The 72089-nt window shown below is 32.2% G+C and overlaps 2 protein-coding genes across 4 annotated transcripts in view; one reads left to right on the top strand and one right to left on the bottom strand.

The window, feature by feature from the left end:
• Positions 1–8171, bottom strand: part of LOC132722203 (solute carrier family 13 member 2-like) — a gene marked incomplete at its 3' end in the record, with an annotated part of 11870 nt that extends 3699 nt beyond the window's left edge. The window contains 1 exon segment of the mRNA XM_060706651.1: positions 7685–8171. Coding sequence (XP_060562634.1) covers positions 7685–7792 — 108 coding nt within the window.
• Positions 8172–34849: 26678 nt separating this feature from the next.
• Positions 34850–71514, top strand: LOC132722210 (GATOR complex protein WDR24-like). Of its 3 annotated transcripts, none has more exons than XM_060706657.1 (19): positions 34850–34982; positions 36360–36539; positions 38398–38502; positions 40258–40374; positions 40904–40981; positions 46186–46292; positions 51157–51285; positions 51958–52089; positions 52836–53034; positions 56060–56230; positions 56554–56696; positions 61065–61175; positions 62729–62858; positions 63848–63907; positions 66073–66236; positions 66878–67147; positions 68415–68517; positions 69326–69518; positions 69805–71514. In XM_060706657.1, the coding sequence occupies exons 2-19, from the start codon at positions 36506–36508 to the stop codon at positions 69938–69940; spliced, it is 2382 nt and encodes a 793-aa protein (XP_060562640.1). In that variant the 5' UTR covers positions 34850–34982; positions 36360–36505; the 3' UTR covers positions 69941–71514. The 3 variants fall into 3 exon arrangements, with proteins under 3 accessions (XP_060562640.1, XP_060562642.1, XP_060562639.1); XM_060706659.1 differs by having other exon boundaries at positions 46174–46292; positions 56554–56681; XM_060706656.1 differs by having other exon boundaries at positions 46174–46292.
• The last annotated feature ends 575 nt before the right edge of the window (positions 71515–72089 follow it).

Here is a 72089-nt window from a genome sequence, read left to right as displayed (position 1 = left end):
TGGCATGATCAAAATTTTCGTCACCTTAGTGCAATAACTGATTAACTGCTATTGAATTTAGAAGGACTGATTCAGTTATTGCACTAAGGCGACAAAATAACCGACGTAGCCTATATATATAACGGTATCAAGGTGGCTCGTGTTCTGTTTTAGATCCAGAACGTGTCTGTGATTTCAACAAAAGACAAGTACGTGTGCACGGGTACATTCTTAAAAATGCCCTATGTACGATGTGTGTTAACAGAGTAATTTAACTACTTGTATGGTACAAATTTTGTTTGGTTTGGTTTCACGGCGCACCAACACAATTTAGGTCATATGGTGCTGAAGGCAGCTATAAAAGAAACACATAAATTCTATATAATACTAGCGTTATGTTTTATATGTTATTAGTTGTATGTAATGCAATAATAATAAATGAAGCGATCATAATAGCATTACACGATCTTAACAGACTAAAATTGCAAATTGCATTGTTCCAAATGCGTTTGCACCATCAAGAAGCATCTAAAAAAATTCATGTCTTCATTTGTCGTTGGTAATTACATGGTATATTCATTAGAAAGCCTTTTTCTCTCTACGTAATATATAAAAGCTATTTGTAAACCACTTTTTACATTACGTTCTGTTTTTAAATGCATATATACTATATTGTTAGTGCCATTGAATGTATTCTAAATTACCAACACCATCAACAAGAACATAAAAAGTTTGTTACATGTTTAAGTCTAAATCGAAATTAATTTACTTTTCATTCTGACTTACTACTGCGAAACTTAAGAACCATTTTCATTAAATTTTAAGTTTATCAGAATATTTGAGAGAGTTTTGATAGTAAACAATTTCTTTGAAGAAAGGTGCTGTTTAAAAATCAAACAATAATGCATCAGTTCAGAAACATGAATTCTAGAAATGTTTGGACAAATCTTTACAAAAAAGTATTTGAAGCACGTTATCGTTTAAAAATAGTTCTATTTAAAGTTTTTAATAACTGATTTTCATCTGACGGAGTAACTTCATTATTCAACTAAATAAATTATGACTCCAGTTGAACTATCAAGCAATGTAATCTGTCACTTAAACACAAAACATGATTTATTCATAATGTAGCTAATCTAGTACCTTACTTAATTTATAAAGCATATCCAGTCTTTTCAGCAGCTTTGTTTTTTTTGCAAAGCAAAGAAAGTGCTTCAATATTGATCCAAATTCTTAAATACAAAAATAAAATATGGATAAAATACTAAATTCAATAAAGCCTCCCATTCCAGTGATTGCTCTATGCACTTACACAGAAAAAAACCAAGATCAAGTAATTTCATCATACATTATATAGATCATTAAACATGGCAAATTTTACGAGGAGAAAAAAGTGAAAACGTCTGGAGGTGTGTTTAGAAGGTGTGTTTTTGTAACCAATAGACTCACAAGGATAAATTTACCTCTTTTTGTCCGCTATTGAGGTTGTCGTTATATAAGTACACAAAGTTTATAGGAAAAATGTAAACAGTTGTGTACATTAAGTACAGTCCTCAAAATATTGTATTTAAATAATAAATGCTAAGGTTTTGTAAACTTTAAATTAATGTAAATCTTTCGTTGCATTGATATAATGGCCTAAAGAAATCTGGAAAAAAAATGGTGAGCCCCCGGAAGCATAATGACAACGAAATTTTATGAAAATTGCAGAATCGGTTTGATTGTGTCTGTTTATGAGGGATAATTTGAAAAATGCAACATTCCTCACGCCCCCTAGCACCGACTAAAGCTGTATTCAATCTCAAAAAAATGAATGTGCTGGAATCAATGGCCCCAAAGGACTACACAATTATAACAACACTGAAGCGATTAATAAGATTTGTAGATTTAGGAACGCTTCAAATTTATATGATCATTTTGTTGCATAACATTGATATAATATGCAATATTGGTATAATATGCCAAGAATACGCTTCAAATGCAACTCCGTTACATTGATATACTATGCCATGATTTTTTAAACATTATAATGTTATGTTATGCTAGCATTTCTTGCATGGGCAAAGATTTAAATGCACTATATATCATGCACTATGTACACAAATTGCGCATTTGTAATAAATGTGACGTTTAAGTTCAAAAATGTCTTTTTAGTAATTCATTTAAATACATCTGCTCGTTAAAGTCGATCAAACAGAACGTTAAAATCCTTATTTAGTTGTGATGAATGATAAAATGTTAACCACGGAAGATAGATAACTAGGTAACAAGGGTTATTGATTCACATCTTTATATTAAAGGTGTGTTTGTGACAACCAATAGAAATTGCGCCAAAACTTTAACACATCAATTTTTTAAATAACAAAACGACGTTCCATTTAAAGTTGCATCATTGTTGCTACGGAAAGAACTTTTATACTTTTAAATTGATAGATATAATACTGTGTATAATTTTGTAAATGAAACCAGAGAATTTCTAAATGTGCCTAAACACGGCTTTAATAAGACTCTAAACTTGGTTTAATTGAGCTTGCTAAAAGAGAATAAATATTGAAAACAGTGGACTCCATGTCATCGTGTAAAAATGACTAAAATAATACACATTTATTTGTCTATACACATTTATTTATCTGATATATACGACGCTCATTCTTGGCAAACATATGAAAGTGAGTCTGACATAATAGATTAAATATATCTAATTTTTATGACCGCTAAGAATATAACAATTAATTAACAGTATGTTGGTGGGCGTTGATATGTATCATCTAGCTTTATAAATGACCGAACCGATAAAATACATTGGTGGTGACACCATGCAATCCGAACCTTTACGTCCTTTATTTGACCTTCGGGCTAATCTGACTTGCCCACACAGGCAACTGGACGAAAATAACGAAAATACCACAAACAGTATAATGAATGTTAAGTATTATTGCTTCGTCGTTGCCCATTATTAAATGTTGTATTTCATACTGCCAGTTCTTATAAACCAGCTCTTTAAATGAATCGTTCAGCAACGTGTAAGACAACAATTGGGGGGGGGGGTTATTTCTCGCAAATATTTGGCTGTAACCTAAATATATAATCACGAAACTCACTTAATTCAAACAATTTTTTTCATTGGTACTCAAAAAGGCCTTGTCTGAATAATCGAACACCGAATAATCTAAATTTTACACTAGGCAAACTACATGTACAAACTATGGACATACATTATATAAACTAGTACTAGCAACGACCTTTTATATAAATTATTGTGGGAATATGTTTAAATTGCAAATCCAGACACTAATTTAATACAGACGGAAACATAAGGAAAGCTTGTTTACATTATGATCAGTTAAAGTGCATTTTTGTCAACCAATAACACTGTAATGAGCTTGTTTGAGTTTCACATTCAGTTCCTGATAATAATTTTTTTTTACATGAAGGCAAAACATAGTCGATGAGTAATGCTACATGTTTTTGTTGAAGTAAATTTAACGCATGATTTTAAGATTAAAGGATAATTTCTAAGACATGAATGACACTGACTAAAACAAGACAATACAATAAACATATCAGAAATACCTTTACAAATAATAAGATTGAAATCAAGTATCTAAATTATTTCTTACAGGCATTGTTGTGTCTAAAACAATCATGTATAGTTTGACAGTAACATTTCAATTAACCGACCATTACATTTATATATTACCAATTCTTGTCTGCGGTGAAATTCTTGACAACACAATATCAAAGAATACCCATAACTCCTTCACAAAGCAAGAAACACTGATTTTGTCATGACACTTTTTGAAGACTCATGTTTCACTTTAGACTTATCATTGCAGTTTAAATAATTAGTAGGATTTATTTACATACGGAACGAAAACATATACAGTTTAGTGATAGATATTTGCAAAAAAATATTTTTATCTGTTTTAAAGCCGAAATTAGTGTTGTTGTTTCTTTCTTTCTTTTTTGTCAATAAGATAAAAAAAATGCAATTGAAGACTTTTGCTCTCATATATAAAAGTCATACTAAAGAAGAAGGTTATAGAAAATTAAATATTCATAAGCAAATATCATGGTCAATATAATTGCAAAAGGAATGTATATTTTGTTGATTATCTACAAATAAACATGTATAAATCAGCATTACTTATAGTGTAGAACTGAATAAAATAATGAGCCCAGCATAATTGAATGATTCTGTAATTAATTCTTTTCAGCCATCAAGGGTCATACGAATGAAATATTAATGTGTTGTTTTATACATGGAAACCTTCAACCTGCTGAAGTTGCAAAATTACGTGATCTTCCAAAACACTAAACAGCTTTATAGCTTTGCTCTTGATAAATGGGGACAAGAAAGGACATCAAAAGATCTTATGGATCAATAATACATCTACTAAAAGAATTATTATTTCTTCTTTTCTCAAAGGGAACCTTAAGTTTAATATAAAGAACAAAGCATGGAGCAGCAGATTAGGTTAATTATTATGTTATAAACAAAATAAATACATGGTGTTGTTATTTGTTCAGGAAGCTCATTAAATTGTGAAACATACAGATCCGACTATAAGTCAGTATCAAACAAAAGAGCATCTACATGAATGATCCAGCGCACAAAATATACTACAATTAATGTTTATTAAAGGACATATCAAAAGCCAAGGGTTCCTGCAATAATTGTATTTAGTGCTATTACTCACGAGAATTTGAATTATAAACACTTAGGAACTGGTATAAACCTTAGCACGTAAGAGATGCTACTGTTTGGCTGAAGTTTAACAATACATTGCAGTGTAAAGATGTCAAACAAAAATGTACTATTTAAAAAAATTAAAACGCTTTCAGAATACGGATAGTCTGTGTATCTTGAAAGTATTAAATGTCATTTTATGACACTAAAAAACTGAATGTCGCATTAACATATCATTTATACATATTAAATACTTGTGGATGGGTTGTTAGAATTAGTACACGCGTCTTTATTTCGGTCAGTTGTACCTTACATAACTCAAGTTACATTAAATAAGTGATACTATATATACCTTGGTTATGACCATGTTTTCAATCATAAATGATATTTATCTTTTCATTTGTTCGTATGAAGTATGAATATGTATTCATAATCACATTTTATAAGTTTTCCGAAAACGGGTATGGCTTGATTACAGGTATTGTTAATAAGATAAAATGCAAATACTGTCTCATTTTGATAAATGAAATTGTCACGTTATTTTCAACAAACTTTAGAACCTCAAGAGAGTGTAATCATAAAATCTAGATTCGTGGGTTCTTTTGAGTTTAACATTACGTTTAACATTAGCTTATGAAACTAATCAAATCTGCATATTTTTCTTTGGAGTATTAATTCTGAAGTGAGATCTACATTTTCTGTATTTTCAGACATTTATAGAAGAGTCACTATAGCAAAGCCAAATAGGAACACAAAAGCATGTGACATGCCTATATATACAACTCTACGAATACAAAAGGTTTAAAATTATATTTTTACATTTAAAGAAGTAACAAACATAAAAATAGCCGAAAAATAAATCTCGTTTCCTTTCTAAATTACAATCTTGAGTAAAAACTACAAACGTGCATTTTATAAATGACAATTTATATTTAAATGCCACTTTGCATTGTTGGAAAAGATACCATACAGTACTATTTACTTATCAACAATTAAGATAAATAACAAAGTGTCATTTTAGTTAAAGTAAATATCCTACTGGTTGGTAAATGTTAAATCTTGATAACACATTATGCGGTGAAGCACATTATTAACGTGCTACCATCAATCAATGTTTTTTACTTCTCTCAGAAGGAATGAGATTACGCTATATGAATAATAACTTTATTAAAATGTAACTGTTATATTACATAAGTTATAAAACATAAAAACAGGTAAATTTTGTTACGTCATAAATATAGTAAAAATGTTTGTAAATAATCATGAAACAGCTAACGGTTATGATGATAATTATGATGAAAATAAAGAAAATATAATGATGATAATTCTGATTCCGATAATGATGCAGTTACTTATCGTTATGAAAATAAAGATAATGCAGATAATGAACTGAATGATAATCATGATATGTATATTAAAAAGAAACTATCATGATATTCAAAGTAATGAAACAGGCAGGTAAAGATGATAATTATGATAAAAGCACCTGTTAAATGTGAATGATAATTTCAATATGATTCTGGTGATAACTCATAGTAATAATACAGGTAAAGATATGTATATATGATAATGGTGATGATATTAATAATAAAGATGATTATACTTATTATTATATTATAACGATGGTGATGATGATGATGATTATATTGCGATTGATGCTACTTCTTCAACTTGGATTTAACACCAAACAGTTTAACACCAAACCTGGTTGATCAAGGGCAATTAAAACAGTATAACAAAACGACATGTAGATAAATATTTTTTAATTATAATAGATCTATTACGAACCAGAACATTAAAAATAAAAAAATTAAATTCATAATGACATTGATAATTGATGTTAAAAGTCAAATAATAGTCCATATAGTGGCTATAATTCACGAGATATTATGGATATTATGTTATTCCATACATTGGAAAACAAAAGCACTTGTCTAATTAAATATGATATATTATTGTTTGTGGTATATACACAGTAGGTATATATGTCAAGGTTAAACCAATGTCAAGCAATCTATCAGATTAGAGTTAATCACATTCGAAAACTTTTTGATTAGATTCCAAATCTTAACAATATTCTTTGACAGAGAACATGTTTCTTGGTTCGATTAAAAAGCATGAATTACTATCGCGTTTCAAGCACGTTTTAATGAGTATAAAACTTATAAATTGTTTCAATAAAAGTGTCACTTTAAACTTTGGAAATGTATCCGCTTATATAATCGTAACTTTTGAACTTTTTAAACGCTATATAATGCCTTCATACAAAAGAAGAAATGTGTAATTTGTTTAAACTTATAAGTCACCTTATGCAATGGAAAAAAGTTTAACTTAAAAAGTTTCTTTATATCCGGATCACAGGAGTGGACAATTTAAAATTATGTATCCGCTTTAATTTGCCTTAAGAATATACCCTTACAATAAGAAGGCTATTGAGTTAAATCGATTCAAAAGTACGAAACGAATCGAATATAACGCAAGCCGGTGAGTAAACATTGCGTCACCATGACCCTCCGATTACATTAGGAGAGTCGGCGTTTATAAAACATTTATATGACTTTACAAAGCTTATCTTTGAATTATTTGTAAATGAAATAATTGTTTTTGTATATCATCGTATAAAAGCACTTCACAATCAATTAATTTACGTAAAAATAATTAATTAAGTTAATGATAAAGTGATACTTGTTTGTTAGTCTATCTATATGTGCTTTTATATGCTTAAAATAAAAGGTTAGTAGCACTTGTTAATTCGTGTTCCAATATTGATTTTCAACAAGGAATGCACCCGGAATGAATGGAATTTAAACACCTTTATTGAAAATTTCAAAAAAGTAAATAAAATCATGAAAAGCAAAATGAAAATACAAGTTCATTACAAGTTTAAACTTCAATATGTCCCCAAGCAATTATAAGACAATTGACTACTGATTTAATAAGTGAAATGGTTTGATATTTTTGCAAACCACGTGTTTAAAACTTAAGAATGCACAACAACAAAAAAGAAAGACTTACCGAAGTCTGTCCGACAAGTGGAATCGGGATGAGAATGATTGGCAGTAAAACTACTATAAGTAAATTTTTCCATTCATTAATTTGTCTTAAAATTTGTCTTGCACCCATATCATATGCTACTATAATTCCGCTGAATTCACTGACTGTTACTCCGTTTACACTCCCGCACTACGGATTTAATGAAGAGGAATACCCCCACGTCCTAATGCCTGCGTACAAATATAGTGGATTGCCACGCGTCAGTGCTTTTCAATGAATGGAGTACAAACACATACTATAATAAACTTCATATTACACTATTATATTTATAAGTCAAGATACTCCACCGTTGAAATAAATAATACAATATTCTCTGATAGAGTTTACTTGTAAAACTACAAAATAGTTCATTCAGTAATACATGAATATATGAAATCGACTTTGTAGATTCGCAAGTAAAATCGATTCAGTGGCGCTGTTTCTGACCTAGATTGTGTTATGTTTGTTTACATTTTCCAGGCCACGTTCATATGAGTACAGATTGGAGAGGCTGGCTGAAATGCTATATGTATTGGTGGATTTGTTGTAATCAAAGCATTAAGTACAAGATATTGTTCTATATTTCTTCCTGAGTGTAAATTGTTATAATGAATGATGTCTATGCCCCAGGAAAATGACAGAATAGAATGAAATGATTACTATATTTTTTCTTTTTGTTTTTCAGAATTTTCAAAATTATCTTTTTTCATCATTACAATCTGATAAATGTATAGTTTTTGTTGTTGTCTTTTTTGTTTTGTTTTCAAAATTGTTGTTAGCTTATGTAAGTGATGAAATGTCAAAGCTATTTAAAATAATATCAAACACAATCTTATAATATTTATTAACTAATTCATTAACCACTTAATTAATTGAATTTCATAAATAACAATCATAATGATATACTAGTGATATGATTGTGTAAGATAGCTCGCCTTAAATGGATCGTTCAACTATTAGATGTAAATACCTATATTTGAGGTTAGAATTTGTCAGTCGACAAAGTGAGTGTTCTCTTGTTTAATGGAAGTGAACTGGATTCATTATATTTTTATTCATCATAATTTCAGTTTAGTTTATAGGACGGTGATGATGCCAGAGACATCAACGATTTTCAATTATGGACATGTATGGAGATTCAACTACTTGTTTTTGATCTCAATGCCCTCGAGGGATCTCACATTTCAACAAATTTTAGACTAATGACGCTCTCTGATGTAATAGGAAATTTATGAAATATATTTTCTCTTTATTTTTTATAAAAAAATCTATTTTCATCCTAATACATTAACCGCAACATTCAAGATGCATTTGGTATTTGTTTGTTGTTTGTTTGTTTGTTTTATTAATGCTGTATACGATATTTAGTGCAATCGCACAAAGATTTAAGTGTAAACAGATCTAAAACCGAATTCCCTATAGTGTCATTATTACATCACTGAAAATGTTTTCCTATTGTTCCATGTAAAATTAAGCATACCGTTTGTATTTATAACAACAAGTATTCACGTATGCAAATGTCTAAGAATAACACAATTGCATACTTTTGGTATTTTTGTGTTGACAGCGTTCTTTGTCACTGTCAAGAAACAGAAATAAATAAATTAAAACAAAGATTGATGCTTAACTGCGTTTACTACAAAGGTGAAGGTAAAGCTAAACTTGATTTGGACGATGATGAAAATGTCTGTAATTTTCTATAGCTCTTTTATTATTACAGCTTTTGGAAAGTCTAGCGCAATGTCTTTAGAAATAAGTGTTTGACATCGTGATATATCTTCATAAATAACTATCTAGATACGAGTCTCTAACTGGATTTGAATCAACAGCGAAAGAGGGCAAGTGATTTGAATCAGAGACCTTAAAAATATACATTAACCGCTTATATTTCTTAATTAAATAATTTAAAGAAGAATGAAAGAACACACCTTACCATACAAAAAAAAGAAGAAAGAGGTACAAAATAATGATAATTATAAATTGTATCATAGTTTGGAGACCTTTCTTTTGAAAATGTGTCAGGGTTAAATCGTATACATATACATGCACCGTGCGTTAACTGGAGTGCAGGTATTAGTTACCCGCACTCCAGAGCATGCCCATTGATTGGCTCATTTTTGCTGGGGTTTACATATTGTGACGGCAGAGAAAGGGAAAGCGACAGAAATGTCATATTCAGATGTTCGTTCATTGGTTCATTTTTGCCGGGGTTTCATATTGTGACAACAGGGAACGTGCTTTATGTTTGACTATGATACAAAAGAGAAAGAACACCAAAACACTCGGCAATCTGATTAATACTCGGGGGCTACGCCCCCTCGTACAAATCAGATAGCCTCGTGTTTCGGTGCTCTTTCTATTACATGTTCACCTTGTTCACCGCACACCGTTTTGACCCCCGCCGCTTCTGCGAAGCTATGGCCAGTGTGATACAAGATGAAACGACCATTTTCGCTGGCTAAAATAAGTCGTGGGCTCAAAATAATAAGTCCTGGTCTCAAGATTATAAGTCGTGGTCACAAGATAATAAGTCGTGGCCACAAGATAATAAGTCGTGGTCTCAAGATAATAAGTCATGGCCACAATTTAATAAGTCGTGGCCACAGGATAATAAGTCTTGACCACAAGATTATAAAACGTGGCCACAAGATAATAAGCCGTGGCCACGAGATAATAACTCGTGGCCACAATATAATAAGCCGTGGCCACGAGATAATAAGTCGTGGCCACAAGATAATAAATCGTGGCCACGAGATAATATCTTTAGGCGTCAAGAAAATAAGTCGTGGTCACGAGATAAAAAGGTACTGCAAATGTCACCTCTGTGCCACCGTTTATTAAACACACAAGCGAATTCTACATTACATAATTATCTAAATATTTTGTAAAACAGGAGAGGCAGAAGTTCATTTAACACTTTTGACCAAACAAAAATTTAAGTTTGATTACTTGAATAATATTTGGCTGTCAAAAAATTAACTAGCATGTATAATGTATATGTTAAGTCAGGATACTGTTTTGCGGGGTAGGTAATAGCAAGAGTTCTTTTCCATCAAGTTTTTATTCTGTTTATTCCACAAACCTCAACTTTTTCCACTAATGTTTCTGAGGTTGAGACAAGTCATTAAACTTATTAGCCTCTTTATAGTTCAATCATCGATTACCATTGTTATAGTCATTCACTGTAACAATACAAAAAGGTTATGCTATTTTTAACCAAGATTGTATCTGTTTTGTCAACAAAGAGTTCACGAGTAAAATCGATCAGTCGTTTTCCTTGGAATTCTCATGCATTCGATAATACTATAAATATTGTTATTTCTAGGCCTACAATAGACTATATCATAGGTCGAGAATTTGATGACAACATTGTTGTTTGTTATTACGTGTAACATTGACTTAATGCTTGTTTAAAATCATACCCTCTTAACTTTGTATATCATTTTAAAGAAATTGTAATTATGAAATGATTTAATATACTGAAGATAAAAATATATAAAGAAATTTTACGAACAAAAAAAATCTGATACCCAAACATCGCAAAAAGTGGAAGAAGATTGTGTATTAATGTTGAATATTGCTGAAGCTGCTGCTAAAGGATGGCCGATAGCATGCATTTTGTGACGATAAACGTACATTAAAAAAGCAATCACGTAAAAATTTACTTTTCTTATGCACTTATTAGTATATTCAAAATTTACACCGTACGTTCATGAAGCAACACAGAAATGAGTCTTTGATTAGGAAGAACGTAAACTAAACACAGGTGTGATTGTGGCTCAATTTCTGGTACACATGTTGCCGGAATTCATGGTAAGTGAATATAGTTTAATATAGTTAATATAGCCTTTACCTAACAATAAGTGGTATGTCTCAGGTAGAAACAAAACGTACAGGCATATATGCCTATTGTAAACTTGATGCAATAAAGGTTTGAAAGAATGCATCTCAAACAGACTAAAATGTCAAAAAGATTAAAGTCGTTTTATATAAAATATTTGTAAAGTTTAATTCATTCTAAAGACCATATATACTATTCTCTATGGCGAACATGCGACGCTATTCTTACCATATAAATACATCTAACAATAAACAATAAATAACTTGGTGTGTTTATGAAATAGTTTGTTTAAAACAACAAACTAATATGCTTACAGTAACAAATAAATAGTGTAACCTTTTTAGGTTAAAACACATTTGTCATAAATCCGGATTGTTTACATGAAGCATTGTTTACAACAATTAAGAATATATTTCTAAAATGCCAAACGGCAACTATGAAACATAAATAGCAAATGATAAAACTGTTCATATCAAAGCATTTTTAAGTAATAATCGTATGAATTTTAATATTTTCTAAGTGACTGCTAATGCATAAAATGGATACTTGATTTCAACAGTTTCGTTTACAATTTATACATTAGCTGCATAAAAATTCACAAATCAATGAAATCTTATTGTAAATTGTGAATACAATATTGAAAAAAAAATCAATGATTTGTAAGTTAAGAATATAATATTGAAACAAAAACAGTACAGCCTCTTTTATATTCAATGAGAAGAACTGTATTTGATACGAATTCCATAAAATTGTGCCTAATGGTGTGCTAGAAATAGACATATTGTCAAATGATTTACTGAAAGGTTAGACTTGATTTTCATTCAAGTTTGTGACTTTAGTAAGCATAGTAAAAGATAATTCATTCTTTTATTCGAGTTCTAGTATATAAGTATGATTATAATACTCATTAATGAAACAATTAATTCTTGGTATTTTTATACAGTAAGGCAGACAACTAGATCGCCCACACGTTCGTTGAGCAAATGATACAGGCTCTTATTGTATGGATATTTATATAAAATGCAGGGTAGAAAAGTGCACTTCTGCCCACACATTCTAGCACTTGACGAATAAAACTATATTGCCGTAATTGGACGCTTTTCATTGCAATGCTATGACTTTAATCGAACTGACATTGAAATGGTTATGAACAACAAGCATACGTACAAATAACTGAACCAAGAGTTCTTTATGTTCAGTAAATCATGTTTCCTATGTTTGTAAGCATCTATGTTTGGAAACATATGGTATATCTAGAATTGAAAGGGGAAAAAAACAGTGATGAAATCAGAGCCATGTGAACCTTTCACTACTAATATAACATCAATTTTGTTCAACATCTTAAGCCTGAACACACGTCACTCGAATAACTAGGTTGAATGATCTTTCAATATCATTGATATAGCTAGATAGCTGTCTAAAAATCAAGCCATACATTGATGTATAACCATTTTATTTGACAAATACGTTTGCATCATAAAGCCACGCTCTCATATAAATACAAATCAAATACTAATACAATTGCATACGAAAGCAGAAATGTGCTGATTTCTTTTCAGTCTTAAAATGCATACAGCTATCTAATGGTCGTTCAAAGATATCATTTCAATGCCAAAATACTATAAATTATCTCAAAATATCGATTCTGCAGTCTTTCACAAGCACTCAAGATAAAAAAAATCTTAAACTGAGACGAATCAATCAAAATTAGCGTGTTAATGAGGCAAATATTTCATCGAAAAATATTTGGCTTAATGAAGTACGGGTTACAAATTGGAGAGCTGATAAATTTATAATTGTACATGATTCGCGTCACGTGACAGAAATCTGACATATAATGAGTTTAATGTGATTTATGTTTACTAGTTAACACAGATTATGTTAATATATTAACAATTATATGAATGGCTTAAGACAAGGTATAAAGTTTTAAGAATAAATTTGACATATGTATACTATTATGAATAATGTCGACATTTCAAATGTTTGCGAAGATGGCCAAGATTTCGATCAGAAAGAAAATTGATATCTTATTTGTCAATTATCGTATATGAACTATTGAAAAGGGATTTTTTATATTATAAGATATTTATTTTTGCAATGATTTTGATAGTTGCTAAAGTGCACTTGCAATCTTTTGTAACTAGCCCACTAAAATAGATAATTCAAATATTTAAACAGACACAAGACATTAAATTACATCTCTCTTGACCACTGAATTTACTAAATTTATTACATTATAGTTATTTCTTAAAGTTTCGTTTACTTAACGCAACCTAAAGAGAATCATGTAAATACTTTACCAGTAGATGTTTCACACTATTTTTTAAAGATCCTGTATGTTGTGATCAAAGTGATAACCCACACTAAGTGAAATTATATATATATATATATATATATATATATGTGCATAATTATGCAAATAAAACAATTTTCAAACATCAAAGAATATGTAAAATATGTACTGCAAATGATTGTGCATATTATATGTAATCATTAAAATATATGCATTCATTTCTTATTGTAAAATTTGACTTAAACTTTATAGAAAATAATTTTTCATTACCTCCCTTTATTTACATGAAATGTTAAATTCGGTAATATCTTTATAAATAATGCTTTTTCATTCATTCATTCATTCATTCATTCATTCATTCATTCATTCATTCATTCATTCATTCATTCATTCATTCATTCATTCATTCATTACCTAATTGAATTTCATAAATAACAATCATAATGGTATACTAGTAATATGATTTTCGCAGGGAGTATAATAGCTCCGCCTATTGTGGTTTCAATAAATATTCCGATTGATCGTGTAGATATCTATATTTGAGGCTCGAATTTATCGGTCGACAAAGTGAGTGTTCTCTTGTTTTATGGAAGTGAACTGGAGTCATTGTGTTTTATCCGGAATACTTGATTACCATACTTTCAGTTAAGTTAAAAGGACGGTGCCAGAAAAATCAACGATTTTTAGTTATGGACAGAGTATGCGATTTTCAATTACATGTTTTTGATCGCAGTACACTCGGGGGATCTCAGATTGCAACAAATTTTAGACTAATGACGCTCTGCTACGTAACAGGAAATTTATGAAATTAATTTTATTTTTTTCATTTTCATGAAAAATGTATTTTCATCTCAATACATTAACCGCAACATTTAAGATGCATTTGATATTTATTTGTTTGTTTGTTTTATTAATGCTGTGTACTATATTAAGTGCAATCACACAAAGATTTAAATGTAAACAGATCTAAAAACCGAATTCCCTATAGTGTCGTAGTTGTTCCATTACATCACTGAACATGTTTTCCTATTGTTCGATGTAAACTTAAACATTACGTTTGTATTTATAACAACAACGATTCACGTATGCAAATGTCTAAGAATAACACAATTGCATACTTTTGGTAGTTTCGTGTTGACAGCGTCCTTTGTCACTGTCAAGAAACAGAAATAGATAAATTAAAACAGAGATTGATGCTTAACTGCGTTTACTACAAAGGTGAAGGTAAAGCTTAACTTGATTTGGACGATGATGAAAATGTCTGTAATCTGTAATTTTCTATAGTAATTTTATTATTTTCACTCTAACATTACAGCTTTTGGAAAGTCTAGCGCAATGTCTTTAAAATTAAGTGCGTGACATCGTAATATATCTTCAATAATAACTACTAGTATCTAGATAGGATTCGAATCCACAGGAAAATGGGCAAGTGGTCAGCGACCTTAAAAAACGGTTATATTTCTTAATCAAATACTTTAAAAAAGAATGAAAGAAAACACATTACCATACAAAAAAGGAGAAAGAGGTACAATAATAATAATAGTTATGAAACTTCCCCCTTGTTCACCGCGCAGCGTTTCGATCTCCACTGCTTCTGCGAAGCTATGGCCAGTGTGATACAAGATGAAACGACAACTTTCGTTGGCTAAAATAAGCCGTGGCCTCAAGATGATAAGTCGTGGTCTCAATATAATAAGTCGTGGTTCCAAGATAATAAGCCGTGACCTCAAGATAATTAGTCGTGCACAAGGTAATAAGTCGTGGCCACGAGATAATAACTTGTGGCTACAATATAATAAGTCGTGGCCACGAGATAATATCTTTAGGCGTCAAGAAAATAAGTCGTGGCCACATGATAAAAAAGTACTGCAAATGTCACCTCTGTGCCACCGTAAATGAAACACACAAGCGAATTCTACATTACATGATTATCTAATATTTTGTAAAACAGGAGAGGTAGAAGTTCATTAAACACTTTTGACCAAACAAAAATTTAAGTTTGATTACTTGAATAATATTTGACTGTCAAAACATTAACTAGCATGTCTATATGTTAAGTCAGGATACTGTTTTGCGGTGTAGGTTATAACACGAATTATTTTCCATCAAGCAGTTATACAATTGCTATTCGGTTTATTCCACAAACCTCAACTTTCCACTAATGTTTCTGAGGTTGAGACAAGTCATTAAACTTATTAGCCTCTGTATAGTTCAATCATTGATTACCATTGCTATATTCACTCAAGAAGGTTATGCTATTTTTAACCAAGATTGTATCTGTTTTGTCAACAAACAGTTCACGAAAAATCGATCAGTCATTTTCCTTGGAATTCTCATGCATTCGACAATACCATAAATCTTGTTATTTCTCGATCAATAACAGACTATATGCTAGATCGAAAATTTGATGACACCATTGTTGTTTGTGATTCTGTGAAACCTTGACTTCGTGCTTGTTTAAAAACATATCCTCTTAATTGTTCACGTCATGTTTTTAAATATAATATAACTTAAACTTAAAATAAAAGTTTCTAAAGCAGCTTGTACAAACAAGAAAACCGGATATGAAAGATGATTCTGTATAAATGATGAATATTACTGAAGCCGATCATGGAACAGTTGAAAATGATTTGCATAAAAATGATTCTTTGATTAGGAAGTAAGTTAACTAAACACAGGTGTGATTGTTACTCACTTTCTGGTACACATGTTGTCGGAATTCATGGTATTATTATATTGGCTGAATATAGTCGATTTAGTGAATATAGTTTAGCCTTTATCTTAACAATAAGTGGTATGTCTCAGGTAGAAACAAAAAGTGCAGACATTTATGCCTTTTATTAACTTGATGCCATTAAAGATGCGCCTCAATCTGTCTAAAATGTCAAAAAGATTATAGCCGTTTTTTATATAATAGATTTGTTTGAAGTTTACTTCATTTTAATCCGTAAGGCTAAGAGCCCATAAATACTAACCTCTATGGCGAACATGTGACACTATTCTTACTATATAAATACATCTAACAATAAACAATAAATAACTTGGTGTGTTTATGAAATAGTTTGTTTAAAACAACAAACGTATATGCCTAAAGTAACAAATAAATAGTGTAACCTTTTTCAGTTAAAATACGTTTGTCATAAATCCAGATTGTTTACGTGAAGTATAGTTGATCACAATTAGGATATATTTCTAAAATGCCAACCGGTAACTATGAAACATAAAACTGTTCATGTCAAAGCGTTTTTAACTTATATATGAATTTTAATATTTTTTAAGTGATTGCTAATGAATAAAACGGATACTTGCTTTCAACAGTTTCGTTTACAATTTATACATTAGCTGCATAAAATTTACAGTACAGCCTCTTTTATACTGAGAAGAACTATATTTGATACGAATTTTATAACATCGTGCCTAAATGTGCGCTAGAAATAGAACTATTTTCAAATGATTTACTGCAATGTTAGACTTGATTCCCATTCAAGTTTGTGACTTTATTAAGGATAATGAAAGATAATCCATTCTTATTATTCGAGTTATAGTGAGTTATAGTATATAAGTATGATTATAATACCCATTTATGAAATAATTAATTCTTGGTAATTTGTGTACAGTAAGGCATACCACTAGATCGCCTACACGTTCGTTAAAACAAAAGTTACAGTTGACTATTGAGTTAAAAAGTGCACTTCTGTCCACGGATTCTAGGACTTGACGAAACAAAACTATATTGCCGTAATTGGACACTTTTCATTGCAATGCTATGTTTTTAATCAAACTGACATTGAAATGGTTATGAACAACAAACATACAAATAACTGAACCAAGAATTCTTTACTTTCAGTAAATCATGTTTTCTATGTTTGAATGCCTCTATGTTTGGAAACATATGGTATATCTAGATTTGTAAGGACAATAACAGTGATGAAATCAGAGGAATACATGTCATGTGAACCTTTCACTACTAATATAACATCAATTTTGTTCCACATCTTAAGCCTGAACATACGTCACTCGAATTACTAGGTTGATGATATTTCAATATCATTGATATAGCCAGATAGTTGTCTGAAAATCAAGCCATACATTGATGCATAATCATTTTATTTGACAAATACGTTTGCATCATATAGCCACGATCTCGTACAAATACAAATCAAATACTAATACCATTGCATTCTGTTTCTTTCACAAGCACTCAAGATAAAAAAATATATTAAACTGAGACGAATCAATCAAAACTATCGTGTTAATGAGGCAAATATTTCATCGAAAAATATTTGGCTTGGTGAAGTACGGGTTAGTAATTGGACAGTTGATAATTTTTTAATTGTACATGATTCGTGACACGTGACAGAAACCTGGCATATTTTGTTTGTTTGTTTGTTTCATTTTACGCCTTTTCCCAACAGTATTTCAGTCATATAGGCGGGTAGTTTCCTAACCATCGTTCCTGGAGAGTTACACCCGTACTAGACTACCTTCCTCCGCGCTAAACTACCAAAGCATCTCCCGGGGATCGAACCTGGCATATAATGAGTTAAATGTATTTTATGTTTACCAGTTAACATATATTATGTTAAGAAAAAATAACAATTATATGAATGGCTTAAGACAAGGCATTAAGTTTAAATAACAAATTAGACAAATGTATACTATTATAAATAATGTCGACATTTTAATTTTTTGACGAGATTGCCAAGATTTTGGTTAGAATGAAAATTGATATCTTATTTGTCAATAATCTTATATGAACTATTGAAAAGAGAATTTTATATATTATAAGATATTTTTGCAATGATTTGATAGTTGCTCAGGTGCACTGGCTATCTTTTGTCGAAAAATGTACGTAACTAGTCCAGGTAGTGCAATTAGCATTAGATAAATCAAAGCAAATGTCACAATGTAAAAACGTATTATGCAAATGAAACATTACTATGTTTGAATATATAAATAATGTTATTTTTTATCATTAAATTTGTATGAAAGAGTTTGGCAAAATTACAAATTATTTGTTTGTTGAACATGCCTGCAGAAAGATAAGGTAAAAGATATGAAATATTTTTTTTAATCATTTTGCCAATGAAACTTAAATTTCAAAGCTTTAAATTTACGTACATGTCTACATTTAAATGTATGCTTATCTTAATCTACTTACGAATTGCGCTTCATAACCCCAATATTATGTCATTGTAGGAAAGAAATTAGCAATGACCTTTAGTGTTAAGGAAAAAAAAAACACTGATGTCAATTAAAGTAAGCCACTTTGCCTATCGTGGAATGTCAACTTTTTGGAGAAAAACGGCATTACCGGGTAGATATATATAGACTACATGACTCCTACATGAAAATATTTCGCTAAAACCCTCACTTGACACTATATTGTGTTAATTAAGGAAAAATTCCATGTCATTCTTGGTGATTATTAAAACCATCAAACGACCTTTTGTGGGAAACGAGACATTATTGATAAATATACATGTATGTCAGTTTCTTAAAAATCATAAAATCTCTCAATTGTCTATTTCTAGTACATCATTAAACTTTGTTGATTACAGGAAACTTAGCCCGGAAAAGATTCGAGTGAGACTAAAAAAAGAATTGGACCACCACACTAAATACCATATTCCGGGACATACCGGACAAGACGCTTGAATGATTAAATGCTAAAAATTCGCCTTTTCACCTTACGGAATGAACTTTAAAACGTCTAATTCATCTTTTCACATCGATTTATAGACGATAATGAATGAAAAATGTAAGAATCGGCGAAAAAAAACGATATTAGTTCATTTTGTGAACATGATTTCTGCAAGTGTCTGGATTGAGCTAAATCCAAAAGATTCACCCACGGCTAATAGTATTGAATAAACCCAATGACGGATGACGTAACCAAAATGACGAATTTGCGTCATTCTTCCTTCCGAGAAAAAAAGATTATTCAAACATTTCAACAAACACAAGACATTTAATTAAATTTCTCTTGACTACTGAATAAATCTACATTGTATAGTTGTTTTTTGTTTTTAAGTTTCTTTTACATAACACAAAGAGAAATTTGTAAACAATTTACTAGCAGATTTTTCACAAAACTTCTATAATTTATATCATATAATAATAATTCTTCTAGTAATGTAATACATTACTAATAAATTACCCCCAGACCTGAAAATGGAAAGTGAATCTGCAGACCAAGATCAGCAAGCTCATTTGTGTCATCTGAATATGGTCTGTAACTGTTTGTTTTTCAATCAGTACTTATTTTAAAATTTTCTTTAAATATGATGTATGCAATTTGTCCTTTAAAAGGCGGATGGACCATCATTTAAGCACCGACTAGACCTACATACCTACACAACTGTGATGCATTGTTATGTATATATTTTAAGAGTAACACGTCTTAGAATTGTAAAGGTTAAAGATATAACTTAAATTGCCCTCGTCCATTACAGACAATGATGTTATCTAAAAATGTAACTGGTATTCTACTATCATTCTATTTATCATCTATATAACAAAATGGTGCTTTTCCAAGTGATACATTTTTGAACAATCGGAGCATATTATCAAATACAGTAGCATGTTTCTTTTCATTGCAAACGGAACAGAACATTCATTTATGTGTACAAGGCATACAATATGTAGGTATAGATCTTTAAGAAATAAACTTTGACAATAATGAAATAAATTCAAATACGTTTTATCAATCTTCATTCAATATCTATTGGTTTATGTATTTTCGTACATGTAAGCTACACGTCATTTAAAATAACCTTAAGTACGCTACTAGCTATAAATTTCAATTATGCGACAAGGTGCAGACGACAATCAGCCGGCGTGACCGTGCTTCCTAATGTTTGCATTCAATCAGTAAATACAAATGTAGATTGAAAATTTCCCTAAAAATGATAAATGGTTATGTCCAGGTTAAAGATAGACAAAAGATAGTCAATTTAAGATATTTAACATAGTTAAGTTAATAGGTAATTTATGGGTATGAAAAGTATATATCTCGTTTGATCATTATAAAAATATTATATCTTTTAGGTATTCTTATTGTTTAAATGTGTCCATATAGTAATGCACTTCTTTTAATCATAAATATTTATCCAAAGTAGTTGAATTTAGTTGGTTTAGTAGTAGTTTAAGTTTGCTCTGTTGTATAAATGTATAACGCCATTGATAGATTTTACCTTGAAAAGGGAGTGAAGAAAATATGCGTAAAAAGTGAACCATGAATTTGAAACAAGACCAAGTAACAAACAAGACGTTATGGGGATATCTAGCTTTATATAGCTTTTATATGCTTTTATTTGATAACATTAAAAACTGTTTGATACATATCAATTTTGTATTATATTATGAAATATTGTTAAGTGTAAGATTAGAAATGCATTATGTTTATTTTAGATTGTATAGGAAAAACAACTCTTTAGCATAATTCTATTTGAAATGATATTTTCTTCACGACTAAAATACGTATTGTCTTTAGATAAAGTAATGGTAAAATACAATGTAATGATATCATAATGACATTATGGTTGTCAACAATTTATGAGTATTTATACAAAATGAAATGTAAAGCACATGTCACCTACCAGGCTAGCACCGACTGAATTTGCTCTGTTGTATAAATGTATAACGCCATTGATAGATTTTACCTTGAAAAGGGAGTGAAGAAAATATGCGTAAAAAGTGAACCATGAATTTTTCTTTCATTTTGCTTTAATTATATCCTTTTCAGGAGACAGATGGTTATATATAAAGAAAATGTATGTAAACAAGTAATGAAGCCATGGAAAAATGTACCGGATGAACATTTATTTCCATGACAATATCTATGCAGACGTCAAAAGAATAACAAGGTCCAATGCCTTGTAACATATCTTGTATCAGACTAGCTGGTGAAAATCAAAACAGACTAACTGGTGAAAATCAAAATACCATGTCATTAAATTCTACCTAATGGAGCTTTAAATAGAATATAGTACATGTTTTTGTATTACGTTTCTGTTCCTTTTAAAACCAAAGGCGAAAGAAGTTTAGTAAAGATATTTCCATATTTTAGGTCTTAAAATTAAACAGAGTTCTATTTTTAGCATTATTGCAATGAAAAATAACTTCATTCATCAACTTATCGGTATCGTTATTTTTTCCTGAGAAGTAATTTTCTTTCTTTCCGTTGAAAGGCCAACATGTTCTAAAAAATGCTGCAATTGTTGATTAAGAGCATTTAAGTGCTCAATAATATTGAATGTGAAATGACAGCAAACTCTAAGGAAAGTGATGTTTTGTCTTCCATACAAATATTTAATCAATATAACTGTACTAATTGACAAAACGAGCTATGAGGTCAAATTGAATAACTAACATTTTGGAAATTGTACAGGAAATCAAAAAAATGAAGCTTTAAAAAAAATGATTGTAACTTTTTTTCGGAATAATGGGCGTTTAAAGGTCAAAGATTCACATCGCTTCTACAGTATAATAGTTCTTTAAAGTAAAAACATTTGAAGATAAAGTGTTGTTGTACGTAAAAAGTAGTATGGTATCTGATTTAATTCGGTGTTGGTAGATGTAAGGATAAATGATTCCAATACTAGAAAGATTTGGTAGCGCTTAATCCGGTTCTGGGGGTTTAGAGGAGAATATATTTAGGTCTTCCATAAACCTAGACTATTTGTTTTTGTTTTTATTTGCTCTCAGGGGGATACCACATTCCGATAATTTATAAGAAATGACAAAAGATGATTTTTATGAGCTAGAAACAGTCTGATGTAGCTCTTGACATAGCATCAGTCATAACAGAGAAAAACTGAATCCCTAAAGAACGCCTTAAAAGGCAAATTGAAAACGTTGCAGGCTCGGTTTGATTGAGCATGTGCATGGACGGAGGTGGTATTTGAAAGCTGCTATCTACCCCCCCCCCCCTAGCAACGGTTGAAGCAGAATTCAACATTTACACATAAAAATTGGTTATATTTTGAATTAAGTGACATCTGTCAGAATAGATTGAAAATACAATACATTCAGTACGGTGTGATGCGTAGCTAAAAGATTTCGGTGTACAAATATAAAAAAAAAATCTAGAAAATTAAAAGTGTTTGTTCTTAAATGAGCTATTGACAAAAGGAGAAGTTTTACTCCGAATTTTAATTAACGTATAAAATATCTGATATTAACTTGAAACAATCGCAATCTTCCTACTTCATTTACGCACGTAATGTATTGCCTATATGCGTGTAAAATGTTTTGATTATATAAAGGTATACTTCAGTGTTACTAAATGAAACGTTATACAACCGTTAAAGACCAAATATCAAAATTTCAAAATATTTTGACAATTGTTAATTTAAATACGTATGTTATCTCACGTCGCTAAATGTATGCTACTAGTTCATGGTACTTCTTACTGTTAACACTTTAACAGTGATTGCCAAGTTGGATATATTTTGTGTCAATTCATCAACCATTTAAAAAGCAACGAACAATTACATTGTTCGAACTGTTTTTATTTTATCTTTAAAGCGGTGTGAAATAGTCTAGCAGATTTACAGATTGTTTAGAATATATATCATGCTGAATGGTAAGGGGTTAATGTATTGACATGAATGTAAATATAAGTAAATATGATCAGTTTATTTAAACCCATTTACACAATTTAATTTCAAATGCATTCAAATGAATAATTCTAGCTTACACCAATGATTAAAAGAATATAGTATTATTAACACTGATATTAACATTTTGGTTTGAATGACACAACTGTCATTTTGAAAGATCTTTAGACAAAGGTAAGTTATAATATTATCTATTGTGCAGAAAAATCCACATTATCAAGTCAAGTCTAAGTCAAAATATTTTTATTTTCCTATCAGTTCTTAAAAAGTGACGACATGATACATGCTAAAAAGCACAATTTAAATCTTTGTTTCCATTTCGGTTATATCAGAAGACGATAGCTGGCCTGCCTTAACACAGAATGTTAAAATTATTAGCACACAAAACATGACAATAATGAATGGCTACGATTTGCAACTTACTAGTATTGCATAACATGCTTAGTCAAAATGTAAAGACTATTGATCTGTATTTGTCAGACTCTTAATTACTGTATTCGTTTTGTGTCATACAATATCTTAATTGTCTATTTCTTTCTATTATCAGACTTTCGTTGATTAATAAAAACGTATTCCTAAAAATAGCACAGTTTACAAATCATAATAAATAAGCTGAACGGCGGCTGGTAAACGGGAATTTATAGTCCGACATTATTCCGTTTGGGAAAAACGTTATATCTGACATCTTAAAAGACTTGTCAATCTAACAGCAATTGAAATTACTTGCAGTTATTTAGCGGAACAAATGGATTTGAGAAAAAAAACAGGAGACTTTGTCTACAAGACCATTAATGACTGACCTTTAATTTATTTTTAGCTTTTTACGTTAAGCTGATATTAAAATAAATAGCAATATGTTCATCTCCACATCACAAAAATTAAAAATATAATGCATATAATTATTTTGTATTGAAAGATTTATTGGGCTTACTGTTACCATACTATATTTTATAAGGCTTAAAAATTTTACATTTTTTTCCCCTTAAAAAGATTTTTTCCCCAAGTTTTAAATTTAAAAAATGCGAATGTTTTTTTGTACCCCGTTTTTTTTTCTAAGTCCCAATGAAAATTTAAAATTTACAAAATTTTTAAAAGGGCATTGAACCCACTAAACATTTATTAAAAAAAAAATAGATGTTGGATGTGGAATTCTGTTTATCAATTTAGTATCCTTAAATAACTTTGAAACAGCATTAAAAGTTATTTACGGATAATAAATTGATTGAGATATTCGCATAAGACATCTCTTTAAATATTTATTGAAATTGTAGAATAAACATAGTTTTAAAGCATTTACGACAACCACTTAATGTCCAATAGTAATTGGAAACGCAAAGGATATTATCTGAAGTATTCCGAGTTATCTATTACTTGAAATTCATCCAGTTTAACTGAATTACAGAACAGAACAGAAAAGCTTCTTCAACAGTTTTATAGATAAACCCATAATTATTATTATGTAAGGGGTAAATATTGCCAGTTGTGTGTAGTTTCAAGTGTTTTTACAAAAAAAAAATATCTATGTAATCAGATAAATAACTGTTGTTTACCTTATTAAAACGAATTAATTTATCTGCTGGTAGAAATATGCTAATATAGATGTATCGTAGACTCTCGTAAACGTTGTTTTGATATCCATAAAAAAGAATAAAAAAGAATACTATAATCATTTTACATGGCTGAATATAAAAACACTTTCACAAAAGTTGTAGTTTAAATATCACGAATTCAATTCTGCTAAAAGTCTTAAGCAACAAACGCATACTTCAATGTTTTTCATTATCCATATGTAACCAAAAGCGGAGTTAAAGACTCCCAAGTGAACCGAAAAAGGAGTGGAGGTGTCAAAGCTTTAAAAACCTGTGGACATGATTGCAGCATTAAACTATAACTATAAAATGTCTCCTTCTGATCTGGACAAGACAATTTTATCAGAAAGCATGTACCATGTAAAATAATAGCAGCAAAGATAATACGATAACTCTCCCTTCTGTTTCCTTATATAAAAGGGAGTTTCTAAGTTATTTATAAAAGTTAATAACAATCATGTGTATATGTTAATAACGCACTTTGAACATAGCGTTAATATGTTTTCACATATGTATGTATATGAGGTAGTAGCTTTATAAAATCAATATTCAGATATAGGACAGAGTTGTTTACAATATTGTCGCGATGATGCAACCTTGACACGTACCATGTTTCATCTCATAAACATTGTTATATGTGATTTTTTTCGTATCATTTTGTAATCTCTAGAGTGCTTATCTGTGCTCTATAAATCAAGTGCAGCTCATGAGCGCTCTCACCCATTGAAATGTTGATTTGTTTGATTGGTAATATGTGTTACTTGGTACTCATTGCATGACTATACACCGCATGTGTTTCAAAATAGTTACATTAATCATTATTGTCCTTTGAATAACCAATTAACAATTATTTGTTAAAGCAATTTATGATATGAAATGTGTTCCACGAATTGGAATAGCGTAGCAAATTGTAAAGTCGATAACAATAAAAGACAAGGTCAAACTTAATATACGTACTCACTGACACCTTAATACAATAAAGACAAGCAAGGACGGAACGAGCACAAAAATATACATGTTTACAATGAACACATGAGGTGCTCTTTTGTTAAATTAAATTTAACAGTTTTTAAAACATTTCACATCCACGATCATCTATATTGGGCAAAGAACAATAAGGAGCATATTTGATTATGGATCCGTCATTGTGATATACAGTTAAATCATTGTTTTTATTGAACCTAAAGTTAAAGTTTTAAGCAGTATACTAAAATACGCACAAAGACTATAGATGTGTATTAAGTTTATACAGAATTTATTTCTAGAAGCTATAAGCTTATAGACTGGAACCAACAAGTACTGAGGAACGAGTGATAAGTTTCTTGCTTAATGAAGTAACTTGTCCCTGACAGGGTTTGAACGCTCACGGCTAGAGATCTTAACATTACTTGTACCTCACGCGTTTACCACTTATACCACCATATGTATTTGAACAGTGACTGACATAAAGCAGTGAAAATGACACAAAATTAACTATCTCACAGACCCATGCTCTTACTAAATGAAGAAATTGAGAAAGAAAAATTAGATTTATCAATGAAAGAAAATCATTAAGCATTATTTAATTTGCTCATTTAAAAGAATGTTATGATAGCTCATTATTGGCGATATTTGTTAATAAAAAAAGCTTTTTTGTACTTACAGATGTTTGTCCTAGTATCAGAATAGGAAGTAACAGGATAGGCAAGAACACAATTATAATAAACTTCCTCCAATCCACTATATATCTCAATACAAGTCGACAATTCATTTTAGTTGTTAACTTTTTAAACCGTAATATAATATTTAATGTTATATAAGTTAAAAAACAAGATCACATCTCATTTTAGTTCTTTTCAACCGTAATATAAATGTTAACGTTAATACAAATGTCTGTAATTCAGATCGTAAACATTGAGTCGTATAAAGATCTTCACACATATATATTAACACATATAATTGTAAAGGAGCGTTTCACATGAAAGGCGCGTAATCATTATGAAAAAGCGCGCGTTTATCATAAAAACGCGCGATGTTCATGAAAAAGCGCGCAAAAAGTTTAAGATCATATCGCGAGAAGAAACTGTAAATAATTTTTCAATTTCTGATATAAAGGTCGTAAAAATGTTGTGTTACGACATAAATCAGTAGATATTTGGAAAAAAAACATTAAAAAACGATTGAAATATGATCGTATATAAAAGGCAATCAAATGTCCATGAAAATACAATGTTGGAATCAATAACGATAAACATGATATAGGGGAATAACCTGTCAACATGCCAAAGTGTTATGAAGACGAATACAGTTTTAAAAATTTTGCATCAAAAATTTAAATTTAAAATGAAATGGTTTTAATGTTACATTTTAAAATCTTTTTTAAATATATATGAGGCGTCACGAAAAAACCAAAAAGGGTGCTTTTTGGGGACCAGCATGGATCCAGAAAAGCCTGCGCATCCGCGGCTTGATTAAAGGATCCACCCTTTTCGTTTCCCAAAACCCCAAATTACAAGTAAAAAAACATGCTTTTTCGAAAAACCACTTTTGGTTTTGTCTGACACGGTTCTTTTTTCGCCTTAAAATAATGCTTTTTACTCTTAAAAGAAAGTACGGCGGCCCCAATTTTAAAATTAAACCCTTTGGGGACCATTTGCAGACCATCCCGGGAGGGCCCACCTCTAGCTTGGGTCGGCCCTTTTCCCTTTTAAAACAACGTTACTTATTTTTGAAATCAACCCACCCCCCTAACCCCCCCCCCCCAAAAAAAGTTTAAAGGTTTTCCAAAATTAAAAAAATGGAAAAGTTCCAGTATACATTAAATAGTCTCCCAATAAAAAATTTAAAAAATAAATTCAATTAATTTTAAAGAATAAAGCACGTGGTTTAAAAAATGTTTTTTTTAAATGTATGATCACTGAAAGAAATCAAAACTCTTTTAAAAAAACGCAAAAAATTTAAAGAAAGAAAAAAAAAACTTAAAAATAAAGTTTGTTTAAAATCCGGGAAATATTTTCAACGTACATTGATGTATAAAAAAATTTGGAAACTATCCTAGTTAAAAAATAATAAATTTTTAAAGGGCATATACCCCTCAAAAAACTTTCCTCTTTTTTATTAAAAAATTATTTTTTAAATTGGCTGAAACCACTTGGGTTAACTGGTAATGTAGTACCCAATGAAAACCAATGTACAATTATTATTTTTTAAAATGAGTTTTTTTAATTTTCATAAAACCCAACTCTTTAAATATTTTAAAAGGGGAAATTTTTAAATAAAAAAAAAAGAGCCCCATCTTGATCCCTTAAAAAGGGTTTTTAAACCCAAAGGGTTTCTTAGGCTTATGGTTGGGAAATTTTGCTAGGGTTGTCCCCAAAAATTTCTACTGGATAAATTTCCAAAGATGTTTATTTTTTTGGATTTGTTACATTTGGGGGGATTTTATTAACTTTACATTTACGGATTTTTTTTATGAAATGTGAATCATTTTCCTTGAAAATGAAACAAATTTATATACCGGATATCATTAGAAATCTGGCTTTATTTTTGCAAGTTTAGATAGCTTTTATCTAAAGTCGTCCGATATAACATTGATTTCTAATGGGCTATTGAAAATGTTTTTGTTTGGAAATACTTTATAAAATTTGTATCTATTCAAATCAAGTCATGAAAAGTATCAATTCAAATCCAGTTATCGATGTTTATTTTAAGATAGAAATATGAAAAACGTTGACCATATGACTTTAAATATCATGTTTAAATCATTTATCTGTGAATAAACCATTGGCAGGAACGCCATTTTATCGTGAAGTCTGGAATAAACGCATAGCTTAATATATGTGACTGTCATATCATTTAAATAATAATAGTTATAATAATAATTTGGTATAAGTAGTACAAAAACTTGAGGTCTTAAATTAAATTTCTTAACTGTTTTAATTGTTGCCACATGCGGCTTTAGACTTTGGCAAATATTCTCTTATCCTAAACTTTATATCGATTTTTGTTATATTAGTAATAAACTTTGGCTTAAAGGGTTTCGATTGAATAGCAAGACTTTGAGATACTTAACTGTAAAGGTTTTATTCCAAAATTATTAATACTTGAAATTGTCTTGACATATAAAAATACCCTATAAATATTTAAAAGCAAATAGAAAAAATGAATATCCAAGTACAAAAGTAATGGCCATGACTTTTTCAAAACTGAACTGAACAGTTATTTTATAATTGTACTTAAGTTTGTAACAAGCAATGTAATGTGTACTTACCTGTGTTTGTCCTACAAGAGGTATAGGAAGAAGAATCACAGGTAAACATACAATTATCAAAAATTTCCTCCATTCTAAAATATGTTTAAAAATATGTCCACCGCACATTTTTGTTATTCAATCTTCTTTAACTATACAGCATGTTACATAAACCGGATCAATTTAAACTCTATCAAGTAAAGCGCGTGTACAAAATACAAAATGCTTATTGGAAGTTGTTTACTTTTTTGCAATTGGATTAAGTCATATCTGAATAAGAAAACTACCTCAAAACAATATAATCTCCGTTGGAAATAAAACAATGTAATTCAAAGCATATCACTCATTACACATACATTTACAATCAAATAAGATTGACAGTCGAAATACAAAAGATAAAAGTCATTAATTCCCGAGAAAGCCACTACTAGTATCTACCGAAAATGAATGATATTTTGAGTCTGTACGAAAGTAATCAATATGAGTTTTTATGCGATTTTAACAATAGAGATGTGATATCACAATATTTAAAATGTTTCAGCGTTATAACAGCGTCACTATGGTAACAAGAAATATGAACTTGTATTTTCTGTATTTGTCATCTATAGATATATATGGTAATACTTGCGTCATCCATGTATTGTGACCAGCTGTAAACAAGTTTAACCTTGAATATTAAAACACGAACAATATATTTATTGACTCTAACTTGTGAATAATGAATTAACTTCCTTACTTTCAACGGCTTAATCATATGATCCCGTTCTTTTTAAAACTTAAAATCACTAATTGTGCGTGTATTGTTTAAAGAAAAAAATCGGCTGACTACTCATAAATATTGATTATTTATAAATTAAACAAGTCATATCCTGGATGTTGAAGTTCAATTTATAATTTTACTGCTACTGGACCACAGGGTTTAATGAGATGAACATATTGTCTTATCAGATGACCAAGCAGACTTTCAAAGCATATATATGCAAAATACAATGGCTTATTCAAAGGGAGGGTCAACCGGTGGGCATTGAACCCTGTGGTCCAGTAGCAGAAGAAAAAGAATTGTACTTCAACTTCAAGGTAAGTCTCGTCTACTGCGCTAGACCACCTAGGTTTAAGAATCATACTGTATGTACATACAACATATTCATATTTACAAGGAGAGGAAGGAGCTAGAATTTTAGCAGTTTTTCAAACAAGATCATCCCTCAGCATTAATAAAACATGCAGATTGACCAATTTAACAAACATGGCGAGGTGGCACATACCACAATAGCGCACAAATTTAAATCATAGCCAATTATTTGACTGTTTAGAAATACTGACTCTGTTTTATCGACACGGCAATTGTCTGTCATATGGGGATTTTCCAGCTTTACTTGGTGCGTGGAGGAAATCTTTAGGTGCCTTCTTGCATTTCAGGCACGAGCGAGCACCTGAGTCGAACAACCGAAGTCCCTGCATATAAGTGTATATATGTCAAATGTACGGAAAAAATATACTGTTTGGGTGAATAAAAAATGTCTGTCTGTATGTCATAGTGTTGATATGTGTTTTCTAAATATCGTGCTTTCGATCTGAAATTTCTCTTGTAGTCAATCGTATATAATTATTCAAGCGGCTATGTTCTATTGAATCTAAATTGTCAAGTAAGAAGACGTGTAAGATGTAGAATAGATAAAGGTTTATAATAATTCGGATGCTATATTTTGAAGAGAAAAATGTTTAATTGCTATTTTGTAAACATTTATAACAGTATACATGTATTAGCAAATGGGTTGAACAACGAGTTCTTACAACATCAGCAAACGGTTCTTCCCTGAAATATTGAATTATCTTAATAATAATAAGACAGTTACAAAAAGTAGAGCAGTTTGGGAAAATATAACTGTTATGTGTGAAGAGGAGTTCAGCAAAATACCTGGCACAATCACGTCACCTTTATATTTAATCACTTATTTTACTTCTCCATTGAGCTCCAAGTATCGCTTTTAAATACTTATATGTTCATTATTTCTTAACTTTGAGAATAAAGAATAACTAACTACATGTATATATTTCAGAGTTAGAATAGGACAGCTGCAAAGTTAGTATTAGTTTTTCCATATTTAGAAGCTTAGCATGAAGGATCGATTCTCTCAGACCAAAATAGATAGATTGAAAATGAAAATCCATTTCCATTTTGGTCAGATGAAATTGCAATTTTGGGTTTAAATCCAAAAAATTTTAAACCCAATTTCCAAACCGGGGGAAAATATTGGGCTGGAAAATGACAGTAAAATCCGTAATTAAAGAGAAAAACCCTGCCCGGGTGTCTAAAAATTTTTTATGGAAAAGGGGTTTTTAAGAAAACAAAATGGTTTTTATTTTTTGGGAAAAGTTAAATGAACCCAAAATTTTTCTTTTTGTTTAAAACAAACCCCCTATCAACATTTCTCTGCAATATTCGTAGTGTTTTTTTAAATTTTTTAAAGTTTAAAAAAATTTTTTTTATTTAATATTTTTTTTTTTATCTTTGTTTAGGGCTTTTTTCGGGTTTTAAATAAATTTCCCTGTTATTTTCTTTGGGAAACGCATGCCCCTCTAATCAAAAAGTACGTTCCCTTAAATTTTCAAAGATACCCAAAAAATGGGAAAATAAATAAAATTTAAAAAATATAAAAGGTTAAAAATACGTATAAAAAAAAAATGGGCCCCGGGTATAATACAAAGATTTAAGAACCAGGATCTGGCTGAATTAAAAGTTCCTGATTTTATTATTGACATTGTTGCATGAAACAAACATTAAAATAGTTTATTAACCTTTTACGAAATATTGATAAAATCTGAAGAAAAAATGCTAATTTGCAAAGGAACAAACTTGTTTTGTGATAAAGTTTTGGAATAATAATAAAAATAACAAGTTAATAACTGGATCAACAAGGATTGATCAACTTTAAACGCGCATATCTTACGCAGTAAAGTAGATTTGAGTTTGTGTTTTGTTTTGTTTTCTAATTTCGCGAATTTATGCCATTTTATATTAACTGTTATGTTAAAATATACAAATAAACAATCTAAGAAAAATTGAAATATATACTAGTGTTTGAATCCTGAAGTGATCATGATCATAATCATCAAAACCTTGTGAAAACGCGATCTGAAGAATGTTTAGCAAAATTTAAAGTCAATGCCGCATCATGGCAATGATAGGGTAGCTGTAAATACATGTACATGACATAGCAAGGTTCAATGTATCCCTGTATTCCGATCTTAAAGGACTCCCAAAGACTGGGCTATAATGATGTCTTCGGGCACCTGGTTCAATATCCTGATGTTGGATGGAAAATATTATTCCTTTTAGACTGCGGTGCGGCAGAATGTGATCCTGTACCGGAGTTCATGTCCCATTGTGGCTGCTCCTGATTGCCTGGATTGGAAAGGCAGTTGTATAGTAATTAGGGAGTTAACAACACGATACATCCTTGTGGCTTTAGCTCTAGTTCTGCGTTGTTGTACATGTAGGCTATGGCATTATAACATGTCGATCATTTATGTGACACTACTGATGGCATTGTAGTCACGAAACTAGCTGTCCGTCTTTGATCCTCTTCTATTTGAGACCTTGCAAGAGTTTCAGTACACCCTTCTCAGTGACTCTGTAGTAAGGTGCGGATGGGATGGTACTAGTGCTTAGGGACGGGATGTCAGATGTATCCTCTGTGGTGAACACTGACGAAAATTGTTGGTTCAGGATAGATGCTTTTGTTTCTCCATGTAGATTCCCGTCAGAGAGGAATGGAGAAATCCCAACACTGTCACACTTCTTACAATTAATGGAAGAGTACAATTTTCTAATTGTTGGAGTCCTTCTGCACCATATCCGATACATATGAATTATAGGCATTCTTACATTCCTACTGGGTTGACTTCTGTAGGTACCTAAATTTTTACCCGTCCTTACCCCTGCCTATTGTTTGTACTTTTTGAAGGCTCTTCACTTTTGTCTGGAAAGCTGTTTGATTTTTCTATTGCACCATGGTTGTTAACTTATTTGAAGTCCACTTAGTTGGTACATGCTTCATGATGTTGTCGAGGCAAATGGATTTGAAAGTGGTCCAAAGATCGTTTATGGGGTGTCTTGTGATGGGTTGTCGATGAAAATGTGCCAGATCATGGTTAAGGTACTCTGCCATCTTTCCTGTGTTGGCTTTCTTCCATAAATGAACAAGGCGTTTGACTGGTGTCTGTCTGGATGGCACTATGATGTGTGTGTCAATCATGACGATGTCATGGTCACTTAGGCTAGGGCATGGAATGCACCTGTTCAGCAACGGGGCGGGGGGGGGGGGGGCGGTTTCACGCCGGTTTGTGGTGAATACATGTACATCTAGAGTTTTGGTACCTCGGATAAGAAAATCTACCATTGTTCACCTCCATTTGTCGAATATGGTATCAATAAAGGTAGTGGTTAAATATTGAATTCTGCTTAACCCGGTGCTAGGGGGCGTGGACGGTAACTTGCATTTACCAGTACCGTCCATGAACAGGCTTAATCAAACTGAGTGTGCAACATTTTCAATTTTGCCGTGTTGGGCTTTTTTAGAGATTCCGTTTTTCTCTATTTTTTTATATGTGATTGGTTATTTTGGGCTTTAGTGCTGGATGGCCTCCAGTCAAGCTCAGGCAGACTGTCATCACCTGCAATCCATACGAGACGTACTGAGCCTTGATACATGTATTTCCCTTTCCTTGCAAATTTCTGGACAACTGAATTCAACTCCTCTGTACGTGTATTCTACCAGTCTGTTTGGTGGTCGGTATAGCGAACCAATGATCAATTGGTCTTTACTGTGCATACAGGTGATCGCAGCTACTGTAAATCATGTGGTACCTAGTGTCTGTATCAACTTGAACCCTAGCAATGTTGGATTTGGCAATGACTGCTACTCCTCCATGGCATGATTGTGTGTTATGACCCTACCATTTATCTGCAAATATATTCTAAAGTACAAGATAATTTGAATGATGCTCTTTTATTACATGCTTTTCGGTGGATTATAGAAATATATCAGTGATTTATAAACTGGTAATTTCACTGTTTGAAACAGTGAAATTATCAATTTGATAATTTCACTGTTTTGAATTTAAGCCCGTTACGTTGTCTCAGTGAAATACCAGCGTGCTCAGTACTGGAAACCAGCTTAATGACGTGACGTCGTAAATGACGTCACGTTGTATTAGAATTTGGCGCGCTTTTCATTTAGTACTAGGATAAAATGTCTTTTTAAACGTTAAATGTAATAAAAAGAAAATTTGTTTAGTTTAGTGTAAGATCGAAATATATTTCACCTCGTGAACACCAAAAGTTCATATTTCACTCGTGGCTGCGCCACTCGTGAAATATACCTTTTGGTGCTCACTCGGTGAAATATATTCCGATCTTACACTGAACTTAACAAATATCCTCTATTTATTTGTAATTTTTATTGTTAATATTAATGATAGATTTCGTGTTTTAATAAACAACAATAATAATCGTTAGAAAAAATAAAATTATCAAACCGGTATAGACCGTTAAAATAAATATGTGACAGCTTTTAGACCAGACAAGTTTCGCTTTTTCACAAGAAGATTATTGTTACTTAAATAACATTTTGTGTTCAAAAGCAAGTTTCTTACTTATAAATTTGAATAAAGAAAGTGATATTTTATATGAAAGTAATGGTAATATCATTTTAAATTGATGCTATGTGTTGTAATTAGTACAGAAACAATATTGCATGTTTCGTCCTAAGTTCTTTCGTACTCAATTAATGGCAACCCCAAGTTTTGCCATTTCCTTCCTTGTCCTTCTCCTCAAACCAGTCATTTCTCTCAAATGTTTAATAGTTAATAAATCCATACCTGAATCTCCAGCTGGAGTAGAAGAAGGCAAAGGCACCTGAAACCCAGCAGCTACACAAGGCTTCTTCGAACCTTCCTTCCCTCTCTTAGGCATTGACAGTGACGGGCCCGACAGTGACTTTTCCAGCTCATCCACCACGGCTTCTCTTTCCTCCACCTGTTTTCGAAGTATCTCCAACTCTTTCCGTTCTTGCAATACCTTCAATTTCTCGTCCAATTCTGCAAGACGAGCCAACAGTTGTTTTCTTTTATCTGTATCACTGAGAAGCTTAGCCGGTGAAACAGTATGTTTAAGCTCGTCTAATTTATCGGAGACTCCGACGGGTAAACTCGATTTAACTGGAACTGACATGGAGCCTTCTTTCCCAGGAATATGTTTCCCATGTGACTTAATGGCATGTGTCGTACTAATCTTATCCGGAACTGTAACTACCGGACCTTTAGTGCCCGAAATTTTCGTAGACACCTTAGAACTCGAATCTTCCGTCAAACTTGTCGAACTGTGACTAGTTGTAGGAACACTGACGGGACTAAAACCCGAAGCCATTTTTCTATAGTCTATAGCTTTTCTAGCCCTAGAACTCCTCATTCAAAACAGAAAATTATGGTACACAAAACTCTGTATTCAAAGTCAAAAGAAAAACAAATTCAAAATAAAAGTTTTTCCCCACTGGGAAACTCCTCTGAAGAACGTAAATTAGTCCATATAAAACTGTATCCTAGAGAAGCAAAGTAACCACAAAAATATTATATTCTTTTCAAAATGGCCACAGTAAAGACCGCCAAAATTTAACATTCCATGAAAAACGTGTCATACAAACTGTACCAAAAACTAGTTGAGCAGCTTATTTATAATAACCGCGGATGAATACAAAAAATCAGTCAAGCAAATCAAAACAAGTCACTGATTTTAAAAGGGAGACTATAAGCCAGGTAACAGACGTAATAATAAAAAGCCCCTGTCAATATCGATAATTAAAAGATTTTATGTTTCACAAAAAATACTTCAAATTAATTTGGTGAAATAAATGGCTCATAAAAATTTAAGACAGGTTAACATATTGACATGAGTTCATATTTAAAATAATTATTTACTTTTTTTTCAAATTCTTTCATCGGGTAATGAGATATTTACAAATGTGCAAATGTTTGAAAATGCTTATAAATGAAATTAATTCTCATTTTCTGTATTTGCAGTCATGGCAGTGCCTACAGACTTCAGTCAGGACAGTAAAGGATAGGCTTGATGTTTGGACTTCATTTTCCAAATTTCAACGTTTTAATTCGATTGTAGATAGGCCCTGAATTTATACAAAAGTGATACTTTTTATCAAGGAAACAGTATGCAGACAGTTCAGAAGATAGTTCATGACAGAGGTAAGTGGCTCAACAGGTAGAAAGTTTTTTTAACACCATCATCCAGATTAGTCACATTTTAACTTTCATACAGTGACATTTAATTATACAGAAATACATGTTTGCTGTTCGTATTACATTTTAGGAGTGTAAACTGTGTACAAATCTGTTGGCCTGTAATTCACGAATTCGAAAACGTAGCTAAAAGCCGTTTTCCGGTACTTTCTGTACCTAGCTCTGGGGAATTCACCTAATGGAGTGTAATAGTGAATTCGAAGTTTTCGGCCTTTTTTTAAATTAAATTGAAATAAAACAGTTATTTCTTTAAAAGAAAATAATTAAATATCATTGTTTGAATAATTCCATACAAAAAATAAAGTAAATACACAAGTTTACGCAGAAAATAACCTTATTTATTATGGACGATTCCACTACGCTGTTTGAATTTTATTGATTTTCATTATAAATAATTTATTTTTTTGAATAATTTGCAATAGATATTAAAGGAATATTGATATTTTTCAAAAACATCAATTATTTTCACCTTAAACGGTTAAATAATGATAGAAAAATAGAAATATCACGTAACTGTGTTATGTACTTCATTTGGTGTAATTCCCCAGAGCTTATACGGTAATGTACCGGAAAACGGTGTTTAGCTAGGTTTTCGAAAAGGTCAATGGCTGTATAATAAAAGATTTATTTATTATATTCTGTATTGGTTTTTTCCTAGCCAAGAATTATAATGGTGATAACTATTTATCCTACATTGGCACTGTTTGCCTCGTTTTCTTCTGATGTTCTGGTACTAAATATTTATTCAATTCATTTTCTAATGGTTTTTAGAGAAAAATGTGAAAAGAAGCACATTTTGATAACTTTGTTGTAAGTATTTCAGCTTACTGATACTTGTAAAAGAATATTTATAACAATATAGTCCTTGAGATAAATAAAGCTCAATATTGGAAATAGTGTCTATAATGAATTTGGGGCTGTAACGGTAAAAAGCGTATTGGAATATATTGCAATACGCCACATCCGTATTGCAATATATTGTGATACGTATTGTTATTTATCTTAGGTACTGGGAAATAATTCAGGAAAAGAGACTTGTATATTATTTCAACAAATATTATATTTATCTACATGTATATCTCTCGCAAAACAGAATTAGTGGATACTTCCCTTTAACAAAAATTTAAACTGTTTCAACTATTGAAGCATCAACTATGAGTAACTTAACAGCAAAATAAAACTTTAAACACTTTTCATTAAGTAACTAACAATCTAAATTATATCCTAATGATTTTCTTAACACAGTTTCAGACTCGCCGTCGGACTAGATCACAGGGATTGAGTGACGATGGCAATTAATCAATGTTTTTCTTTAGAAAAATTAACGTGTCTACTTTGTCAGCATCTAGTATTCAAAAATTTCATGGGTCTCTCTTTTCCTTGTAATTGAACTGTTTATTAGATCGTAATTATTTCCGTCTGCCATAGTAAATCACCGATTTATTCAAGCATTTGTCTACCCGCGCACCATGTAATTTTTTTACCCTAACACCGTTTTTTTACACGCTTCTTACTTTCCGTTTGTTATTTTCTTTTGTGCATAGGACATTTTCATAACATTTATTTATCAAGAAAATTATGGGAGACTTTCTTTTATTTATAGAGGAAATTATGGAACACTATTAGTACTAAATAAAACCGGTACAACTAAATGTGAACCGCGGTACAATATTAATTTATCCTGCACCGCAATATATCGGTGTAGCGGTAAACCGTTACAGCCCTAAAAATGATAAAAGAAAATTTTATTCCATGTTTTAATTATATAGATTTAATTTCAGTGTTATTTTGCATGTTGTTTCAGTTACATCAAGTAATCCACAGACAATGTTTATCAATTGTGGAGGAGCTGTATCTACTATAGCTCAAAACAAAGATGCCTCACAGGTGGTTGTTGGTGGAAGGAATGGTGGGTGTTTTTAGCTCGACTATTCGAAGAATATGAGAGCTATTGTAGTCGCCCCGGCGTCGGCGTCAGCGTCCGCGTCGGCGTCTGCGTTGGTTAAAGTTTTTTGTAAAAGTTCAAATATCTCAATTATTACTTGAGATATTCAATTGAAACTTACAATACTATTTATAAGTAAACAAGGCACATCAGATTGACAAGTTGGATAAGCTCTGCCTACAATATTGACAGAATTAAATGCCCCTTTTTAACTTAGAAATTTTGGTTAAAGTTTTTGTAAAGTCAAATATCTCAATCAATGCTTGAGATATTCAATTGAAACTTACAATACTTATTTGTAGTAACAAGGTACATCAGATATGACAAGTTGGATAACTCTGCCTACAATATTGACAGAATTATGCCCCTTTTTAACTTAGAAATTTGGTTAAAGTTTTTTGTAAAGTCAAATATCTCAATTATTGCTTGAGATATTCAATTGAAATTTAAAATACTTTTTTTATAGTAACAAATGTACATCAGTTTGCAAAATTGCATAACTCTGCCTGCAATATTTGCAGAATTATTCGCGCCCTTTGAAACTTAGAAATTTTGGTTAAAATGATTAAAGGTCTTCAAAGATATTTACTTGAAACTTTACACATGTACTTAGGGTCATAATTGGAGGGTCATAATTGTATGTCACGTGACCAAGTTTCCATAACTCTATCTTGCATTAAGGCTGATTCATATCCCCTTTTCTACTTAGTCTCTTGGTTAATGTTTACATGCAAGTTTTACATATCTCAATAACTATTAAAGATATTTATTAAAAACTTCACATATGCATTTAGGGTCATTAATTGTAGGTCACTGACAAAGATCCATAAATTCTATCTTGCATTTAGGCTGATTTTTCTCCCCTTTTTTCAACTTTAGAAATTCATGGTTAAAGTTTTTCTTGTAAGTTGTTATCTCAATAACTACTGAAGGGTTTGTGCCTTTTTTCGGGACAATTTTATGCATTATAAATAATAAAGCAGTGATTTAACTTGATAAAACATCTTAATAACAAGCCTTGTGTAACCTTTTCTGTCAAATTTATTTATTCATAGGTAATTAGTATTATTATACTCAATAAAACACCCTTGTGACATTACCTTCCGAATAGTCAAGCCAATACTGTATAATTAGACTCTCGCTCTTAGGCCTATAACATGAATTTATAAAAAAAAAATTAGCCCTTTTGTGAACTTAAAAAATTAAACAATATAAAGGCTCTTTTACTATCTAGCACTTAGAATAGTCGAGCATGCTGTCCTACAGACAGCTCTTGTTACTCTATAGTATTAACATAACTTTCAGCTATTTATTATATAAGTGAGACTAAAAGAGAAACATTTCAACCTGTTCAGTGTTTACTAATATTGCAATGGGTTTTAATCAATACAATGAAAAAGACATGTGATAGGATAATGATTGACCTGCTTTAAATTTGGAACTTCTAACTTGATTTTAGCAGATTTCAATATCAAATGAGTAATCTTCAAATTAAATGTATGGAGTCTGGTCAAATTTCTTGATATTGGGTCTTTACCGTTATCATCATCATGTGAAAGAGTTAGAATGCCCTGTATTGGTTTATAGTCAGTGCATTTATACCTGTTTACATCAAATCTGTTTATACAGAGAGCAATATTTATGTAACAGAATGTTTTTGTTATAGTTAATTATTTTAAGTCTTTTTATATGCCTATATTGTTTTATTTTCTTTTACAGTATTTAAGATCTATAGCGTGGATGATGAATGTTTTGAAGAGAAGTACAATCTTCGTGTGGGTAAACATGTGAACCTGAACTACTGTGCCTCTGATATAGCCTGGAACCATACTGATGGTAGGTTTTGTGTCTCTTATAAATGTATAACCTTGGTCCTAGAACCATTCTCATGGTATCAACAACATTTTTCATTGCTTTTGTCTATTGAGGAAATAATGATATTGATCATAAACTATAATTATAATGATAATAAATTATCCCTGGGTCATGTTATATCTGTGAATATCAGGCATGGCATAATTTCTATGATGTCGGACATTGAGTCTTGTAGTTATTTGTCGTCTCTGATTCTGCAATCATGTGAGATTATTAGTCATTCACATGCAGAGAAAATGGTAATTACTGCTTAGTTATCCAGGAAAATTGGTTAGGAGGATTTGCTGCCAAGATATGACCAAAAATTTGTTAAAATTGGTAAATTGGTGTAGTAATGGCAGCTAAAAAAAAAACAAAACTTAAAACAAGGAAGCAAAATTATGGTTATAGAGCCAAACTTCATAAACTTGCAAAACGATTGTGGTATGTTTCTTGTTAGTTAGATAAGGTAAGTGTTATGTAAACTTGAATATTATGTCTTTATTTATAGATCATATACTAGCTACAGGAGCTACAAATGGAGCTGTTGTGATTTGGGATCTGAGTCGTATGTCTCGTAGTAAACAAGGTATGTATACAGTTGTTACCCTTTAACCTATAGCGCGCTGGTGACAACACTACCCACCTGTCTGATCATAGTCTACACTTATGGCTATTCAGTGAGTACACTTTGTGAAGTTTACCCTTTAAAATGATGAATGGTTTTGTCCAGGTTGAAAGATTTACCAGTCTATTTATGATATTTAGCAAGGAAAGAATTAAGTTCCTGTTACACATGGTTTTGGTAGATAATCCATTACAATAGATGACCATGACTTATATTTGTGCTAGATGTTTGTATAATCATGATTTGTTTTTCTTTAAAATATGAACATTTGATTGTACATGTAGTTGTTAAATAACTTGTTTTAAATGGTGAAAAAACTTTTTTCTAGTTATGAAGTATCTTAATGGAAATACAATAATGAATTGCTTAATGTTGAAATTGGTCTATGTCAGGAAATTTACCAGCAGACTGTAACATTACCTTTAAATAGATGATATCCAAAATTCGGCAAATGTGGGTTTTTTCAAGCTTATCTCCTTGGTACAAACTTTTACTGTTATAGTTTCATGTTGCACTACCAGTCATAATAGATTAGGAAACCTGTTGTGCTTATTTCCAAAGCTGTAACTGTAAAAGTTTGTTTATTACCCCGGATTAGCTTGGAAAAACCCAAAATATTCCAGAGCAAGTCTATAGTCAGTAGTTTTATACATGTACCAGATTTTTCTTCATCAATGAAGGTTCACAGTTTGCAGTTTCTTAGTCAGGGACTAAGCATTGCCATTATAAATTTCTAGCTCTTTAGATTTGTCAGCTAATTGCAAGTCTTTCACTACAGTTTTATAAACAAAACTACTAAACAGAAATATATAGAAGCTTTTCACATGTAATTTTTAGCTCGACTTTTCTATGAAAAGGGGAGCTATCCTACTCGCCCCGGCGTCGGCGTCGGCGTTGGCGTCACACCTTGGTTAAGTTTTTCGTACCACCCCACTTTATTTCAGAAGTATTACAAGTATGGCTTTGAAACTTACCATACTTGTTCACCATCATAACCTCCATCTACAGACAAGAGTACATAACTCTGTCAAGGTTTTTGACAGAATTATGGCCCTTTTTTGACTTAGAAAGTGTATTGAGCTTGGTTAAGTTTTTTGTACCACCTCACTTTATTTCAAAACCATTGGAGGTATTGCTTTGAAACTGACCATACTTGTTTACCATCACGACCTTCATCAACAGACAAGAGGACATAACTCTGTCAAGGTTTTTGACAGAATTATGCCCCTTTTTGACTTAGAAAATACATTGAATATGGGTAAAATCCACTTATTGCCTTAACCCTTTGAGATATTGCTTTGAAACTTTTAATGCTATTTCACATCATTACCCCCATCTGTACGCAAGAGAAGGTAACTCTGTCAAGGATTTGTTTTAAAAATTAAGGCCTTTTATCGACTTAGAATCTTGGTTAAGTTTTTAGTACCAGTCCACTTTTTGACTGAACTGTTTGAGATATTAATTTGAAAGTTGGAATACTTGTTTACAATCATGATTCCCAAACATGTCCAGGAGAAGGTAATTCTGTCAAAGATTTTATTTGAATTATGGCCCTTAACTGTCAATGTTTTGTATTATAGGCAAGCACTAATATGTTATTATGTCATTTACCAAGGTGTTCTGAGTGACGTAAAAATACCTTATTCTCTCAAAGTGGGTTTAATACTATTAAATTTATTTAAGGCTCAACTCAGTTTTTTTTTCTTTCTTACCAGCCCTCTTTTGACTTAAACATTTCAAACTTTGCTGCAGTGTTCAAGGGTATCACACAATTCAGTAAAATAATTCTTCACTAAATATCTTAATGCTCATGGCCATTGTTCACTTTAAAAATACAGAGATTCTTGTATTGCCTTTTACTGCAAAAACTTTTTTTATTGGCAAGCAATAAAAAAGTCGAGCGCGCTGTCTTACGGACAGCTCTTGTTATTACGCTCTTTGGTTACCATTTTTTATGGGTCATTACATAATACTGCTTTAACTAAATTTTAAAAACTCTTGCAATATATAATATGCTTAAAAAAGAAAAAAATAATGTATATATATTTATTATATAATTATGCCCCCGCCATGTAATGGCCGGGGCATATAGTGTTACCCTGTTCCGTCCTTCCGTCCTTCCGTCATTCCGTCATTCCGTCATTCTGTCATTCCGTTCATTATCTTAGTTACGGTTGCACACATTCAACTCAAATTTGATATATGGATATGTCATGAGAAAATACAGGTCAAGTTCGAATTTGGTCATGGTTCAATGATTTTTGGCAGAGTTATGCCCCTTTTACTTTAAAATAATATGAAATTTTCAGTTTCCGTTCATTATCTCCCCAACGGTACAACACATTCAACTCAAACTTAACATATGGATATGTCATGATACAATACAGGTCAAGTTCGAATTTGGTCATGGTTGGATGATTTTTGGCAGAGTTATGCCCCTTTTACTTTGAAAATAATATGAAATTTTCAGTTTCCGTTCATTATCTCCCCAACGGTATAACACATTCAACTCAAATTTAACATATGGATATGTCATGAGAAAATACAGGCCAAGTTAGAATTTGGTCATGGTTGGATGATTTTTGGCAGAGTTATGCCCCTTTCACTTTGAAAATAATATGAAATTTTCAGTTTCCGTTCATTATCTCCCCAACGGTACAACACATTCAACTCAAACTTGACATATGGATATGTCAAAGGAATGCGCAGGTCAAGTTTAAATTTGGTCATGGTTAAATGATTTTTGGCAGAGTTATGCAGCTTTCACTTTGAAAATAATATGAAATTTTCAGTTTCTGTTTATTATCTCCCCACCGGTACAACACATTCAACTCAAATTTGACATATGGATATGTTTTTGGAATGCGCAGGCCAAGTTCGAATTTGGTCATGGTTCTATGATTTTTGGCAGAGTAATGCCCCTTTCACTTTGAAAATAATATGAAATTAACAGTTTCTGTTCATATCTACCCAACAGTGTTACATATTTAACTCAAACTTGACATATGGATATGTCAAAGGAATGGGCAGGTCAAGTTGGAATTTGGTCATGGTTCGATGATTTTTTGGCAGAGTTATGTCCCTTTCACTTCGAAAATAATATAGATACATCTTAGGAATAAGCAGTTTAAGTTTGAATTTGGTCATGGTTCAATGATTTTGGACAAACTTATCTTTCTTGAATGTTGGAAAAATTTTGAACTTTCAGTTTCAGCACTCATACTTTTGTGGAAATGTATGTAGCCACTATTTTGGCTACAAATATGAAATATGCTATTTTCAAAAGGTTAAGACTGAATAATTTCAGTGCCTTGAACATTGTATGGAAATGGTTTGTGTTAACATTGAAAAGTTTTAAGGGCTTTGAACTTAAAATGAAAAAAATTATTTCTGCAAACAAATTTGGAACTAAATATTATAACATCTGAAATTTTGGCTGCATACGGGGGCATCCGTGGCATGATGACACATTTCTAGTCTATAAATAGCTTTGAAATGCCTTTCCCTGATTGGCTAACAAGCAACTTTTTGTAAAAAATAACAGGTCAATATCAGAGTATATTCACTGTTTTTTTCCCTAAAAATAGATTTTCAGAGTATAGTCACCGGTGTTTCTTCTAAAAATAGATTTTCTGGAAATCCCTAAAAGACGCGAGACTTTGACATGACGTCACGCCAAATTTGTTGCTATTATTCTGAAGAAACGTTCAGTTTAGCGTACATGAGAGTCAAATTAGTCTATTTTAGTTACCGTTTTTCATTTTTAAGAAAAATAGGGATTAGCATGCCAATGGAAAGGGCCAAATTATGGAAACAGTAGACAAGCTGAAAAATAATGATTTCCGTCGTATGCAATGGCTGATGTGATAAGCCATATAATAAAACAGATATGTACTTTTTAGCTGTTGAATATGATGTGATATGTACTGAAAAATTAATATTGACCTCGGCTATCGCCTCGGTCAATATTATTTTTTTCAGTACATATCACATCATATTCAACAGCTAAAAAGTCCATATTTGTATAATATCTGATAAATATAATATATATCTGATTGAAACTGTTGCTTTGATAATATGCTTTCCTACACATATGGAAAAGAATTTAACAAATTACCTAAATAATCTGTTTATCTTGCTTAATTAAATATATTTTAAAATCAAATATAGAATAAAATATTTTTTGTTTCCCCTCCCACTACCTACATCACATTTTTTTTTTTACTAGCCTACCTACCCTACCCAAACTGGCATGGGTTTTTAAGTCTCGCCTTATATGTGGGAAACGGACAAAAGCCCTCCCGGATAAAAGCCCTCCGGTCCAAAAATGATAATGTAATTTTCACGGGAGGGCTTTTGTCCGCACTGTTATTTGTTATTTTTATGGTAGAGGGCTTTTGTCCGCCCTGTCATTTTCATGGGAGGGCTTTTGTCCACCCTGTCATTTTCACAGGAGGGCTTTTGTCTGCCTTGTCATTTTTGGACGGGATGGCTTTTGTCCTACACTCCTTATATGTGTTTATTGAATAATGGCTGTCACACTTATGTTAAGTTTTTGAATGCAAAATTGTATCTCCAAAATTTCTGAAGGGAATGGGTTGAAACTTCAAACACTTGTTCTCTTGGATTATCTAACAGTGGTACATGTATACATTTTAAGATCCATGTTTCAAAGCATATGATTTAAGTCCATGTTTCATAGCTTTATACATTTTAAGATCCATGTTTCAAAGCATATGATTTAAGTCCATGTTTCATAGCTTTATACATTTTAAGATCCATGTTTCAAAGCATATGATTTAAGTCCATGTTTCATAGCTTTATACATTTTAAGATCCATGTTTCAAAGCATATGATTAAAGTCCATGTTTCATAGCTTTATACATTTTAAGGTACATGTTTCATAACATGTGTTTTTAGATCCTTGTTTTGTAGCATATGTTTTAAAATCAACGTTTCATAGTACATATTTTAAGATCAATGTTTCAATGTACATTATATGTATATATAAGATAAATCTTTCATAGCATATATCTTACAATTAAAGTTTGTTTCATAGCATGTATATTTCAAGATTCGTATTAATCATATATTTTTGTCATGTTTCATTGTATATATTTCAAGAACTCATTTTCATGGCATATATTTTAAAGCTTGCATTTCAGAGCATATATTCCAAGAGCATAAAAGAACAGTAAATAGAGTGTGTTTTCATGAAAATGAGCATAAATTACTGCTGAGTGCCTCACAAGATGGCTCAATGAAGTTATTTGTAAGTTTCTGATGTTGTGATTTATTCCTTAACCTTTCAGAAGTAAATGTTGTCTTGTCTTGTTTTAAATACATTAGTTTATTTTAGAAATACACAAAGACATTGTTTGTTAGTACATTCATTTAAACATGTGTCATTAAAAAATATACATGCATGTGTCTATGTTATCAATATAAAAGTATAAAAGCATGTATCAATATAAGAAATATACAAGCATGTGTATGAAAGAAATATACAGGCATGTATCTATATAAGAAATATACAGGTATGTGTCTATCTAATAGATATACAAGCATGTGTCTATGTAAGAAGTATGCAAGCATGTGTTCATATGAGAACTATACAAGCATGTGCCTTTGTAAGAAATATACAAACATGTGTCTATACAATAAATATATAAGCAGGTGTCTATTTAAGAAATATACAAGTATGTGTCTATTGTAAGAAATATACAAGCATGTGTCTATGTCAGAAACATACAAGTATAGGTCTATGTCAGAAGTATACAAGTATGTGTCTATGTTAGAAATATTCAAGCATGTGTCTATGTAAGAAATATACAAGCATGTGTCTATGTCAGAAATATACAAGTATGTGTCTATGTAAGAAACATACAAGTATGTGTTCATATAAGAACTATACAAGCATGTGTTCATATAAGAACTATACAAGCATGTGTCTATACAATAGATATATAAGCAGGTGTCTATGTAAGTAATATGCAAGCATGTGTTTATATAAGAACTATACAAGTATGTGTCTATGTCAGAAACAGACAGGTATGTGTCTGTGTCAGAAGTATACTAGTATGTGTCTATGTAAGAAATATACAAGCATGTGTCTATGTGAGAAATATACAAGCATGTGTCTATGTGAGAAATATACAAGTATGTGTCTATGTAAGAAATATACAAGTATGTGTCTATGTTAGAAATATTCAAGCATGTGTCTATGTAAGAAACATACAAGTATGTGTCTATGTCAGAAATATACAAGTATGTGTCTATGTGAGAAATATACAAGTATGTGTCTATGTCATAAATATTCAAGCATGTGTCTATGTCAGAAATATACAAGCATGTGTCTATGTCAGAAGTATACAAGTATGTGTCTATGTGAGAAATATACAAGTATGTGTCTATGTCATAAATATTCAAGCATGTGTCTATGTCAGAAATATACAAGCATGTGTCTATGTCAGAAATATACAAGCATGTGTCTATGTCAGAAACATACAAGTATGCGTCTATGTCAGAAGTATACAAGTATGTGTCTATGTGAGAAATATACAAGTATGTGTCTATGTCAGAAATGTACAAGTATGTGTCTATGTTAGAAATATTCAAGCATGTTTCTATGTTAGAAATATACAAGCATGTGTCTATGTCAGAAATATACATGCATGTGTCTATGTCAGAAACATACAAGTATGTGTCTATGTCAGAAATGTACAAGTATGTGTCTATGTTAGAAATATACAAGCATGTGTCTATGTTAGAAATATACAAGCATGTGTCTATGTCAGAAATATACAAGCATGTGTCTATGTCAGAAACATACAAGTATGCGTCTATGTCAGAAGTATACAAGTATGTGTCTATGTGAGAAATATACAAGTATGTGTCTATGTGAGAAACATACAAGTATGTGTCTATATAAGAAATATACAAGTATGTGTCTGTGTCAAAAGTATACAAGCATGTGTCTATATGAGAAGTATACAAGCATGTGTCTATGTGAGAAATATACAAGTATGTGTCTATGTGAGAAATATACAAGCATGTGTCTATGTCAGAAATATACAAGTATGTGTCTATGTCAGAAATGTACAAGTATGTGTCTATGTAAGAAATATACAAGCATGTGTCTATGTTAGAAATATACACAGTACAAAAAGAAACGCAAACTGTATATATACCTGGTCATCTCCCATAGTGGATGTGGTGCAGAAAAAACTTCAATACCTTTTCAATATTTCATCCATGCTTTATTCAATAACACAACAATTTCTTTGATACCTGCAAAATTACGAAAGTTCCAGCAGTTTAAACACAGCGTTATCGCTCACGAAAATTTCAGTTTCAATACCTTGTGTGTCCACCCCTAGCATTGATAAGCGCCTGGCAGCGGCGACGCATAGAGGTCACTAACATAGCAATGGATGCCTGGGGAATGTTATTCCACTCCTTCACTGCGACACGTCGAAGTTCCTGCACCGTCTGGGGCTGTGGCTGATGCTCATAAATGCGACGTTTTAGCTTGTCCCATAAGTGTTCAATAGGCGCCATATCTGGCGACATTGCAGGCCAGTCTAGCACATTGATGTGGTTCCGAGCAAGAAAGTTTTGAGTCAAACGTGCTGTGTGCGGGCGAGCATTATCCTGTTGAAGTGTCCCATGTCCCTGAAAATGACGGTTCATGTACGGTACGACAACAGGTGCTAGAACATCATTGACATAGGTCTGAGCATTGACATTACGGTCAACACTACAAGATATGTTCTTCCAAACTGTGACATTTCTGCCCATATGTGAATGGAGCCACCACCCCAACGATTAAAAGTCTGAATACAGGCTTCGGCATAACGCTCGTTCCTGCGCCTCCAAACACGTGCACGACCATCGGCTCTGCTCAGCACTATTTTAGTTTCGTCAGAGAAAAGTACCCTGCTCCAGAATCTACGGATCATTCTTATGTGCACTCTAGCCCACCGTAGTCGATCCCGTTTGTGACGTGCAGTGAGGCGTGATGCCTTGAGGGGTCTCCTACACCTCAAACCATTTTCCTTAAGCCGATTTCGAACTGTGTTTGCGTGTATACTGCGCCTGAAAAGTAACGCAACGTCTCAAAAAGGGCAAACCTCATCAAAATGTGAACAGCTCAAAATTTGATAAGAGGAAGAATTTCAGAAAGATAGCAATATTTTCACCTACCGGTGAGTACCTATTGTTCGTCTAGCTGTAGAGGACGCCGCTTCGAATCGATTACGTAGGGGCCCCACTCGAATATTCACATCCTGTCTCCTAGTGGTTATTCGTGGTCGACCGGATTTTGGTAAGTCTTTGACACTGCCGGAGGCATTGTACCTATTCTGTAGACGAGTGATAGTGCTGACATGACAATTAAATCGCCGTGCAACGTCAATCTTCGAAACACCAGCTTCAAGTAAACCAATTGCTTGATTCCGCAAATGTTCAGCAAGGCGCTGCATGGTTATAAAGTACTGACAGTTCAAATAAACTTGTTTTTCATGTGTACCAATTCATCACTACACGGCTACATGTATAGAAACTATCGGTAAACTATAGAGCACGGTGTGCACGTGGAAATGTGGTTTGTACAGTTTGCCGTTAAACTGCATTGAGGGAGGTTAAAAATACTGCCATTTTGTACTCAAGTTAACAATAAAATGTCATTGAGAATATTAAAGGGAAAATTGTTTGTCCAAATTTAGTATAAACCTAAAAAAATGAAAAAGTTGCGTTTCTTTTTGTACTGAGTGTACAAGCATGTGTCTATGTCAGAAATATACAAGCATGTGTCTATGTCAGAAACATACAAGTATGCGTCTATGTCAGAAGTATACAAGCATGTGTCTATGTCAGAAATATACAAGTATGTGTCTATGTGAGAAATATACAAGCATGTGTCTATGTTAGAAATATACAGGCATGTGTCTATGTCAGAAATATACAAGTCTGTGTAAAAGTATACAAGCATGTGTCTATGTGAGAAGTATACAAACATGTGTCTATGTGAGAAATATACAAGCATGTGTCTATGTAAGAAATATACAAACATTTGTCTATGTGAGAAATATACAAGTATGTGTCTATGTCAGAAATATACAAGTATGTGTCTATGTAAGTAATATACAGGATGTGTCAGAAGTATACAAGCATGTGTCTATGTCAGAAATATACAAGTATGTGTCTGTGTCAAGAATATACAAGCATGTGTCTATCTAAGTAATATACAAGCATGTGTCTATGTAAGTAATATACAGGATGTGTCAGAAGTATACAAGCATGTGTCTATGTCAGAAATATACAAGTATGTGTCTATGTGAGAAATATACAAGCATGTGTCTATGTCAGAAATATACAAGTATGTGTCTGTGTCAAAAGTATACAAGCATGTGTCTATGTGAGAAGTATACAAGCATGTGTCTATGTGAGAAATATACAAGCATGTGTCTATGTTAGAAATATACAAACATTTGTCTATGTAAGTAATATACAAGAATGTGTCTATGTCAGAAATTAATATGCATGTGTCACAAATTAATAAGCATGTGTCTCTGTAAGAAATATGCAAGCACATGTCAATGTTAAAAATATAAAAGCATGTGTCTATGTAAGAAATATACAAGCATGTGTCTAAGGAATTATCAAGCATGTGTTAATGTAAGAAATATATAAACATGGGTCAATTGAAGAAATATACAAGCACATTTCTATATAAAAAATATACAAACATGTGTCTTTGGAAGAAATATACATGCATGTGTCTGAATAAAAACTAATAATAATTAAGTATAATTCATTTTTTTCACATATCCATTATCACCCATTAATGCATACAGTCATTAATGTGTTAATCAATTATTTAACAGTCATCTTTGTTAATCAATAAATTACTTCCAATATGTATTGCATATTGCATATATACACACACACACAAGCATGTGTCAACGTAAAATATTAACATGCATGTGTCTATTTATGAAATTTACAAACATGTGTCAACAAATATATTTCTATTTATATTATTAATATAAACCCTTTATTATAAACAATTTAAATTGACTGGTACATGATTAACGTCATATTTATTTATATTCATATATTTTTTTAATTTTCAGGACCTCCGGAAAAAAGAAGTTAGCTTGAATTTTTCCAGTGGAAGTACAAGTGTTAGAGATATAATGTTTAGTCCATGTAATCTAAATTACTTTGGTTTTGCATCGGCTGATGAAAGTGGTAATCTTATGGTATGATTTTAGTGATTTTCGTTTTTGTTAAATAAAGACAGAATATAGCCTTTTTTTACCCAATGGACAAGTTTGCTCAAGCGTAATATGGACCTTTTCCATACTGTCAAATATTTTAAAGACAAGTATTGACCTTTCCCTAATTTTCAAATTTTTAAAGCCAGATCACAATTGAATTTTTTTTTTAAAGCTACATATTTACCTTTTCCCAATTGACCTTTTTGTTTAGTCTTATATTGACCTTTTCCAAATTTACATGTTTTTTAAAGCCAGATATTGAATTTTTCCAAATGGACAAATTTGTTGAACACTCACTTTTATTTGTTTTGCCATCAGAGTGATAGATCAGCTCATATTGATTTAATTTGAGCCGTGTCACAACAAAATCAACATAATGTGTTTGCGACCAGCATGGATCCAGACCAGCCTGTGCATCTGGGCAGTTTGATCAGGATCCATGCTGTTCGCTTACCAATTCTATTACAAGTAGAGAAGCTGATAGCGAACAGCATGGATCCTGATCAGACTGCACGGATGCGCAGGCTGATCCGGATCCATGATGGTCGCAAACCCATTATGTTGGTTTTGTCGTGACGCAACTCAATTTACATTTCTTGAACTGACATGATTTATCAATCACATGTTTATAAGATCGTCTACATGTTATTATAGATATGGGATATGAGACGACCAGACAGGTATGAGAAGCTATTTCCTGCACACAGTGGTCCAGTGTTCAGTGTCAACTGGCATCCAGAAGATAAAAATTTGTTTGCAACAGCTGGGAGGGATAAAATGATAAAAGTAGGTTCTCTTCTGAAGTTATCATTAACTCTTATATGTATCACATGGTCTGGTATATCAATAGGAATTTCTGAATTGTCTTTAAGTAGTATGTGTGTAGTTATTGTTGTAACAAGTTAACATGAGTGGTGCATTTGCAGGTAAGGTGTCTGTCTTTCAAGCTAGGGAGAGTGGGTTTGAGCCCTATTGAGGTCACAAACACGTTGAATTTATGACACCAATACCAGTTAGTTGCAGGAAGTGGATTTTAAAGTGAATCAAATAAGATAAAAGCTGTCTTTTTTACAATTAAGCTTATATAATGATTAATAAAGTAAAAAAGCAGTGAGTTATTTAGGCTTTTTTAATACATTATTCATTGTATTTTCTTACACTGTATGAAGTATGTTTTGAATTGTAGATGACTATAGTATCTTACTGTTTAACATCGCAATAAACAAATAATGTACTGTGCCATACACAATTTGATAAAAATACATTCTACATCTTGCTGACATTTAGAAGCACTTATATATGAGCGAAGTATAACTACTCAGGCCCCAAGGTTATAAAGAAATTCTTCAAGCTCAAACTCAAATCTCAGGTATTTGATTGGTCAGAAACTGTTTCAGAATGTTCACTGTCCAATGAATTTACTGAGATTTGAGAAAAAAACACAGAAAAAAATGTTTTATAACCTTGAGGCCTGATGCGAGGCCTGATGCGAAATTGAACAATGAATGTATCAACCTTATATATTTGAACAGGTCTGGGATTTAAGCAAACAGAAGTGTATATATACCATTTACAGTATAGCATCTGTAGCTAGGATCAAGTGGCGACCACAGCGAAGGTTCCATATAGCATCATGTTCCCTGCTTGTAGACTGTAGTATAAACATATGGGATATACGTAGACCGTATGTACCGTTCGCCACATTTGATAACCATATAGATGTTACTACAAGTAAGTATTTCCTTCTTTCCTAGTTTACTTAGTACAGGTGTTTCTTTGAATGCCCATGGATATGGACTCTAGTAACCAGTACTGATGATGTCATATATAAATTTATAGAATAGGAATAAATTTTCTGTTACCTAAATAGGGAGAACATCCAATATATAATTCAGGAGTTGCTGGTTCTATTTTTTGATGAGGCCAGATTTCTTTATGAATGTCTCAAACATTAAGACTATAAGTCATTTGTCTTTAACTGCTTTAAGAAGAAATCATGTAGGGCTAGTAGTTGATCACTTGCGGAGAAATTGGTAATTACTAGTTAGTTATCCAGGAAAGCATGTTAGATGGCCTGACAACTGAGATACAATAAAAATTTATAGAAACTGTAATTTTATTATACTAGTATTTGTAGTTCTGGCAGTTACAAATGATAAATTACATGATTGTTACATGTATACTCTGTAAGATTTCATTAAAACCAAAGTAATTATTTTATCTTCCCTAGATATATTGTTTAAAATAAAGACCCTCATGTTATGTTAAGGTGTAACTTTTATCTTCCCCATGTATGTTGTTAAAGAATAAGGACCCTCGTGTGACATTAATTTAATGTGTAATTTTTATCTTCCCAAGTTATGTTGTTTAAGAATAAGGACCCTCATGTTACATTAAGGTATAATTTTTATCTTCCCAAGTTATGTTGTTTAAGAATAAGGACCCTCATGTTACATTAAGGTATAATTTTTATCTTCCCAAGTTATGTTGTTTAAGAATAAGGACCCTCATGTTACATTAAGGTATAATTTTTATCTTCCCAAGTTATGTTGTTTAAGAATAAGGACCCTCATGTTACATTAAGGTATAATTTTTATCTTCCCAAGTTATGTTGTTTAAGAATAAGGACCCTCATGTTACATTAAGGTATAATTTTTATCTTCCCAAGTTATGTTGTTTAAGAATAAGGACCCTCATGTTACATTAAGGTATAATTTTTATCTTCCCCAGGTATGTTGTTTAAGAATAAGGACCCTCATGTTACATTAAGGTATAATTTTTATCTTCCCCAGGTATGTTGTTTAAGAATAAGGACCCTCATGTTACATTAAGGTATAATTTTTATCTTCCCCAGGTATGTTGTTTAAGAATAAGGACCCTCATGTTACATTAAGGTATAATTTTTATCTTCCCCAGGTATGTTGTTTAAGAATAAGGACCCTCATCTTACGTTAAGGTGTAATTTTTATCTTCCCCAGGTATGTTGTTTAAGAATAAGGACCCTCATGTTACATTAAGGTATAATTTTTATCTTCCCCAGGTATGTTGTTTAAGAATAAGGACCCTCATGGTACATTAAGGTATAATTTTTATCTTCCCCAGGTATGTTGTTTAAGAATAAGGACCCTCATCTTACATTAAGGTGTAATTTTTATCTTCCCCAGGTATGTTGTTTAAGAATAAGGACCCTCATCTTACGTTAAGGTGTAATTTTTATCTTCCCCAGGTATGTTGTTTAAGAATAAGGACCCTCATCTTACGTTAAGGTGTAATTTTTAGCTCGACTTTTCTATGAAAAGGGGAGCTATCCTACCGGCGTCGGCGTTAGCGTTGGCGTCACACCTTGGTTAAGTTTTTCGTACCACCCCACTTTATTTCAGAAGTATTACAAGTATGGCTTTGAAACTTACCATACTTGTTCACCATCATAACCTCCATCTACAGACAAGAGTACATAACTCTGTCAAGGTTTTTGACAGAATTATGGCCCTTTTTTGACTTAGAAAGTGTATTGAGCTTGGTTAAGTTTTTTGTACCACCTCACTTTATTTCAAAACCATTGGAGGTATTGCTTTGAAACTGACCATACTTGTTTACCATCACGACCTTCATCAACAGACAAGAGGACATAACTCTGTCAAGGTTTTTGACAGAATTATGCCCCTTTTTGACTTAGAAAATACATTGAATATGGGTAAAATCCACTTATTGCCTTAACCCTTGAGATATTGCTTTGAAACTTTTAATGCTATTTCACATCATTACCCCCATCTGTACGCAAGAGAAGGTAACTCTGTCAAGGATTTGTTTTAAAAATTAAGGCCTTTTATCGACTTAGAATCTTGGTTAAGTTTTTAGTACCAGTCCACTTTTTGACTGAACTGTTTGAGATATTAATTTGAAAGTTGGAATACTTGTTTACAATCATGATTCCCAAACATGTCCAGGAGAAGGTAATTCTGTCAAAGATTTTATTTGAATTATGGCCCTTAACTGTCAATGTTTTGTATTATAGGCAAGCACTAAAAAAGTCGAGCGCGCTGTCTTACGGACAGCTCTTGTTATCTTCCCCAGGTATGTTGTTTAAGAATAAGGACCCTCATGTTACATTAAGGTATAATTTTTATCTTCCCCAGGTATGTTGTTTAAGAATAAGGACCCTCATCTTACGTTAAGGTGTAATTTTTATCTTCCCCAGGTATGTTGTTTAAGAATAAGGACCCTCATCTTACGTTAAGGTGTAATTTTTATCTTCCCCAGGTATGTTGTTTAAGAATAAGGACCCTCATCTTACGTTAAGGTGTAATTTTTATCTTCCCCAGGTATGTTGTTTAAGAATAAGGACCCTCATCTTACGTTAAGGTGTAAATTTTATCTTCCCCAGGTATGTTGTTTAAGAATAAGGACCCTCATCTTACGTTAAGGTGTAATTTTTATCTTCCCCAGGTATGTTGTTTAAGAATAAGGACCCTCATCTTACGTTAAGGTGTAAATTTTATCTTCCCCAGGTATGTTGTTTAAGAATAAGGACCCTCATCTTACGTTAAGGTGTAATTTTTATCTTCCCCAGGTATGTTGTTTAAGAATAAGGACCCTCATCTTACGTTAAGGTGTAAATTTTATCTTCCCCAGGTATGTTGTTTAAGAATAAGGACCCTCATCTTACGTTAAGGTGTAATTTTTATCTTCCCCAGGTATGTCGTTTAAGAATAAGGACCCTCATGTTACGTTAAGGTGTAATTTTTATCTTCCCCAGGTATGTTGTTTAAGAATAAGGACCCTCATGTTATGTTAAGTGGTAGCAAGGACAGTTATCTATACCAGCATGTATTCAGGGACGCCAAGCGACCAGGAGAAGAGCTTGTACCAGCTGGGCTTGATTTTAGTGTGTACGGTACAGTTGGACATGCAAATAGTGATAAACAAGGTAGATTATTTGTACACTGATGGTAAAGACTGGAATATCTGGCTGGAAGGGTAATTTGTAAAGTTTGGCTCAGTTTTGGCTAGACATTTACCTGATAGCCAAATATTTATCATAATGTATAATGATACCCCCTGTATTTGATAATTTTTCTTGCATTGTATATTTTTATATCAAATTTAAATATATTCAGTATAGTTTGAATTGACAAGTTATTTACATGTGAAGTCTATATTTGAAGGCACTTTTTAGCTGATATTTGCCTATGATTGAATTAAGGACATTATGATAAAGGTCTGATTATAAAGCTTTGATTTTTCTACCAGGTAAATTAAACTCAATAGGTGAAGGGAGTGGAATAATGTCTGGCCTGCTGACAAAGAAGAGCACAGAAAGAAACGACCATTTTGTTGATGTAACGGCCTACATGCAGGTGTTCTCGGACACCGGACAGGTAGTTCCTATAGAGGTACACCAGTATACTGCTTTCTTAACAATAAATTTATCTCGTAAAATATGAACAAGGCTCATATATACTTTGCTCTGTAGGGAGCATTGAGGTTTGTGATGTTTGAAATCTGCGGTGATGTTTAAATTTCTGGGCAAGGCTAAGTGGTTTCACTTTGCAATTTAGTTAATGAATAGTTCTAAGGCATAAGTTTTCCATGTTCAAATGATCTTTTTTGGAAAAATTAATAGTAATTTATGGAAATTGAATTTATTACCAGGTAAGAATTGGGGAACACTAGGAGAGGGTTTGTTATTTAATTTTTTGCCGTTTTGTGCCGTTTTGTGCAACAGTTACACAAAAAAATTTTCAAGAGAAACAACTTAAACTTGCAAGGCATAAAGCACCATTACATAGATTAGACAGGCCCTTGGTTTTTAAAGTCATGTCCTCAAGACTTGTTAGCAATTTTAATTTAGGTGGGAGGTCGATCTTCTGACCATTGTGAATCAAATTCCAAAAGTTCTAGTTATATTTGAAGGATTGGGTGGGTGGGAGATCTTGCAACCACTCTGAATCAATTACCAGAAGTTGTAATTATAGTTGTTGAAGCATGTGTTTACTCATCTATATGACTGTGTCTTATTAATATCAATTATAAAATTTTATTATACCCCCGCACAACAAAGTTGTAAGGGGGGTATACTGGAATCAGCTTGTCCGTCCGGCCGTCCGGCCGTCCGTCGGTTTTTTCTTGTCCGCCCAATAACTTAAGATATCTTTGACCCTTAGTCTTCATATTTGGCATGGAGGTTAGTCATGATTAGTAGATGACCCCTATTGAATTTGAGGTCACTAGGTCAAAGGTCAAGGTCACAGGGGCCTTGACTTCAAAAAGCTTGTCCGCCCAATAACTTAAGATTCCTTTGACCTACAGTCTTCATATTTGGCATGGAGGTTAGTCATGATTAGTAGATGACCCCTATTGATTTTGAGGTCATCAGGTCAAAGGTCAAGGTCACAGGGGCCTTGACTTCAAAAAGCTTGTCCGCCCAATAACTTAAGATTCCTTTGACCTATAGTCTTCATATTTGGCATGGAGGTTAGTCATGATTAGTAGATGACCCCTATTGAATTTGAGGTCACCAGGTCAAAGGTCAAGGTCACAGGGGCCTTGACTTCAAAAAGCTTGTCCGCCCAATAACTTAAGATTCCTTTGACCCATAGTCTTCATATTTGGCATGGAGGTTAGTCATGATTAGTAGATGACCCCTATTGATTTTGAGGTCATCAGGTCAAAGGTCAAGGTCACAGGGGCCTTGACTTCAAAAAGCTTGTCCGCCCAATAACTTAAGATTCCTTTGACCCCATAGTCTTCATATTTGGCATGGAGGTTAGTCATGATTAGTAGATGACCCCTATTGATTTTGAGGTCATCAGGTCAAAGGTCAAGGTCACAGGGGCCTTGACTTCAAAAAGCTTGTCCGCCCAATAACTTAAGATTCCTTTGACCCATAGTCTTCATATTTGGCATGGAGGTTAGTCATGATTAGTAGATGACCCCTATTGATTTTGAGGTCATTCAGGTCAAAGGTCAAGGTCACAGGGCCTTGACTTCAAAAAGCTTGTCCGCCCAATAACTTAAGATTCTTTTGACCCATAGTCTTCATATTTGGCATGGAGGTTAGTCATGATTAGTAGATGACCCCTATTAATTTTGAGGTCATCAGGGTCAAAGGTCAAGGTCACAGGGGCCTTGACTTCAAAAAGCTTGTCCGCCCAATAAACTTAAGATTCCTTTGACCCATAGTCTTCATGTTTGCATTGAGGTAGTCATGATTAGTAGATGACCCCTATTAACTTTTGAGGTCACCAGGTCAAAGGTCACAGGGGCCGTGACTTCAAAAAGCTTGTCAGCCAAATAGCTTAAGATTCCTTTGACCACAGTCTTCATATTTGGCATGGGGGTTAGTCATGATTAGTAGATGACCCCTTATTGAATTTTGAGGTCACCAGGTCAAAGGTCAAGGTCATAGGGCCTTGACTTCAAAAAGCTTGTCCGCCCTATAACTTAAGATTCCTTTGACCCACCAGTCTTCATGTTTGGCATGGAGGTTAGTCATGATTAGTAGATGACCCCTATTGATTTTGAGGTCACCAGGTCAAAGGTCAAGGTCACAGGGATTTTGACTTCAAAAAAGTTTGTCTGCCCAATAACTTTAGATTCCTTTGACCCACAGTCTTCATATTTGGCATGGATGTTGATAATGATAAGTAGATGACCCCTTGTTGATTTGAGGTCACTGGATCAAAGGTCAAGGTCATAGGGACTTTGACTTCAAAAAGTTTGTCCACCCATTTACTTAAGATTCCTTTGACCCACAGTTTTCATATTTGGCATGGATGTTGATCATGACTATAAGGTGACCCCTATTGACTTTGAGGTCACTGGGTCAAAGGTCAAGGTCACAGGGACCTTGACAAAAAAAAGCCTTTTCTTCTCAATTGCTAAAGAATGTCCTGTCCGCAATGTATTGATTTTGACATTTTCACATTTGAAGCTTGTAGAATACATAACTTAGCAATGCACTGGCTTAGTAACCTCAGATTTGGCAGGGAGGTTGTCCTTGAGCTCTAAATGGCCACTGTTGATTCTGACAAAGTGGTATGCGGGGGTATTCACGCCAAGATAGTGGCAGTTCTAGTTATTAATTCATTGCAAGTGACATAGTAGTCCTAACTTACACCAGCCAATCACAGATAGAATGTATCTTATGTTTGGAATATTATGAACAGGGGAATGATATATGATTGATGTATTAATTAGTCGTTTCTTCTTTATATATTTTTATTTTTTTTAAAAGATTGTTTAGTTGTTAAGTTTTTTTTTTATCAATTAATAGTCATTAATGTTATTTGTTCAGGTAAAACTGCATTAATTCACTTTGATATGGCTTGGCTTCTTCTAAATGCATTGCCTAACCCTTTTTAATTTATAAATGCTTGTTTCCTATGGCACAAAATAGTTTTGAAAATTGGTTTTATAATTATTCTTTCTCCTTTCTTGCTTGTGTCACTATTTGAGCTTTATAATAAAGGCTGCTAGTGCTTTGAGGAATTTCTTATATATATGGAATATATTTATAAAAATGCTCTATAGATTAAATAATATTCTTATTTAAATTAAAATTGTGAAATATATTTGCATTCAATTTATCACGCCACAGCATAAACTTTGATGTTAATGTGCATTTGTAGTATTAAATTTTTTAGCATATTTTAACTCAGACTAATAAGAGTTCTAATGATTTTTGGCTAAAGGCATTTGAATTAAATGAAATAAGTGTATGTAGTCAATACAGGTAGGCAACCCACCTTATACTGCCAAATTATGAGCTTAATTAGCTCCCCTGCTAAATTACCTCCCTTGTTGTATTGTCCTTAATCAAAGACAGTAGATTTAGCCTACAGTTAGCCTAGAATAAGCATAGAGATTTTGACTCCTTATGTATAATTATATAGAGATTACTTGCAGATTTACTTTGATTGTACGATATGTGTAATTTTGCATCATTCCAATGTGAATTGAAAGATACAAGGACCACTAGTAAATAATTAGTCAATGAAATGCCTGACAGTATTGCAATACTATAAAATAAATTATTTTGCTTGTACAATTATTCTCTTCTGAAATAAAACTTATTTTATGTTCAATTTGATTTGCACAAAATTCTAGTTTTCAACTTTTGCTTACTATGTTGTTAATGCACCTAGATATATTTTCTTATTTTCCCTGTTTTCAGTGGTAATAATTAATGATAACTGTTCATAGAAATAACTACAAATGTAATTACTTTTCAGTTGAGGAATTTTTTTCTAGTGCATGAATCACAGGTCTATGAGAAATGATGCAAAATTTCAATGTAAATGGTTAAAAGAAAATGTCATGCAAATGTATCATTGTTAAATATATACATTATTGTTTGCATGTAATGTGTTAGAAAGCTTTGTAATTATTTAAGGCTAAAACAGTTTTTCTTTCAATTTCTTTTTTAAAATGTAGGTTATAGTAGGTTGTAACTCATATAAGATAAAAAAAAAATTACTAGTGTTTTGCATCAGTTTTATATGAATTTAAGAGTGCATGATAATGAAATGCCTTCCTAATAAATAATTAAAATTTCAATAAAGAAGTGCTTTTTATATGTGATAAAATGTTATAAATTTAGCATTATGAAATTGAATGCATGGACATCTTCCTGTAAACTTTGTTAATAGCTTAATTCCAAAAAAAAAGGAAACAATCTGTTCACATACATCAATGGTTTAAAAGGGGAGAATTAATGTTATGTGAAGATGAAAACTAACATATGTTGTTGTTTATTGTAGGATTTATCATGGATGGTAATGTCAGCCAAGAACTACAAACTTGAGGGACATTCAGTGGAGGAGTTATGTAAACATAATTCTAAAGTTGCTCAATCACTACATAGAGGGCAGGTTAGTTCAGTTCTCTTATATTTATTTTCATGTTATTTGTTCAAGATTTGATAAGAGGATATTCTAGTGGCTGAAAGTCAAAGACAACTATACAGGAATTGCCACAAATGTGATATTATTGTCTAAGGTGTTCTGTATATGTAAGTCATTATATTAAATTTGATACTGATTTTTTTTTTGTCAACAGAGTGAATTTTTGACCTTGAAGATGCTCAGTCTTTTATTATAAGTAAAGCTATATTTTTTAATGAGTATCATTATTACTGTTAAGATATCTGTCTTAATAGCATAGATTTTATGACATAAAGTATGTTGTTGTTATTGAAGAAAACCAGAAAAAATCTGTCATAAACCTATGCTTGAGTAGATTTGGTCATTAGCTCGACTTTTCTATGAAAAGGGGAGCTATCCTACTCGCCCCGGCGTCGGCGTCGGCGTTGGCGTCACACCTTGGTTAAGTTTTTCGTACCACCCCACTTTATTTCAGAAGTATTACAAGTATGGCTTTGAAACTTACCATACTTGTTCACCATCATAACCTCCATCTACAGACAAGAGTACATAACTCTGTCAAGGTTTTTGACAGAATTATGGCCCTTTTTTGACTTAGAAAGTGTATTGAGCTTGGTTAAGTTTTTTGTACCACCTCACTTTATTTCAAAACCATTGGAGGTATTGCTTTGAAACTGACCATACTTGTTTACCATCACGACCTTCATCAACAGACAAGAGGACATAACTCTGTCAAGGTTTTTGACAGAATTATGCCCCTTTTTGACTTAGAAAATACATTGAATATGGGTAAAATCCACTTATTGCCTTAACCCTTTGAGATATTGCTTTGAAAACTTTTAATGCTATTTCACATCATTACCCCCATCTGTACGCAAGAGAAGGTAACTCTGTCAAGGATTTGTTTTAAAAATTAAGGCCTTTTATCGACTTAGAATCTTGGTTAAGTTTTTTAGTACCAGTCCACTTTTTGACTGAACTGTTTGAGATATTAATTTGAAAGTTGGAATACTTGTTTACAATCATGATTCCCAAACATGTCCAGGAGAAGGTAATTCTGTCAAAGATTTTATTTGAATTATGGCCCTTAACTGTCAATGTTTTGTATTATAGGCAAGCACTAAAAAACTTTGCTGCAGTGTTCAAGGGTATCACACAATTCAGTAAAATAATTCTTCACTAAATATCTTAATGCTCATGGCCATTGTTCACTTTAAAAATACAGAGATTCTTGTATTGCCTTTTACTGCAAAAACTTTTTTTATTGGCAAGCAATAAAAAAGTCGAGCGCGCTGTCTTACGGACAGCTCTTGTTTTAAATATTATTGTCTTTCACAAATGCCATTTCAGGATCCTTCTTGGTAAAGTAAATTATTTAATGTATAGAAAGCCATCAAGTTACCTTGCAGAAGATCCATCATCGTATAAAGATCTCTAAGATATCTGAAATAAGGTGTAAAATATGCCTACCCTTCAAACACATTCAGTCATAAACATGTTATTAAACATTTAGGAAAAGTTTGAGATGTTTTTTGTTACAGGTTGCCCAGGCATGGTTGTTGGTACTGACGTTATACTGTACACATATAGTTGAGAGCAAGAATCTCCATGTCAACAGGACATCATCTGTGATCTCATCTGTACTCACTGAGAAGATTGATATAGATAAAAGTAAGCTTCTAGCCACCTTGAGTTTTAACTTGTCTGTTCCAAAGAGAAAGTCGAGCTGTTAAGATTTCTGTAGGCGTAGCGGCGGCATGGCCGAGTGGTTAACACATCAGACTAGTAATCTATGGATTGCTGACCGTGTGGGTTCAAACCCTGTCAGGGGCAAGTTGTTGTTTCCTTGAGCAAGAAACTTTACATTCATTGCTTAGTACTAGTTGGTTCCAGGATGGATTCAAGAGGGTTTTAATAACTTACAGCTTCCAACACAATCAAACTAAAATAAATTTTGTATAAACTAAGATTACTGCAGCATTGCCAGCATTGCGCAAAACATTAATGTAGCCCATTGAGAGTTATCAACATGAACTTGGAATACTTGTTGATCATGAGTTAGACAATGGGGGTTATTCTGAAAGCTTCAGTTATGACCCTTTTTAAGTTAGAATATATTTATAAAATTTGGTTTTTGATAGTCATTGCCCTTAACAGATCAATATTTACACCACATGCAGAGCTCTTGTTTTAAAGATTATTGCTTTGTACATGAAGCCTATAATATTTAATACAGAAATTTTTTAAGCTGCTAAAGTAATTAATCAAAATTATAATGAAAAATTGATTATTTAAGTACATATTATTTGAAATCCATGCAGATTTGCATAATAAAATAATCCTATAATCTGGGCAAAACTATCGTTACTTTTAGAGAAAGTTTAAAACATGACTGAATAGTGACCAGTGCAGTCCATGACTAGATGTCACAGACATGCAGACTGATATTGGTCTGCACTGGTCACATGGGTAGTCTGTAGCTGCCAGTAGGTTAAAGGCATGATGGGAGAATAAAAGCACAAACTTAAGATTAATGGCCGAGCAGTATAAATGTTTTGTTCATCTACACAGACATGCAGGCAGCCCAGACTTTATTCTGGTGTTAGGGTAAAGTCATAATAATTGCTAGCATTGTGACAGTTATATCTAATATTTTACAGACAAACAAGCAAAAGAGCCAGAAACAGATGTTGATGACAAAAATATGGATGGAACTTCAGGTAAGACTTTTATAATGAACTTGAAATAATCTTGTTGACAAGATGATATACAGTAAGTCCTGAATCAAAGCCACCATGATGGAAAAAAAGCCTTCAATGAGTGCAAACTTGAAGTCAGTCTCTAGACAAAACTGTACAGACCAATGGGATATTATATAAACAAGTCATTGCAGAAGGGTGTCCTATTAAGGGATTGATTTTTAGCTCAACTATTTATTGCAGTCGGCCCGGCGTCTGCGTCCCAAGTCTGCGTCAGCATCTGCGTTGGTTGAAGTTTTTTGTAAAGTCAAATATCTAATTATTGCTTGAGATATTCAATTGAAACTTACAATACATGTACTTATTTATAGTAACAATGTACATCAGATTGACAATTTGAATAACTCTGCCTACAATATTTACAGAATTATGCTCCTTTTTAACTTAGAAATTTTGGTTAAAGTTTTTTGTAAAGTCAAATATCTCAATTATTGCTTGAGATATTCAATTGATATTTACAATACTTTTTGAATTAATCCTTGATTTTAAAAGAAATTTGTTGCATATATTTTTATAAACAAAAATAAGGGTTCCTTATAATTTAATCTTTTTGCACATTTTTGTTCACAGGTTTAGGCCTTTTTAGCTCACCTGTCACAAAGTGACAGGGTGAGCTTTTGTGATCGCTAAGTCCGGCGTCCGTCCGGCGTCCGTCCGTAAACTTTTACTTTAAATGACATCTCCTCATAAACCACTGAGCCAATTTCATCCAAACTTCACAGGAATGTTCCTTTGGTGGTCACCTTTAAAAATTGTTCAAAGAATTTAATTCCATGCAGAACTCTGGTTGCCATGGCAACCGAAAGAAAAACTTTAATATCTTCCTTTAAAAAACCCTAAGAGCTAGAGCTTAGATATTTGGCATGAATCATCTTCTAGTGAGTGTATACCAAGTTTGTTCAAATAAAAGCCCTGGGGTCAAAATTGGCCCCGCCCCAGGGGGTCATTGATTTTCCCTATATGCATATAGTAAAAACTTAAAAATTCTTCTTTTAAAGAACCCAAAGAGCTAGAGCTAAGATATTTTTGGCATGAAACATCTTCTAGTGAGTGTCTACCAAGTTTGTTCAAATAAAAGCCCTGGGGTCAAAATTGGCCCCGCCCGGGGGGGGGGGGTCATTGATTTTCCCTATATGCATATAGTAAAAAAATTAAAAAATCTTCTTTTAAAGAACTGTAAGAGCTAGAGCTTAGATATTTGGCATGAAACATCTTCTAGTGCATGTCTACCAAGTTTGTTCTAATAAAAGCCCTGGGGTCAAAATTGGCCCCGCCCCAGGGGGTCATTGATTTTCCCTATATGCATTTAGTAAAAACTTAAAAAATCTTCTTTTAAAGAACCCAAAGAGCTAGAGCTAAGATATTTAGCATGAAACATCTTCTAATGAGTGTCTACCAAGTTTGTTCAAATAAAAGCCCTGAGGTCAAAATTGGCCCTGCCCCAGGGGGTCATTGATTTTCCTTATATGTGTATAGCAAAAACTTAAAAATCTTCTTTGAAAAAACCCAAATAGCTAGAACTTAGATGTTTAGCATGAAACATCTTCTTATGGGTGTCTACCAAGTCTGTTCAAATAAACAAATAAAAGCCCTTGGGTAAAAATTGGCCCGGGGGGGGGGGGGGATATATACAGGTGAGTGACCTCAGGGCCATCATGGCCCTTTTGTTTATAATTAATGTGTACTCTTGTGTACAGAAGTACTTTTGCTTTCATAATTATTCACATCTTTATTAAGACACCTTTACACATTGCAGTTTGAACGAAAGTGTACTTTGTTCAGAAGTGTTTTGCTTTGTTCAAATGTTTATTTGCTTTTATGATATTCAGATTCTTATTGGTAACTTAAGCTTATGACAGCATCTTCCATTTTGTATATTCATAATTACTAATAAAAAGTACCAGTTGTTTCACATATAACTGCATCTTTTTGAATAAATATTTCAATTTTCACTGATAGCGAACAGCATGGATCCTGATCAGACTGCGCGGATGCGCAGGCTGGTTTGGATCCATGCTGGTCGCAAACGCACTATGTTGGTTTTGTCATGGCGCGGCTCAAATGATCTTGATGTGGCAATTCATGCCAGTTTGACTGTAAAAGTTTTTTTCTGTTGTTTTTTTTAGGTAATTCTGATGACGATATGGAAGATAAAGAGCTATTTGACGCTAAATTATCAAATATTGCGAGAGGTCAGATCAACACTGACTGGGATATTTTCTTTGGTGATGGAGACCCCGGATCCTTTGATCTGAACGAAGATATTCAAGAGTTCAGTGACTCAAAACAGGTATATCAATTAGCCTGTGTTAGGTGAGCTCAGTGTAGCATTTTTAGTTGGACTATTCCAAGAATAGGGAGAGCTGTTGAACTCAACCCAGTATATTCTTCACACTTCGGTTAATTTTTTGTGTGCAAATTGCTATCACCAAAACTACTGAAGGGAATGAGGTGAAACTCCACCACAAATATGTTTTCTATGATAATCAAGCATGATGGGCACAGGTCCAATAACACTGAGCTACCTTTTTACAGAATAAGGCCCCTGTTTCTTACTGTCAACTTCAGAATAGTTGAGTGTGCAGTCTTGTGGACTGCTCTTGTTCTACCTTTAGGCCAATTGGCATTACTAACAGGATTTCACATTTTGTAAATCAGTGAATGAAATAAATGTCATAACATTCGAACTGAATATATTGCTTTATAACTGAATATATTGCTTTATAACTGAATATATTGCTTTATAACTGAATATTTTGGCTTTATAACTGAATATAAATGCTCCTATAGTTTGAATTGAAGTTTACTTGTAGAATAATTAAATGTATAACAACACTGTTTATTACTTATTTTTGTCTTTTATTTTCCAGTTCCAGCATAATGTTTTAATCATTTGGTAATTAAGATGTTATGTATTTTATTATTATCAAGGAATGGATTCTGCCTTCTGAAGCCTTCAATCCAAGACATGAAATTCCTGATGAAACTTGTAAAAACCCTAAAGGAAGTACCCAGAAAGGTGGACCAGAGACAAGACTGGACCCGGCCATAGAGAGTGAGATAGCAGATAATGTGGAGATCAAGGGAACCAATGATAAATATACCAACAACCTACTATCTGCTGACATGCAGTTGATGCAGAATCATGATTGGGAATTTGTTACCATAGTCACTGACATGATGAAGAATTTTGCTGCCGAGGTTAGCTTTCTCATCCACATTTGTTACACTCTTCCTAACTTTTTTAGTTTTTTTTTTGTTTATCCGTGAATGCCTTTGACCAGTGTTTTGTGAAAAAATAGTGGAAGAGGAATTTAGATAGATCAATTAGTAGCTTGATTATTTCAAAATTTACTGATCAGATGCGATCAAACTTGCACAAGGGATAAAATTACATATCTTGGCTTAGTGTTATAACTTTCAGAATACATTTAATCTTGTTTTTGAGTCACTGCCCTTATTTGTTTAAATGTGGGGGCAGGGGACATATTCGAATGATGGCCCCGGTCAATTTTTTTTATAACTCAGACATGGTGTTTTGAAGGTACTGATAACTTCTGATATTTCTCTGTCATTGTAATTCTTTCTTGTTTGTGTGTAGGAAATGAGAAGTATTTTTGGGTTTTTACCCGAAACTAAGCATTTTGGTAGCTTTATATGTATTTCTGACTCTCCGAATGGAGGTGAAAAAAGTTAAAAATCAAGCTTTGACAGTTGGCGCCAAACAAGTAAGAAATTTCAGATAAATTTTGTGAAAAAATCTAAAACGTATGACAGACACTTTATTGGTCATTTCTGAAAATGCCATAGCTTGCACTGCGTGTTACTGATATTTTTAAAGGAATCGGGGGGATTCTGGAGTATTGCTGCACCTTCATGAAGATTGCCCATATTGGTATATTTTAGGCGTAATTTTGACTGGGTGGGGTAAATATAAATTGCTGTCAGTCATTTTTTGAAGGAGCAATGCATGCAAACTATTATTTTCTTCAATGTATGTCATATATCATTGAATAATGCTGTGCAACTGGTTATCTGCCTGTGAAACAGATTTTGAAATATTTGGAATTGTGTTTCTGGTCACACTGAAATACAAAATTGTTCATTTTTAGGTCCCCTGCCCCCTAAAGATTTAAAAAGACTGCCTGCTTTCTAACTCGAGTATTATTTAAATAATTGTAAGTGTCTTTTTAAGAATTCTCATCACATCAAGTACTGGTATGTTTGAGATATTAGTAATATTGTAGTTTCTAAATCATTACTGATAATTTTACCCATTAATTAGGAAAAATAAACATTGAAGTTTGTTCTACATTATCAAATATTTAAATTTGCACATGAATATGTAGGCCACTGACATTTAAGTAAATACAAGCCGTCTGAATTTTGTGACATTTACTGGAGATATTTATGTTATAGTTAGGAAACTAAGAAACTTATTGTTAAGATATTTTTATATAATATATAGGGTGATGTGCAAACACCAGTATGTATGCTGATTGTTCTTAAAGACAAAGTCAGGAAGTTTATAGAACCTAACCTTCAGGAAGACTGGTTTTTCTCTTATATAGGTAACTATATCTGCACTTTTTAAGTACCTAGCTCTTTCTATTTACTTATGATTTAATCAGCTTACATGTTGAGGTGTATTTTACCTTAGAACTTTGGACATATTACTTCAAAAGTGAGGGATGTCTTAGGCCAAGTGGGTAGCGTTGTTGACTTTAAAACCACTTGCCCCTCACTGCTGTTGGATTCTTTCATGTGAGAAAGCTATTAAGCTAGCTTATGGAATGTTGATGGTTGTACAGAGGTGTCCGTTCTGCCTGAAAAAATGCATGGAGAGGCAACTGAGGTCTTCCTCCATCATTAAAGCTGGAAAGTCGCATTGTAACCTTTGGAAAGAAGAATTGCATGTAGTATCGCTTATTAAATTAGAATATTAGAATTAATTATTGTCACAACCCACAAACATATTTCAGAATTTGTAAGAAACAATTAAACATACAACTTTAGAAAAGAAAATAGATAACTGGAATGGTTTTAACTTTAAGAAACTCACATCATATTACGACTACAGTAATAAATTTACAGAACTTACATACATGAATTCAGAATTTGTAGTATCAAATTATGATAATAAAAATATATCACACTTCTATATATACATTTGGTTTACATGTAAGCTGTTCATTATATATGTTGTTGATAAGTATCCTAAATTCTTATTCATAATTAGTAATTATTAGTTATATGAAACCTTGGTCATAGCTTATAAAATTCACTAGTACTGTACCTAGTTTAACTGTATAGGACCAGGTTCTGTTTTCTTATGACATGGATATAAGTCATACAGCTTTCAGTTTTAATCTGTTTCAGAATTATTAGGTAGATTTAAACTCTGGACTATTGCCAACTTTGTGATAAAACTAAGCAACCTACACCATGTTTCCATATTAAATCAACAATCGACAACGATACACGTGAACTGTAACACATGCCAGAGACCGTTACATCGTTCCGGCTGGCTCTGTGACCGATGTAAGAATATTATCAACCAGTGTTGCGTGTGGTAAGTAGTCGGTTACATCTACATGTATATAAATAAGATATTAAAGTGATTTATGAATTTTAAAGTCTGTATACTGGCAACATAGGCTATCCACTAGGTTAATGGATAGATTTATTATAACTGAAACTCCTCTGAGTTTTCTGCAGTCAAGGAAATGATAATTGCCAATGAAATGTGTTTTGACCATTTTCCGACTGAAATTATTATTATCATAATTTTTTCTATTAATTTTTTTTATCTAGGTGATATGGTAGGTTATGTAGGATGGTATAATGTTGTTTTTCAGCCATTTGCCAGTGAAAGGATTGTTTTTGTGGTGTCAAGGTTGCTCACATGGTGGACATTTACAACATGTGAAAGACTGGTTCTCCAGAAATGCAGAATGTCCCACAGGATGTGGTCATGTATGTGAATATACTTGACACAGTCTATGAAGTGATGTTGACTGGTTACTACAATGCAAAAGCGTCAAAGAAGTGTATCTCTTTCTGTGAAAATAACTGACACAGTCTAAAATTTAAAGGTTAATTTCACAGGTTTGTGAGTGCCATAAGGGATGTTGCAAATGGACTAAATATATCAAACAAATTGTGCTTGCTATGAAAATACTAGCCTTGAAAGTCTGATAAAATTGAAGACAAAGAAGTCTGCTTGTTACTTAAATAAATGGTGTGCAGGCTGGTGGATATATATTTCTGTATGAAATTCATAGCTGTGCTCTCATTTCAATGGGGTGAAAACTATTTTATATTTTAATGTAGAAGATACAGACTACATATAGAAGGAGGCTTGTTTGATGCTCCATAGGATGAGAAACAAGATGTACCTTCGTATCTGTGTAAATGATACCTGGCTGTCTTATATACAAATCTGTATCCCAACTGGCAGTAACACATATAGTTGTTTTTGTCCTCTTTGAATTGTTGTTCATTTTTCAAAACCCTTCGATTATTTTATAAATTTTAAGAGACATGTTTATATTATTTTACTTTTTTTAGATTCTAAGATTTCAGTTTGAAATTCTAAGATGATGCATTGAAGATTCTTTCTTATTCAGTTCTTCTTTTTGAATGTCAAAGGAAGTTTATGTGAAAAATGACAGGCTACAGCCAAAATGATTTGTTGATTTATTTGAAATACAAAAATGGTATGTTTATGTATTGTTGTAAATCTATTTTTGTTATGTTAAACTTTTAAGAATTGTGTGGGTTTTTTTACTAAAGATGTCATACAGCTTAGAGTAACTTGGACTAGTTTAATTGTTGGCATGCAAACAGTCAAGTCAATAAAAAGAGAGCAAATTTTCCAGTGCTGCAGGAAAAATATATGGCTTAATAAGTTCATTTATGAAGCTATGATAATTATATATGTCTTGGTAAAGTCTGAAGTTATAAGAATGATTTATGACTTGGTAAAGTCTGAAGCCATAAGAATGATTTATGGCTTGGTAAAGTCTGAAGTCATAAGAATGATTTATGACTTAATAAAGTCTGAAGTCATAAGAATGATTTATGACTTAATAAAGTCTGAAGTCATAAGAATGATTTATGACTTAATAAAGTCTGAAGTCATAAGAATGATTTATGACTTAATAAAGTCTGAAGTCATAAGAATGATTTATGACTTAATAAAGTCTGAAGTCATAAGAATGATTTATGACTTAATAAAGTCTGAAGTCATAAGAATGATTTATTACTTAATAAAGTCTGAAGCTGAAAGAATCATTTATGGCTTGGTAAAGTCTGAATGATAGAGTTGTTTTCAAATTCCCAGCATGTGCTTCAAAAATATATCTGTGATAAATTTGTTTATGATATTGTGTTATATTTTACTGTTTGAAAATAATGATTTTGTAAGAATAAATAATGTGCATAATTTTGTCATTTACATTTTACTGTTTTATGTATGTTTGTTATCATATTAATGGTTATAGTTGTACTCATTGACCCCCCATGTTGCCATGTGGAGCTAAAGCTCAATAAAGACAAAATGAATACTCAAATCTTATAGTTACTTTATTGTATGTAAGATGGTGGTTTGGTACATACTGGGGGGTATAAAGTTATTCTATGTAGCGCGTTTTTCCCCAACTATTTATTTTTGAGTCTGTTGGATACATAAAAATTACAGGTAGGGGATGTTTCTCTTGTGTGTATGTGTATTAAATATTTTCTCCAGCAATTCTATAATTGCTATAGATGGTAGTTACTTGATATTGCAAGTAACTGTGGAACGAAGTATACCAATTGGAAGTATACCATTGTAGGTATGAATTAATATCAATATATAAAAGTTAGACTTTTAAGCTGTAAATGCTTAATACATTGTATGTATCATGCCATGTTAAGTTACTTTGTATGTATAGATAAATCGTGCTATGTTGCATATATACCTTTAATGAGGTGTATGGAGTGAATGTTGGGTATCAAACTTTACAGGGACTCCTCTGAAGTTAGTTGACAAGATGGTACGGGAAATATTTGTTGGGGGGATAATGTTTCATTTGGCTAATGTCTAGACCAATAATGTGAATGCAAATTTCACATCAATCACTCCGTTTGTTTTTCTGAA

Source organism: Ruditapes philippinarum, unplaced genomic scaffold, assembly GCF_026571515.1.
Source record: "Ruditapes philippinarum isolate M1 unplaced genomic scaffold, ASM2657151v2 ctg1731_1_1_1_1, whole genome shotgun sequence".
Classification (NCBI taxonomy): Eukaryota; Metazoa; Mollusca; class Bivalvia; order Venerida; family Veneridae; genus Ruditapes; species Ruditapes philippinarum.
This window is presented reverse-complemented; position numbering and strand designations above follow the sequence as displayed.

Bases quoted from the DNA above. Each gene is read 5' to 3' on its own strand.
- LOC132722210 (XM_060706656.1), top strand. From the start codon at position 36,506: ATGCAGACAGTTCAGAAGATAGTTCATGACAGAG. The intron at 46,293-51,156 runs GTAAGTTTCTGA...TTTAATTTTCAG, and splicing joins ATGGCTCAATGAAGTTATTT to GACCTCCGGAAAAAAGAAGT. The intron at 51,286-51,957 runs GTATGATTTTAG...ATGTTATTATAG, and splicing joins ATGAAAGTGGTAATCTTATG to ATATGGGATATGAGACGACC.